This window comes from Mixophyes fleayi, chromosome 1 (genome assembly GCF_038048845.1).
Source record: "Mixophyes fleayi isolate aMixFle1 chromosome 1, aMixFle1.hap1, whole genome shotgun sequence".
In the NCBI taxonomy this organism is placed as follows: domain Eukaryota; kingdom Metazoa; phylum Chordata; class Amphibia; order Anura; family Limnodynastidae; genus Mixophyes; species Mixophyes fleayi.
The window spans coordinates 460,794,738-460,866,826 of NC_134402.1; the positions used below are offsets into that span (position 1 = coordinate 460,794,738).

The window sequence follows — 72,089 nt, forward strand, 5'->3', positions numbered from 1 at the left end:
ATGCTGCAGAGGATGGAGGAGCAGCAAACGGCCATTCAGGCCTACACAGCCACCTACGACATAGGCAAAGGAGTGGGGATGCGCCTCAGTCAAGCGTAGTGGAGACTGATTTCCGTGTTGTGCAAGGTTCTGCAGCCATTTGAACTTGCCACACGAGAAGTCAGTTCCGACACTGCCAGCTTGAGTCAGGTCATTCCCCTGATCAGGCTGTTGCAGAAGCAGCTGGAGAAAGTGAGGGAGGAGCTGGTAAGCCATTGCGATTACACCAAGCATGTAGCTCTTGTGGTTGTAGCCCTTCGTACGCTTTGCCAGGATCCGAGGGTGGTCACTCTTTTAAAGTCAGAGGAATACATTCTGGCCACCGTGCTCGATCCTCGGTTTAAAGCGTATGTTGTGTTTTTGTTTCCGGCGGACACAAGTCTACAGCGGTGCAAAGACCTGCTGGTCAGGAGATTGTCCTCTGAAGTGGACCGTGACATGCCAACAGCTCCACCCTCATTTTCTTCCACATCTATGGCTGCGAGGAAAAAGCTCAGTTTTCCTAAAAGAGGCGCTGGCGGCGATGCTGATAACATCTGGTCCGGACTGAAGGACCTGCCAACCATTGCAGACATGTCTACTCTCGCTGCATTGGATGCTGTCACAATAGAAAAAATTGTGGATGATTGCTTGCTGACACCATCCAAGTAGACATGTCAGACAGTCCATATTGTTACTGGCAGGAAAAAAAGGCAGTTTGGAAGCCCCTGTACAAACTGGCTCTATTTTACCTGAGTTGTCCCCCCTCCAGTGTGTACTCGGAAAGAGTTTTTAGTGCAGCGGGGAACCTGGTCAGTGAGCGGCGAAGGAGGTTGCTTCCTCATAACTTTGAAAAAATGATGTTTATAAAAATTAATAATCAATTCCTCAATGAAGTACAGCACTGCCCTCCAGATACTACAGAGGGACCTGTGGTTGTGGAGTCCAGCGGGGACGAATTGATAATGTGTGATGAGGAGGAAGTACACACTGTAGGGGGAGAGGAATCAGAGGTTGAGGATGAGGACGACATCTTGCCTCAGTAGAGCTTGCTTAGTCTGTACAGGGAGAGATGAATAGCTTTTTTAGTGTGGGGGCCCAAACAAACCAATCATTTCAGCCAAAGTTGTTTGGTAGGCCCTGTCGCTGAAATGATTGGTTTGTTAAAGTGTGCATGTCCTATTTCAACAACATAAGGGTGGTTGTGAGGGCCCAAGGACAATTCCATCTTGGAACTTTTTTTTTTGCATTATATGACCAATCAACAGTCGTTTGCCATGTTCAAAAAGTAAAACCAAATTTAAACAAATTCAAGAAATTAAACCAAAAGTAAAATGCCCTGTCATAATTTAAAACAAGAGGTATTGACGTGCTCTAAAACTACTGTATTGTTGTTTATATTGTATAAACACTACACTTGAAAGCTTGAGTCTTTCAATGAAAAAGTAACTCTCCATTGCACGAATATTTGCACCAGGGACAATTTTAGGGTTAAGAAAGTCAACTAATCACACTTCGACGCTGTCTGTCTTTATAAACACTACACTTGGAAGTTGGAGGAGGTATTGTGGACCCGGCACCAAATTTACTACCGGGGCCACTCCACTGTGCAGTCCATATTTAGGTGTATCAGATATTAAACAACGGTGACAGTTGATGCCCAATTTTTTAATTATATTGTTGGCGCTGTAAAAAATTGTGTTCCGGGCACACCACACTACGCAGTCCATACCCTTTTTTGGTGGAATTCTGACCCGTGAAGGGTTTTTTAATTATATTGTGGCCTCGGTACCAAATTGTGTACCGGGGTCACCACACTACGCAGTCAAGAAAGATAGATGCGTATCATAGATAAAGTACATTCAGTGTTGTGGGGCAAATTGAAAAATATTCAAAATGCACTGTCATTATCAAAAACAAGAGGTTTTCACATGCTGAAACTCCAACATGTATATGATGGAGAGGATGGAGGAGCAGCCGTATGTGCAGTGTAATGCAGACCTGTTGATGGTTTTTTATATATTTTATTGTGGTGGCCAGTGCCCACTACTCTACGCAGTCCAGATACTACTTTTGGGTGTAATTCAGACCTGTTGAAGGTTTTCTATATATTTTATTGTGGTGCCCAGTGCCCACTACTCTACGCAGTCCAAATACTATTTTTGGGTGTAATTCAGACCTGTTGAAGGTTTTCTATATATTATATTGTGGTGGCCAGTGGCCAGTCCTCTACACAGTCCAGATACTATTTTTGGGTGTAATGCAGACCTGTTGAAGGTTTTCTATATATTTTTTATTGTGGTGCCCAGTGCCCACTACTCTACGCAGTCCAGATACTATTTTTGGGTGTAATTCAGACCTGTTGAAGGTTTTCTATATATTATATTGTGGTGGCCAGTGGCCAGTCCTCTAAGCAGTCAAGATACTATTTTTGGGTGTAATGCAGACCTGTTGAAGGTTTTCTATATATTTTTTATTGTGGTGCCCAGTGCCCACTACTCTACGCAGTCCAGATACTATTTTTGGGTGTAATTCAGACCTGTTGAAGGTTTTCTATATATTATATTGTGATGGCCAGTGGCCAGTCCTCTACGCAGTCCAGATACTATTTTTGGGTGTAATGCAGACCTGTTGAAGGTTTTCTATATATTATATTGTGGTGGCCAGTGGCCAGTCCTCTACGCAGTCCAGATACTATTTTTGGGTGTAATGCAGACCTGTTGAAGGTTTTCTATATATTTTTTATTGTGGTGCCCAGTGCCCACTACTCTACGCAGTCCAGATACTATTTTTGGGTGTAATGCAGACCTGTTGAAGGTTCTGTATATATTATATTGTGGTGGCCAGTCCTCTACGCAGTCCAGATACTATTTTTGGGTGTAATTCAGACCAGTTGATGGGTTTTTAATTATATTGTGGGGAACACTCCTCTACGCAGTCCAGAAAGATACCTCGTTGCAACGTTTTGTACTAAAAAAAAAAAAATATTGTGAGGTGTTAGGTGTTCAGAATAGCCTTTAAATTAGTGGAAATTATTGTTATTGAATGTTATTGAGGTTAATAATAGCGTAGGAGTGAAAATAAGCCCAAAAACTTGATTTTTAAACTTTTTCGGTTTTTTTCAAAAAAAAATCCGAATCCAAAACCTTAAATCCGAACCAAAACCTTTCGGTAAAAAAATAGGGATCCAAAACACAAAGTTAATCCTTAGTTGCCAATATTGTCAGGTTAAGTCCCGGGAGGTTCGGGGGTCAAGTGGGTGTGTGGGGGCATTAGCCCCACCCCCAAAGCTGTCACCGCCTTTTTCGTCCAATAAAACTAGGGGGCGGGGCCACAATGAAGCATCTGTGACGCCGATAAGCCCCGCCTCCTCCATTTACTTCCCACAGACGCCCGGGAATCGGGAGAATTGCCCTCTCTCCCTGGAGCCCGGGAGACTGACTCAGATTTCAGGAGTCTCCCGGATATTCCGGGAGAGTTGGCAAGTATGAGTTAATCCAGATCCAAAACCAAAACGCAGGGTTCAGTGAACATCTCTAATCACAATCTATCCGTGCAAACAAGTGCCCGGTAACCTGCAGCACACAGCTCCGCTCGCTGAGAACACCGGGTTACAAGTTACTACATCAGAGATTCCTCAGTTTTATTCATTGTAGGCTCTAATATGTTGTTTCATTTATGTTGGATTAACCACGATCCGAAACAAGCTCTCACCGTCGTCCAATCCCGATCTCATAATTGCTGCTCAGTGTAATAGTTATTTAAAATAGTCAAACTACTAATTATATAGCACCGGGAATAGGAAATTATCTGATCTCATTCTAGCATATAACCCGGTATTTTATTCATTAATCGTGGGCAGTGAGAGCACCTTGTGAACAATGACGGCTGTCTGATCTGATATCGGCATATAGGCGGTTATTTCATGCATTAGTTTATAGAGGGTACACTCATGTATGTGAAAACATTTAATGTTTACAATTACGTCTGTCTAACATCTATCTGGGGGTAAATGTATCAATATGCGGGTTCTTCAACACCCGCGTGTTCAGCCTCTTCCGCGATTAAATTTCAAGCGGCGCTGCATTGTAAAGGGTTAACTTCCCTTTACAATGCAGGCTGAACACGCGGGTGTTGAAGAACCCGCATATTGATACATTTACCCCCTGGTCTCATGTCAACATATAGCCGACTATTTTGTTCATTAGTTTCAAGGAATCTATGAAAATATATTGTGTCAGCAATTGCAGCTATCTGATCTCATGCTGGTGGTTAGCCGGCTATTTCACATGATAATTAATACAGGTCTGTAAGAGTATACTGCACATGCATTACTAAGGCTAGGTGCACACTGTGGCTTTTTCTTCCAATCATTGTGCAAAACAGTTGACATAAGACCGTTCGTTCGGATGTCGGTGTGTAACACTTAACCTGCGGGGTCCTGACATAGCAGCTTTAAATTAAAATGTATGCAGACACTACTGCTTGAGAGACCTGGCCCTGCGGAAGGAGGTCCTGTCAGCCTTCTGCTGGGATCAGATATCTGCAGAGTTGGTTTTCAGGTAAATCTGTGTAGATTCCAGTCGTTTTTTACTCAAATCGGTTTTTTTTGTAGGTCTTGTCTGTGTCGGAGTTCTCGTAACCACTGAAACGTACCCAACCCGTTCACCTCAGTAGTGGACCAATCAGTGATGGTGTATGCCCAGAAGCATTATGGGTGAAGTTCATTCGTGTATAATAATCTTGTGTCTGCTGATATATTATATTTAACCTTTAGAACACCTTGGAAAATGAAGGGATATTAAAAGCGTTTTACAACCTTACAAGGTACGTTCTTTATGGAAGGATAATGTATGACTTGTTCTACGTTTGTACTTAGCTGAAAAATTGGCTAATTATATAGTTTGTAATGATACTGGTAACGTGTGTATGTCCCATATTGGTATTAGAAAGTAAACACTGTATCATCTGTTGTTTTATGATGAAAAACTTTGACTATTTGCAAACCTAACATGTATTTTATCTGTGTGTACAAATAACATTTAGTCTTCAAAATTTTTTAGATCACTATTTGATAATAAGATTTGAGCACAATGTGGAGCTCATGAAGGATGTCATAGAGACATACAGGGCGCACCCCTGTTAGTGGAAATTAGAATCTAAACAATATTCATACAGTTGCGGAGTGCGGCTGTACAGGGACTTGTTAAAACATGGCGTCCACATTACCCAGGAGCAAATTTAGAATGGGCCAAGGGTATAATACAGAACAGTATTCAGACAGTATTCAGGAGAGAACTGAGTAAGATTGAGGCCTCAAACAATCAGGGGCTGTAGCAGATGATGTCTATGTGCCAGAGCTGTGGTGCTCTGAGCTCCTGCACTTCATGCGTGGATATGAGATAACAAGACAGTGAGTCTGCAGCCTGCAGCCGGCAACCTGGAGTCTGGAGCTTGGAGCCTGGAGCCTGGAGCTTGGAGCCTGCAGCTTGGAGCCTGCAGCCTGGAGCCTGCAGCTTGGAGCCTGGAGCCTGGAGCTTGGAGCCTGCAGCCTGGAGCTTGGAGCCTGCAGCCTGGAGCCTGCAGCCTGGAGCCTGCTGCCTGGAGTCTGGAGCCTGCAGCCTGGAGCTTGGAGCCTGCAGCCTGGAGTCTGGAGCCTGGAGCCTGGATACGGACACTAGATCTCCTACTGATGAGGTGCAGAGTGATGATCTACCACCAAATGGAACAGTAAGTGAAATATATGATATTGTTGATGGATAAAAGGTTTATTGTATTTCAGATATATAAAGTATATATACACACTGGGCTGATTAATGATCAGGCTGCAGCCTGGGGTGCTGGGTCCATGGGGGGCGCGGTGATTGTGCAGCCCCTGGTATCAAGGGGGCGGTCCCGGCTATCAGTGTATCCAATCACAGTGCTACAGGCAGCTAACAGCACATCCAATGCTGCCCTGTCAGTGCAGCTGGGTACTAAGCTGGGTGTGGTCATGTGACATGATCACATGACCTCACTAGTCACAGAGCCCCGCCTCCACTGACAGGGCAGCTGAGTGCTAAGCTGGGTGTGGTCATGTGACATGATCACATGACCTCACTAGTCACAGAGCCCCGCCTCCACTGACAGGGAAGCTGGGTGTGGTCATGTGACATGATCACATGACCACACTAGTCACAGAGCCCCGCCTCCACTGACAGGGAAGCTGGGTACTAAGCTGGGTGTGGTCATGTGACATGATCACATGACCTCACTAGTCACAGAGCCCCGCCTCCACTGACAGGGAAGCTTGGTGTGGTCATGTGACATGATCACATGACCACACTAGTCACAGAGCCCCGCCTCCACTGACAGGCAGGACCGCCATCAGGGAAGCACGGGGTATGGGGCCCAGGCTCACCAGGGGACCATCGAGCTGTTTATCACTGCTGTGTCCTCCCCAGCGCCCCTGCTGCTGTGAGCCCGTCAGTGACATCAGCTGTCACGTGATCTGTCATCTCTGATCCACACGTGACAGCTGCCAGTCACTGCCGGGCTCACAGCAGCAGGGGCGCTGCGGAGGACACAGCAGTGATAGGAACTGCAGGGGGGGAGTTGGCTCCGCCCATTTGAACATGTGACCCGCCCCCTCTCCTGTCAGTTGATGGGGGGACCTCACGTCACACTGGGCTGCAGCAATCATCATTCTGGACGGTGTAAGTAATTTTATGTTACTTTGTAGGACTGTAACAAGCGCAGTGGGGGTGGGGGATGGAGATAGAGAGAACTGTGTGCAGGTCTATAAGGAAACACATATTATGTACTGTGTCCAGCATAACAGACTAAATACTGTGCATAGAAATCCCTTGTTCACTGCACACAGCTCATTACATACAGTCCAATACCCCCATATACAGCTCTGTGCCGCACATAATACCCTCATGCCCACCACAGCGCTAATATGCCCAATATAATCCTCAACAGCGTAAAGGCCTCATGTGTTACATCACTCTATAACACTGACATTAATACAAGACATCCTTCCCTACTCTCCTAGAATTCCTGGGAGGCTCCCGAATTTCAGAGAGTCCTCCCGGAAGAATAGGGAAACCTCCCGCATTTGAATGGCGAGGGTGAGGCTTAATTGCGCCATTAAACCCCGTCCCCGCTGTTCAATGCCGTGAACTTCAGCATTTTATAGTGGGGGCGTGGCTATGGTGACGCGACAATGTCACCGCGCCCCTCCTACCCCCTGTCACATGACTTCTCCCCTGAATCTCCCAGGAGAGAAATTTTAAAAGTTGGCACCTATGATACAACAAACTCCCTGAGTCAACCACCTTATTCTATAAATATCCTCTATACCTCATTTAATAACTGAACACTTGAATACTTAAGATGTTCTCCTATCCAGCTGAGAGGCACATAAAGCTGTCAGTACTTCTCCTACAAAGGGTCACACTTCCTTCCACAGTGCTCCATCCTCCCCCTTATCTCTGCCTCAGCCCAGATCATTTATTTAAAGTACAAGCAATAGATGACTGCACCGAGCTTCCTATAGAAAACATTTGAGCAACTGCTGCAATGTACTTGATGTATCTCTGAAACTGTGTTTTATGATCAGATTCTCATCTTAAAATATAAAATGCTTTTTTTTAAAAAAGACATTAGATTTCAGTAATATATAAATACAGTTTTTGAATTCATACATTTTCTAAAGAATAAAAAGGTTAAAACCATAACATACAGAAAGACAGCAGACTGTAATATGTATGTTTCATCAGATATATGTCATTTTAAAAACAGGAAAACATATTTACCATACGGCCAATTCAAGCATCTTAAATACATTATATTAATCTTAGATTTTGAACAATAGGCAGCTGCCGTGAAACATCACTTTTAGAGAAAATATAGGAGACTAATGGAAGAGTCTGAAGAGAGAAGACAACTCTGTTGGTGCAGAAACCGACAAAGCAAAAAAAAGATTTTACTTTTAAAACTACGGGCCTGATTCATTAAGGATCTTAACTTGAGAAACTTCTTATTTCAGTCTCCTGGACAAAACCATGTTACAATGCAAGGGGTGCAAATTAGTATTCTGTTTTGCACATAAGTTAAATACTGACTGTTTTCATGTAGCACACAAATACTTGATATATTATTTGTACACTGAATTGTAAAGTTGATATTTGTGATCTACATGACAAACAGTCAGTATTTAACTTATATGCAAGACAGAATACTAATTTGCACCCCTTGCATTGTAACATGGTTTTGTCCAGGAGACTGAAATAAGAAGTTTCTTCAGTTAAGATCCTTAATGAATCAGCACCTACATCTTTGCAGCAGGGCCGCAACATGGGCTGGCGCCCGCCATGGACACAACGCTGAAGGGGGCGCAGTAGTTTGGGCATTTTTACATTTGCCTCCAAAAACATAAGCTATCCGCCGTTGCGGGAAGAGGGGGGGCTGCCTGTTTCATTAGTACTGGGTCCCACAATTTTTGATGACAGGGCAGCTGGGTGCTTATCTTAGTGTAGCCATGTGAGATGATCACATGACCCCAGGAGGAAAGGGGGGGGTCGCCAACCGGTGTGTTAGCCTAGGGCGGCTGTGACCGTTATTCAGGCCCTGCATAGACAACATGATTCTGTACATATATTATACAATGTCATTCTGCCATCTGTTTAATTGGGCAATGTGACTTGTATTTCTAAGCTACCCCGACAACTTCTGAGAGTAACAAACTCAGAGCTACAATAGTGGTGTAAAGCATGTGTCTTGTTCTGCGGTTAGTACAAGAAATCTACAGTACGTAAGTTATACAGGGGGACTGAGTGCTCTAAATTCAAAAGGAATGCAGCATATTAATTTGGTTTAGTTTATTACAATGTATTAGTCACACATCTCCCCTAGCGGCATGTATGCGATCAGTGCAGGAACCGCAGAGCACTTTTAAATCTCCCGCTCCCAGTCCAGTACAGTGAATAAATTACCTGACGTCACTGAGGGGAAGTTTACAATGTCTCTGTAACAGCCGCCTCTGGCACCTCTCGGAACCATTAAACTTTATAAGGAGAGCCAGGGCTAAAAATGTCCTCCACAGCCCCAAAACCACAGTTATCTTCCCAGTAGCCGGCAAATATGACTAATTTCTTCAGTTAACAGAAGGAGCCAGAGAGATCAGCCATATTTGTACTCTCATGTGAAGCCACTCTGAGTACACCCAGCACACACCTCTGACATGCGAAACGTTATGAAATTCTGTGAAATCTTTAAAATGGGGCATATTTTACCAAATTGTAAAAAAACTGTAACTTTCTCAAATTTGTCAAGTCTCAAAGGCACTCTTCAGTCATACTAGCTTTCTAACAAAACAAACCCCTAGGGGTAAATGTATTAATGTCCGGATTCTTCAACTCCGGCGAGTTCGGCGTCTTCAGCGCTTAAATTTAAAGCGGCGCTGCATTGTAAAGGGAAGTTTCCTTTTACAATGCAGCGCCGCTTTAAATTTAAGCGCTGAAGTTGCCGAACTCGCCGGAGTTGAAGAATCCGGACACTAATACATTTACCCCCTAGTCTTAAAAATGCTCTATACACTAAGTTACGTTCTCCCCCAAAAACGTAAAGACTTTAAATGGTTGAGACACAGGAAGTGGAAAAAAACCTCAAGATGTTTAACTTTATATTATCCCTTTATATTATTAATTTGATATTTTTAATTCTTTTTTTCTGAATTTTAGCATGTGGCATCTATGGACAGTTCTCCATTGATCATGCATTCCAAATTTCAGCTGAATAGCTATAATACTTTTGAAAACGTTGCCCCTCAGACACCATGCACCCCCTTCCCACAAAATGAATATGGCAGAATGCTGTTTATTAGATTCAACTTTAATATAAGCGCATAACTATCCCTTCTACCCCTCTCTCTACCCCCGGGGCCTCTCACCTTTCATCTAGCTGTACTTTGAGCTTCCGAGTTCCTGTGATTTTTGTTAACTGTTCCGTGCTGTCTCACCCTGTACCGTATTTCTGTCTGTCCCTGTACGGCGCTACATATAGCTAGTGGCGCCCTATATATAAATACTAATAATAATAATAACTGCCCTTATAATGTATATTTGGGGGATGGCTGGGGGGGGAGTTGAGTTACAAAAAAAACACTTATTAGGCCCACCATGTCCAAAACCTGTGGAATGGCTAACTAGGTCCAGGGTAAATTCCAAGTGTGAAATCAAGGCTTTCTGATGACTACACTGGGCCCCCAAACATACAAAAATGTGCCAAATTTTTAACTCAGAATACTTACATTCTTCAACAGCCTTTATCTCCTCCTCATGTATCTCCACCTCCTGTGCCTCCACCTCCTGTATCTCCACCTCCTGTATCTCCACCTCCTGTATCTCCACCTCCTGTATCTCCACCTCCTGTATCTCCTCCTCCTGTATCTCCACCTCCTGTGCCTCCACCTCCTGTGCCTCCACCTCCTGTATCTCCACCTCCACCTCCTGTATCTCCTCCTCATGTATCTCCACCTCCTGTATCTCCTCCTCATGTATCTCCACCTCCTGTATCTCCACCTCCTGTATCTCCACCTCCTGTATCTCCTCCTCCTGTATCTCCACCTCCTGTATCTCCACCTCCTGTATCTCCTCCTCCTGTATCTCCACCTCCTGTATCTCCACCTCCTGTATCTCCACCTCCTGTATCTCCTCCTCCTGTATCTCCACCTCATGTATCTCCTCCTCCTGTATCTCCACCTCATGTATCTCCACCTCCTGTATCTCCACCTCCTGTATCTCCTCCTCCCAGGCCTCCTCTATCTCCTTCAACTGAGCCTCCTATCTGCTCCCCCATGTCCTCCTCCTGGGATTCCTCCCGGGACTCCTCTCTGTCACCATCTTTTTGCACTCGCTCAATATTTCTCCGGCGGCGCTGGGACAGACGGTCTGTTGAAATAAATACGACATATTAGCTTGTTACAATAAGTTATCCCTCTCTCACACTTACATATAGATGATAATGTTAGGTTACATTATGAAATATGCATTTTCACACATAGACAATTGAGTGGCTTAAAAATGAAATAAAACTACAGATGAACTTGGGTAATGTAAATCATACAATGATTCAGAAATATCATTATTACAGGATACGATTGATGACAGAATAATTGACAGGTGAGGCAGACCTATCACAGATGGTATTTGTCTAAGGCCTTCTTGTACTCTGTCAGATTAACCTATAACCAGTTAGAGCATAAAACGAATCTATCGCTTAAGATATCAGCTCAATTTAAAAATTGCTATTACTACAGAACTCACTTCTTCGGCTCTCCCTGAAATCTTCCAACAACCGTGGCTGCCGCCTCCGCAAATTGCTCCTAGGGCGCTGGAGCTACACAACCAACCACCTCCTATTGAACCGCAGTCTGATTTGGCGGTATATAGCTGAATAAGCCCTCAGCTTGTCCTCGTTGGTGCAGATCATCCATGATAGCGGATAACATGTGCAACTCGCGCCGTGCGAAAGTCACAGCTGTCATGTTTGCAAGTGAATGATTCTCCAGCGTTTGGCTTTGTGATTGGCTCTCAGTGCATGAATGGGCATACTCACGTCACTCGCGTATCCCTTCATGTAAGATGTCTGCTTTACCTGTCAATCATCCTCAGTCATTGATCATATACTAGCAATATAAGGGCGGTACCGTTTCCCTTTCTAATCGTGCATCATCAATTGCAAATGAATGCGCCTGCATTTAGTCACAGTATGGTCTATACAAGGATTGGTGAGATACTAATTCAACCTTCTGCAGCTTCTGAGATTGTTCACTTCAGACATTTGTGCTCGTTCAGACCTTTGCTTTACTCTTCAGTATTATTGGTGAGTACAATGTCTTCTTGAGCTATTAGAAAAAAGTGTGATAGATTAGTTTTCTAAACTGAGGTCAGTTTGTCCGCATATATTACCTCCATGGGTGTATTTTATATCAAGATTAACTGGGCTCAGCAGAGGTCTAAAATGTTACATAACATCAAACTCTCTTCAAAGGATCATGTTATGTCAAACACAGTGGACTATTACTTTTTGGGTATATATATATATGTAACACAAGTTAACCCGTGCATGATACTCATGCATTCTAGTCAAATCAAGATACTTAAGGTCTTAAAAAGGTTCTTGTCATGCATTTGGGCCTAGCCCAGGCCTCCTCAGGGGAAGAGTGTTAGTTCCCGACGCAAGCGGCCTTTTTAATGTGTGTTCATGAGGTAAAATTACCTCACGAAAATGAGTTTGACCCCTCAACTCGTAAATTTAGCCTTTACTACCCCTCCCACAGGGGGAAGGGGGGATGATGGAAGTTAACTGACTTGACTATTCTAATTTTTTTGTCAAATAATGTCAGTATACCAAATTTCAGGTCAATTGGATGAGCCCTTTCTGAGAAAATAGTTTTTTCCACACACACACTAACGCACACACACACACACACACACACACACACACACACACACACACACTAACGCACGCCTCTACATATGTGTGTTCATGAGGTAAAATTACCTCACGAAAATGAGTTTGAGCCCTACCAAATTTCAGCCCTTTTTGAATTTTTTTCCCACACACACTAAGAATTTAGTAGGTCAGTGTATAACTCTGCCCAGCAGGTGGCGCTGCAACTTGGTTTTTTTTTCCACACACAGACGCCACTAAGCATTTATATATTAGATATTTGTGGGTTGCCCAGGGGAGGCAGTTGTTTGATAGAAAACACTTATTGACGTATGCTTTACTAATGTCTGTCTTTTCTCTTCTCTTCACGTCAGATACACCATAGAGAAGTTATCTAGTGAATCCTTTTATCATTTGTTTTTTGGTGAGTACAAAGCTTCCGTCTGACCCTTAATGGACATTTATATATCAATATATTTAAGTTATACGCAGAGATCCGAGTTCATGTTCCATTCTCTTTGTCCTAGATTTCCTGGCTCCTCATTCCCATGAACACGTAGCTGTTATATTCAGCAGAATCCGTATACATTACGGTAATATAAATAATTACATTGTTGTTATAATAGTGGATACAGTGAAACTTAAACAGGACCTGACACTTTTATGGCATATTTTTCGCAAACTGCCTGGTGCACTAAGGACCTAGTTTAGAGATAGGAGAAGGCTGCAGCTTTGCACTTGGACAAGACATGTTACTTTGCAACGGATTGAAATGTAATTTCTTCGGTGAATGCAGGAAAATAGGAGTCACCAATTAGGTGGTATTGTGACATTACAAAAGGGTAATCTACATACCAACACCAAAGATTAGAATAATTGAGTAATATCAACTAATTATACTATTGGAATCCAATAATGATACAAAGGGGCATATTCAATTGAAGGCGGGATCGCCGAAAATCCCGCGCTCCAAAAATATTACCGTTAATACGGTAATCCTGTGCGAGAAAACTGTTAATACGGTAATTTACTTGCTGGATTTCAGCTCGCGGCTCAGGGAGCTGCGAGCTGAAATCCAGCGAGATATTACCGTATTAACGGTAATATTTTTGGAGCGCGGGATTTTCGGCGATCCCGCCGTCAATTGAATATGCCCCAAAATGTATTAAAAGTTCATATAATGTTAACATTAACTATATAGTTAAGAGTAGCAATACAGGATTATCAACGGATGAGCTCACTTATTAATGGATAAATCGGTGGTAGTCATATTAATGACTACAACCATAACAACATCACTTACATCTACAAAAACCCCCAGATTTAAACAATGCCTAACCCGCGACTTTAACATCTCAGTTACACGTTGGGGTTAGGCATTACCGCTTTAAATAATGAGATATGTATCTGATGCATCTGGCTATGGAGAGTGCCGTAATTTCAGAGGAATCGGTATGCAGCGTAAGCGCTCCGAGGCTGTGCACTGTCATTTTCATTGTAAGTCAATATTTTACATTTGTAGGCATTGTTTAATTCAGGGTATTTTTTGTAGATGTAACCGATGTCGGAATTACCAACATCGGAAAATGGTACCGCACCCGAATAAATGTCTGCAGCTGGAACGTCTGCTTCTAGTATCATGTGACAGGAATATTTTAAATGAGGTCTATCTTGCGGGCTGGTAGCTCAGAGGATCCGGCATCTATACTAATGATTCCGCTCCACCAACGGGAAATGTTTTCACCTCTTTAGAACAGTGTCAGGTTTTCTCTGCATTTAATGTTTCAAGTCATCAGATATTCCATAATTCTCTCTGTAATTACTTCTGTAATTAATTTGAGTAGCTACTAATTATTTTAAGTATGTTGCTTTTTAGAACTGATGCTGTCACCTGGGGGGTGGGGTGAAGAGAAGAGCAGAGAGCATGTTTATAGGAAGAAATACACATTTGCTTTCACTGATATGATGACACGAGTACTGTAAGCTCTATGTACAGTATTAGGGGATTCCCCCACTAGCGTGGGAAAATCACATAATACAGTAGTTAGAGCTTACGCAAGTAACGTAAGTTCATTGCGTACCGGACCTCCTACTAGGTAGGAGGTGTTAGCGGCGGGTCCTCAGCTTTTTTATATTTATGCAATCAACATTAAAGAGTCGTGGGAATTACAAATATGGGGCCCTCCTGGGCGAAGCCAGGAATGGTGGGCATGTTGGCACTTGTGGTTCTCCAAGTGCCAACATGCCCTGGCTGCCATTGGTATGCTGGTGTTTGTAGTTATACAAGCAGCAGCATGCCCACACTATTTTGGGCAACCTGGCTGGCTGGGACTTGTAGTTCCACAAAACAAAATGGCGCCCGTTGATTTTTTTTCACTATTTATCGCAGTATCACCCTACTACCAACAGCCCAGGGGTAGTAGGAAGAGCCCTAGTGCTATCAGCACTGGGCTGGGGGTCTCTAGGGAAGGGGGCCGCTTGTTTTTTTGGGCGGACCCCACTCCCTAGGGAATCCAGCCCAGCGCTGAATAGTCTAGGGTTGGTTAGTCACATTTTAACACTGCCAGGGCAGTGTAACAGTGATGTGTTTATACAACACGCTGCTATCAAGCAGCGTGTTGTATCTGGTGTGTTTTGAAGCAAACTCTCCTGACTTTGCTAACTCGCAGCTTCATACATTGGAGAGCTGTATAGCTGCAGTGGCAAACAGTCGGGAGTTTGATCTCTGGCGATTTTGCAAATAGCGATTTTGACAGAAGCAGAACTCTGGTGATTTTACATGAAATCTCAGCTTCATACATCTGCGAGTTTCAACTCTCCTGAGAAAATCGCACTTTGTTACATTTACCCCCCGGGTGCTTCACCTTGATAACACTTGGTTAGTAGAATAAGACATAACACCATAATATGTAATGTGCACTAGGCCTGTCCGACCTGTGGCTCTTCAGGTGTTGTAAAACCACAAGTCCCAGCATGCCCTGCCAGCTATTGTTTGGCTATCTTCTGGAGAGTGATAGGTTGACCAGACCTCTCCTAATACAATAGTTATATTCCAAGTTATTGTGGGTTAGACATAAGGCCGGTCGGGGTTGGGGGAAGCATACGCCCCACTGCGGTCCCTTAATAATAAGATGCAGCTGGAGGTTCCCAGGTCTTTTATATAAGTTCAGATAAACTCAGCCAATTAATATGTAATACATTCCTGCAGCAGATCATTTTATTTAGTAATAAACTATTAATAGGCCCCTATTGTACCGTTCTCCAGCAATGAATATACGTCTGATAAGTACAAATTTCTAGTTATTTTTTCTTCTTCAGAGGCAGTAATTAGTTTTACTTGTGTGAGATAAGAAAACACAAATAAAATCAAAATGAAACATTTACCGACTGGCTGTCAGGAGAGAGAGAATGTTCCTGTGTAAATGGCAGCGGGATGGATTGTAGGTTCTTATCTGTGATCTGTTCTGTAAACCAGATTCTGTACTGACCTTTCTTCCAGGATTCTGTGTTTTTTATAGTCTGACTGCACAAGTATTCATACCTTAAGGGGCACTCCATCCAAGTCTGTCTGACTGCACAAGTGTTCATACCTTAAGGGGAACTCCATCCAAGTCTGTCTGACTGCACAAGTGCTCATACCTTAAGGGGATCTCTGTCCAAGTCTGTCTGACTGCACAAGTGCTTATACCTTAAGGGGCACTCCATCCAAGTCTGTGTGACTGCACAAGTGCTCATACCTTAAGGGGCACTCCATTCAAGTCTGTCTGACTGCACAAGTATTCATACCTTAAGGGGAACTCCGTCCAAGTCTGTCTGACTACACAACTGTTCATACCTTAAGGGGAACTCCATCCAAGTCTCAAGTCTGTCTGACTGCACAAGTATTCATACCTTAAGGGGAACTCCGTCCAAGTCTGTCTGACTACACAAGTGTTCATACCTTAAGGGGAACTCCATCCAAGTCTCAAGTCTGTCTGACTGCACAAGTGTTCATACCTTAAGGGGATCTCTGTCCAAGTCTGTCTGACTGCACAAGTGCTCATACCTTAAGGGGCACTCCATCCAAGTCTGTCTGACTGCACAAGTGCTTATACCTTAAGGGGCACTCCATCCAAGTCTGTGTGACTGCACAAGTGCTCATACCTTAAGGGGAACTCCATCCAAGTCTCAAGTCTGTCTGACTGCGCAAGTATTCATACCTTAAGGGGAACTCCGTCCAAGTCTGTCTGACTACACAAGTGTTCATACCTTAAGGGGAACTCCATCCAAGTCTCAAGTCTGTCTGACTGCACAAGTGTTCATACCTTAAGGGGATCTCTGTCCAAGTCTGTCTGACTGCACAAGTGCTCATACCTTAAGGGGCACTCCATCCAAGTCTGTCTGACTGCACAAGTGCTTATACCTTAAGGGGCACTCCATCCAAGTCTGTGTGACTGCACAAGTGCTCATACCTTAAGGGGCACTCCATCCAAGTCTGTCTGACTGCACAAGTATTCATACCTTAAGGGGAACTCCGTCCAAGTCTGTCTGACTACACAACTGTTCATACCTTAAGGGGAACTCCATCCAAGTCTCAAGTCTGTCTGACTGCACAAGTATTCATACCTTAAGGGGAACTCCGTCCAAGTCTGTCTGACTACACAAGTGTTCATACCTTAAGGGGAACGCCATCCAAGTCTCAAGTCTGTCTGACTGCACAAGTGTTCATACCTTAAGGGGATCTCTGTCCAAGTCTGTCTGACTGCACAAGTGCTTATACCTTAAGGGGCACTCCATCCAAGTCTGTGTGACTGCACAAGTGCTCATACCTTAAGGGGCACTCCATCCAAGTCTGTCTGACTGCACAAGTATTCATACCTTAAGGGGAACTCCGTCCAAGTCTGTCTGACTACACAACTGTTCATACCTTAAGGGGAACTCCATCCAAGTCTCAAGTCTGTCTGACTGCACAAGTATTCATACCTTAAGGGGAACTCCGTCCAAGTCTGTCTGACTACACAAGTGTTCATACCTTAAGGGGAACTCCATCCAAGTCTCAAGTCTGTCTGACTGCACAAGTGTTCATACCTTAAGGGGATCTCTGTCCAAGTCTGTCTGACTGCACAAGTGCTCATACCTTAAGGGGCACTCCATCCAAGTCTGTCTGACTACACAAGTGCTCATACCTTAAGGGGCACTCCATCCAAGTCTGTCTGACTGCACAAGTATTCATACCTTAAGGGGAACTCCGTCCAAGTCTGTCTGACTGCACAAGTGCTCATACCTTAAGGGGCACTCCATCCAAGTCTGTCTGACTGCACAAGTGCTCATACCTTAAGGGACACTCCATCCAAGTCTGTCTGACTGCACAAGTGCTTATACCTTAAGGGGCACTCCATCCAAGTCTGTGTGACTGCACAAGTGCTCATACCTTAAGGGGCACTCCATCCAAGTCTGTCTGACTGCACAAGTATTCATACCTTAAGGGGAACTCCGTCCAAGTCTGTCTGACTACACAAGTGTTCATACCTTAAGGGGAACTCCATCCAAGTCTCAAGTCTGTCTGACTGCACAAGTGCTCATACCTTAAGGGGCACTCCATCCAAGTCTGTCTGACTACACAAGTGCTCATACCTTAAGGGGCACTCCATCCAAGTCTGTCTGACTGCACAAGTGTTCATACCTTAAGGGGATCTCTGTCCAAGTCTGTCTGACTGCACAAGTGCTCATACCTTAAGGGGCACTCCATCCAAGTCTGTCTGACTGCACAAGTGCTTATACGTTAAGGGGCACTCCATCCAAGTCTGTCTGACTACACAAGTGCTCATACCTTAAGGGGAACTCCGTCCAAGTCTGTCTGACTACACAAGTGTTCATACCTTAAGGGGAACTCCATCCAAGTCTCAAGTCTGTCTGACTGCACAAGTGTTCATACCTTAAGGGGATCTCTGTCCAAGTCTGTCTGACTGCACAAGTGCTTATACCTTAAGGGGCACTCCATCCAAGTCTGTGTGACTGCACAAGTGCTCATACCTTAAGGGGCACTCCATCCAAGTCTGTCTGACTACACAAGTGCTCATACCTTAAGGGGCACTCCATCCAAGTCTGTCTGGCTGCACAAGTGTTCATACCTTAAGGGGAAAAATTATTCTTATCTGTCAATAACTTCTCTGAAGCTGAGAAAGATCAGTTTAAACAACGTTTTTGACAGATAAGTATAATTTTTTCATATAAAATGTACAGGGTTTATTTTCTGATCTTGATTAATGGTATTTAAATAACAATGGTGCCCGATGAACATAGGACTTATCTGTCTCCCTATTGCCGCTACAATGGTAGATCGTAATCATTGCCTGTGGGAATGGCCACCACTTTTGGCGGTTCGGGAAATGGGTCATTAGATTCACTCAGGATTATTTCAATTCAATTTCTGCTCGCGGCTCCCGAAGCTGCAGGCAACAACCAGCGTTAAAGATTGCTGTATTAACAGTAATAATGCGCACTATTACCGTAATATCAGTAATAGTGCGCAGGCCACATTACTTTTGACAGTAACGCGGCCAATTGAATTCCCCCTAAGAGGGGGTTGACTAGGGTGTGCTTGGGTATTTCATGGTCATGGAGGAGGAGGAAAGCTATTAGACTCATACCAGGCCAGAAATGTGTCGGCATATCTGTATCCGTTCCCTGGATCCAACCTCTTAGGTATCTCAGGGCTGCTTGATGCTACATTTCTATGTTGAGCCTGTCGATTGATGAAGTCTAACGAAGCCTATTCCAGTATTTTAGATAAACATGCAGAATATGGAGTGTATAGTTGATGTGGACGTGTAGGCCCTCTAGTAGTAGCATCACTGTGGAGTCATCAAAGTTGACTGTGAATCTTGATACTGTGTCAATTTTTTCAATTTCTGACATTAATGGACAAAGTGACTCTTTTAGATTTGACGAATAAGTTAATGTCATTTGCAGAAACTGATATTTCAATTGTCTGGTTCCCAATTGTCCTTCACTAGTGATAAGTCTTGTAGAACTCACAACATGGGGTCTAGAACCAAACTGAAAGCAAGGGAGACATTATGCAGCCATGACGCGTGTCTCTAACCATTTCTTTTTTCTTCCCCATTAAGCCATTTATCAACAGGGAAGTTACTGGTGTATTGTAGAATTATTTTTATAAAGTTGACAAAATGCTTCACAAACACTCTGCGATCAAGGACGTCATGTAAGTATGTCCATAAGACTGTGCCAAGGGCTTTGTGTGTGTCAAAGTTGAGCTCCATATTGGAAGATGAAGAGTGTAGAAACAATGATGCCACTGCTGGTAATGCTAAGCAAATACCTTCTATAACCTTCTACAAAGCCTGTACAGCTGGTGTTCTGTCAGTAATGAATGAAGACATATTGCAGACTACTGGCCATCAATTTAACCTTAAAAATGTAAATTAAAAACTGTGATTGGACTGTAAGGTGACATTAATTTAGGGTCTTTAATAATAAAGTATTTTATGCCTTGTTTAGATTTGGATAAGAGGGGCATGAGCTGTGAATGGTATGGTAGAGTTCCGATATTATGGGGACTATCTACACTCGTATGGTTTTATAATATTCTAAAGTAAATCTGTCTGGTGCTGGGAATTTGTGTAGTCACATGGAGATGATAGCGTCACTATTTCCTTTAAGCTTTTCCCATTCCTCAACCATCAGTTTGGGAAGCTGTACTTCCTCCTTTAACATTTTCACAAAATTTGAGGGTTTCTCTTGATATAGGGCTGTATAATATTTCTACACTATGTTGTCCATTGTGATTAGTGTGTGTCATGGTCATCTGTTTTTCTTGATCCGATTTGAGATTCCTGCTGAAGCAGGAGTGTAACAGCCTTGATAAACCCTCTGCTCATCTGGAGTACACTGAGCAGCACTAGCAGGATAGGAGTCTAGGACCGGAGTCTGCGCCAGAGTACGGAACTGGAATCCACCATAGCAAAACCCTGGAACTGTTCATGGGAAATCAACCCAGACACATGTAACCAGGAACACAGAACTGAAGCCCAGTATTAGGAACTCAGAATGTGTAACACATGGAACAGAATCAGCTGGAACTGGAGACAGGAATTCAGAACTCACAACTGTGACCTGGAATGGAGAACAAATGGTTTTGGGACATCTTAATAGACATTCTATTGGAATACAATTGTATTTGGGACATGGTGGCTGTGACTGGATCATATACAAGTAACTTATGGTATAGATTTATTTGAAGGAAATAGCGCAGGACGCTTATTTATGTAATTGCCAATGCACTTATTTTTGATCTTGTGTATATTTTGATATAGGAAATCTTTATTTCTGAGACCAGGGGAAGAAATTTGCTTCTTGTTTAACCTTCTAGAGGAAATGCATTATTTCTAGAGGTATATATCTGATACAATAAGCCTTTGTGGATGGTCTTTTGTGTATTGGGATATGGGGAAATGTCTTGTTTGGAGTTTGTGACTTTCTGTGGGAATGTGCATTCTATAGCTGTCTGAAGAAAGGACCCATATTAGATATGTTGTTGTGTGAGGGTCCACTTGAAGACACAGGGAGGTTTAATTAAGACTTACTACAAGATTTCCTGCGTCTAAAAACAAGATGCAGGACATCACAGCATTTCTAGAGTTTCACAGATAAGTGTAAATATTGTTAGCTTTGCAATCCATGTAAATCCATGTTTGTGTAAACAAATGGTATCCTGATTCTAAAAATAGCTCAGACCTCAAGGAGGCTGGCTTACCCTTTGAGGCTGTATCCAAACTGTATAAAAAGCACTGTCTTGTATTGAAAATCATTCTGATGTTCCATCTGACCTGACCACTTGTACCTTTTAATCAGTGGAACTGTCCTTGTCAGGGCACTTGAGCAAAATAAACATCACTCTTTGCTTCAAAACTCTGCTTGACAACCTCTTCAATATTGCAGTAATCCTGTGACCTACATATTAGACCATAAATCTAATCTGTCCTCCTGCTGTTTCTGAGGTTTGGACCCAGCTCTCCAGTACCACCGCTCTGTCGCTACCCAGCAGCTCTGGCCAGTGTGATAGGGCAGGGGAGATCCATCCACAGCAACCTGATCCATAGTAAGCGGTCAGGGGTACCAGCCCAAGTGTACCAGCACGGGAGTACACTAGCAGCGACAGTTACCCAGAAGGAACGTGGTTCTGGGCACCATAAAGGAGTCCAGTGGTGGCAGCAGACTCCTCCTACAGCGGCAGGAGGGGCGTATTTGGAATAACAAAAGGGGGCGGTGGCAAAGTAAGGCCAGCCTGTTCTCAGCAACAACAGACAGGGTGGCATAGGCGGTCCATCCTGTCACAGTGGCCAAGCATTTTGTGATTAAAAGCTGCTGGCAACAGATAAAGACATCTGATTGATGAGTATTTGGGGTTTTTATTATTTTTATTAAAATACAGTGGTTTTAAACAGGGTGTCATGGTTTTGTAAATGTTTTTCTTTGTGGAACTACAGGTCACAGCCAGGCATGGGTGTAAGGGCATGTTGGCACTTGTGGTTCTCCAAGTGCCAGCAGGCCCTGGCTGCCATGGGTATGCTGGTGCTTGTAGTCCTACAAACACCAGCATGCCAAACTGTTTAGGGCAGCCCAGCCTGGCTGGGACTTGTAGTTCCACAAAGAAAATTGGTGTTTATTTTTTTTTACAGTAACTTCACCATTATTACCCGACTACCCACAAACTACGGTGGTAGGAAGAGCCCTAATGCTTTCAGCAATGGGCTTTCAGTGGACTGCACTCCCTAGGGAATCCAGCCCAGCACTGAACAGCCTGTGGTTAGTTTTCATTATGGCAGGAGGATTGGAAAGGGGAGGAGCAGAGCATGATGGGAGAGCTGTAGATGAGGAGGAGATCATGATGGGACAGAAGAATTGGAGAGAGGAGGAGCAGAGCATGATGGGAGAGATGTATAAGAGTAGTACTAGGGAGAGCTGGGACAGGAGGATTGGAGAGGGGAGGAGCAGAATATGATGGGAGAGCTGTATAAGTGTAGTGTGAGAAAGAGCTGGGACAGGAGGATTGGAGAGGGGAGGAGCAGAGTATGATGGGAAAGCTGTATAAGAGTAGTGTGAGGAAGAGTCGGGACAAGAGGATGGGAGAGGGGAGGAGCAGAGCATGATGGGAGAGCTGTATAAGAGGAGTGTAAGGAAGAGCTGGGACAGGAGGATTGGAGAGGGGAGGAGCAGAGCATGATGGGAGAGCTGTATAAGAGTAGTGTGAGGAAGAGCTGGGACATTAGGATTGGAGAGGAGATCTGACAGGAAACACCCACAATGGGTGTGTCAGGCGCCGTCTCCGCACTGACACTTGGTGCAGGAGACGGGCGCCTGCACCTTCCAAGCAACCACGTCCTGTTGCCTAGCAGCGGGACGCTATCTCTGCTCACCTGTCTGCAGCCAGCATGTCTTACCGCCAAAATCTCCCTAACCCTATCAGGAGGCACCTTAGGGTATATAAGGCAGCCTCTGACACATGTCTAGTGTTCTTCCGCTCCGTCTTTACTGCATATGACTAGCCGGAGTTTTTGAAGTATTGGTACTTTTTGTTCATTGTTCTGTATGGTTTCACTCTGTATAGTCTGTCAGTACTGTGTGCGGCGCTGCGGATACCTTGTGGCGCCTAACAAATAAATGATAATAATAATAATAGTGCCAGAGTATTTGGTCTTCAGCCTTGCTCCAGCGTTTGTTCCTGTGTTTCTGTTATCTGGATTCTGACCCCGGCTTGTTCCTGACTTCTCCTTGGTTCCTGATTCTGGCTTAGACTGATATTTGGTATTGACCCGGCTTCCTGACCATTCTCCTGCTTCTGATTTGGCTATATCCGTTCCTCTGGTTTTGACCCAGCTTGCTGACTACTCTTCCATCCTGCATCCTGGTGGGCTCTCACTGCTGCCTCAATTGTTACCTCACCAGCTGACTGATACTGAGGGCCACGACCTGCACGTCCCTTGCAGCGAAGTCCATACCTCCTTGCGGGGGTTCCTGGTGAAAACCAGGGACGTGTTAGACTCCGCGCCTCAGTACTCGGTAGCGCCAACTGCTGGCAGGTATCAACAATTCCACCTAGTGATTCTGACAGTATACTCTGGCCATGTCAAATGCTGAAGGCACCGGTGATCTCTCTTCTATTGACCTCCTGCAGCACCTGACTCGCCGAGTTGATCGACAGGAGGTTAACCAGACTCAGCTCCTGCAATGCCTTCAGGGACTGGCTACGCACATGGATACCCTCCAGAGAACCCTGACTCCTCCTGGAGTATCTGTTGCTCCCGCACCCCCCGTTGTCGGCTCTCCTGCTGCAGCTGCACCTAATCCTACTGAAGGGATTCGCATCCCACCTCCAGAAAAATTTGGTGGTGATCCGAGAAAGTGCAGAGGGTTTCTCAACCAATGTGCTATCAAGTTCGAGCTATCACCAGGAAATTTTTCTTCAGAAAGAGCCAAGGTGGCATATATTATTTCGTTACTCACGGATCAAGCGCTTGCCTGGGCCTCTCCTCTATGGGAGCATGATGACCCCCTGTTACAAAATCCAAGCCTGGTCGAGTTGCCTCTGCGGCCTCCAGTATTTTGAAGCTACATCAGGGAAGCCTTCCCGTGGGTCAGTATGCGATTCAGTTCAGAACTCTCGCCTCTTATAGCTACCTTCTGGCAGGGGCTGACAGATCGGATCAAGGATGAGTTGGTCTCCAGGAATTTACCAGCTACCCTAGATGATCTGATCTCCTTATGCTTCAAGGTCGATATCTGGTATTTGGAGCGTAATCAGGAATGAGAACAATCTCGCCGGTCTAGTCCACGTTTGGTCTCCACTTTTCAGAACCCACCAATTCTACCTGAGGAGCCCATGCAGATCGGGCGTTCACGTCTAACTGTGGAGGAGTGGGAACGAAGGTTTAAAAACCATCTATGCCTCTACTGCGCTGACCCCTCTCACATTCTATCTCAGTGTCCCAAGAGACCGGGGAAACGCCAGATCCTAGTCGGTGCCGGGAAAGCCTGTCTAGGACTGAGTACATCTTCCCCTTATTCCCCAGACAAGACGGACTTTTTGATACCCATCATCATCCATGCTTCCCAGGGTCCGGTCTCCCTTCGGGCCTTCGTGGATTCAGGGGCAGCTGGAAACTTTATTTCTGCATCCTTAGCAGCTAACCTTCATCTCCCCCTGGAATCATTATTGCAACCCTTGGTTCTGACAGCGGTGGATGGTAACAGAGTGGCCAATGGATCTATCTCTCAGGCCACCCGGCCGATCCGACTGCAAGTTGGTGTCCTCCATTTTGAATGGATCTCGTTTCTAGTCCTTCCACAGACTGTTAATCCGGTAATATTAGGACTACCCTGGTTAAGGGACCATTCACCCCAATTTGATTGGCATCATGCTCAGGTTACTTCCTGGGGTCCGCTCTGCGCTGATCGATGCCTCAATAACCTACCTATTAAATGTCACGCTCTCAGACCCAGTCTTGGGTTGCCATCTGAATACGCTGCCTTCGTGGATGTCTTCAGTAAGACTGCTGCTGAGACTCTTCCATCCCACCGTCCTTGTGATTGTTCCATTGAACTTATTCCTGGAGAAAGGATTCCTCGTGGCAGAATGTACTCTCTGTCCCTCCCTGAGACTCGAGCCATGACCGAGTATGCATCTGAAAACCTTGAACGAGGATTTATTAGAAAATCTTCCTCACCTCCCGGTGCAGGATTTTTTTTTGTAAAGAAGAAGGATGGTTCTCTAAGACCATGCATCGACTACAGACTACTCAATGCCATTACCGTGAAGAACAGGTACCCCATACCCCTGGTTTCCGAGTTATTCGATCGGATCTAAAGTGCCACAATATTCACCAAACTAGACCTCAGGGGCTCCTATAATTTGATTAGGATTCGTGAGGGCGATGAATGGAAGACCGCTTTTAACACTCGGGATGGCCACTATGAATACCTGGTGATGGCTTTTGGCCTATGCAATGCCCCAGCGGTCTTCCAGGAGTTCATTAACGACATCTTTCGATACCTACTCTATCTCTCAGTCGTTGTCTATCTGGATGACATACTTATATTCTCCAGAGACTTAGAATCCCATAGAGGTCACGTCAAGGAGGTACTCTCTCGACTACGTTCCAACCACCTTTACTGCAAACTGGAGAAGTGTGTCTTTGAAGCCTCTCAGGTCCAGTTCCTGGGATATATTGTGTCCGGTGCTGGTCTTTCCATGGATCCTGGGAAAGTGGCTGCCATTCTCAATTGGCCACAACCAATTGGGGCTTAAGGCGATTCAACGCTTTATTGGCTTCACCAATTATTATCGGCACTTTATCCAAAACTTTTCAACTCTCATTTCTCCTATTACTGCTCTCACCCGCAAGGGAGCAGCAAAATCATGGTCTGCCAAAGCCCTCAGTGCCTTCCAGTCATTAAAAAGGGCGTTTTCCTCCACCCCTATTTTGCTACAACCTGACATGTCTCGGCCTTTCTTTGTTGAAGTTGGTGTATCCTCCATTGGCATAGGAGCCCTTCTTTCACAGAAAGATTCCGTTGGAAAGTTTCATCCCTGTGGTTTCTGTTCCAGAAGATTTACCTCCAGCAAATTAAACTATGGTATCGGGGATAAAGAGTTATTGGCCATCAAAACAGCACAAGAGGAGTGGAGACATTTGCTAGAGGGGGCTGAGCATCCTGTTACTGTCTACGCGGACCATAAGAACTTAACATACTTGCAAACAGCTCAGTGTCTGAACCCACGTCAGGCCCGCTTGTTTTTTGCCCGTTTTAATCTCATTTTGACCTTTCGACCTGGGGTTAAGAATATCAGGGCGGATGCTCTCTCCCGGTCATTTGATGATAAAGATCTTCAACCGGCCCCCACCCCCAGAACCATCTTGGATCCTACTGCCATTGTGGCCCTCACCAGAACTTCAACCAAGGTTTCTCCTCCTGGTCGCTCCTTCAGCCTAAGGCTCTCAAGTGGGCCCATAATTCTCTGTTTGCCGGGCATGCGGGTGTCAAGAAGACCTTCTCGTTGATTTCTAGGCATTATTGGTGGCCCTCTATCCGGGCGGACGTTAAGGCCTATGTTGCCGCATGTGGAATCTGTGCCAGACACAAGACACCTAGGCAGTCTCCTGCAGGACCCTTGGTACCACTTCCTATTCCAGAGAGACCATGGACTAGTATTTCTATGGATTTCGTCACCGATTTACCAGCTAGCCATGGATTCAATACTATCTGGGTGGAAGTGGATAGATTTTCCAAGTTGGCACATTTCATACCTCTCAAGGGACTTCCTTCGGCTTCTACCCTTGCTAACCTCTTCATCAAGGAGATTTTCCATCTTCACGGCTGTCCCCAGGATATTATCTCGGATAGAGGAGTACAGTTCATGTCCAAGTTCTGGAGATCATTCTGCAAAGAGTTGGGGGTCAATCTAAAGTTTTCCTCAGGGTACCACCCTCAAACCAACGGCCAAACGGAGAGGGTCAACCAAGACTTGGAACAATTTCTCAGGACCTACTCTTTGGGTAATCAGGCTGAATGGAGTCATTTCTTGTGTTGGGCAGAATTTGCTCATAATAACCAGGTGCATGTATCTACTGGTTCGTCTCCATTTTTTCTTACCTATGGGTTTCACCCTCTCCTTCCTGAACTTTCCCAACCTGGTTCAGCGCTTCCGGCCGTGCAGAATCTCATTCAGGACTTTTCTCAAATATGGTCTCAGGCGAAGTCCAAATTATTAGAATCCTCCCGACGCTACAAAGCTAGCGCTGATCGTTGCCGTAGACCAGTCCCCAGACTTCGAGTTGGGGACAAAGTGTGGTTATCCACAAGGAATTTAAGACTTCGAGTTCCCACCATGAAGCGCGCACCCCGTTATATCGGACCTTTTCAAATAACTCAAGTTATAAATCCCGTGACATTCAAACTCCTTCTTCCTCCATCACTCAAGATTCACAATGTGTTTCATATTGCTCTACTTAAACCCCTCGTTCTCAAAAGAACCCCACCCCCGGTCCCAGTAAAGACTGATCATGGGGAGGAATATGAGATCAATCGGATTCTGGATTTCCGGATCTCCAGGGGTCGCCACAAATATCTTGTTGACTGGAGGGGTTATGGCCCCGAGGAGAGATCTTGGATCGATATACAAGAGATACATGCCCGTCACTTATTGGCCAAATTCAAGAAGGAGAGAGAGGCGACCTTGCAAGCCCTGAAAAATAAGAAAGGGGAGAGTACTGTCAGGCGCCGTCTCCGCACTGACAATTGGTGCAGGAGACGGACGCCTACACCTTCCAAGCAACCACGTCCTGTTGCCTAGCAGCGGGACGCTATCTCTGCTCACCTGTCTGCAGCCAGCATGTCTTACCGCCAAAATCTCCCTAACCCTATCAGGAGGCACCTTAGGGTATATAAGGCAGCCTCTGACACATGTCTAGTGCCAGAGTATTTGTTCTTCAGCCTTGCTCCAGCGTTTGTTCCTGTGTTGCTGTTATCTGGATTCTGACCCCGGCTTGTTCCTGACTTCTCCTTGGTTCCTGATTCTGGCTTAGACTGATATTTGGTATTGACCCGGCTTCCTGACCATTCTCCTGCTTCTGATTTGGCTATATCCATTCCTTTGGTTTTGACCCGGTTTGCTGACTAGTCTTCCATCCTGCATCCTGGTGGGCTCTCACCGCTGCCTCAATTGTTACCCCCCAGCTGACTGATACTGAGGGCCGCGACCTGCACGGGGGTTCCTGGTGAAAACCAGGGGCATGTTAGACTCCGCGCCTCAGTATTCAGTAGTGCCAACTGCTGGCAGGTATCATCAATTCCACCTAGTGATTCTGACAGGGTGTAAGAGAACCTTCAAGAGAATCGGCAGAGACTGCAGATGCCATTGAGTCTACAAAACATCAAAAAGAGATAAGTGTGATAGTCCTGAGATATTAGTATCTGTTTAAGCAACTGAGGAGGAGATCATGATTGGACAGGAGGATTGGAGAAGGGAGGAGCAGAGCATGATGGGAGAGCTGTATAAGATTAGCCTGAGGAAGAGCTGGGACATTAGGATTGGAGTGGAGATCTCATAGGAAACAATTACCCACAATGGGTGTAAGAGAACCTTCAAGAGAATCGGCAGGAGACTGCAGATGCCATTGGGTGTGCATAACATCAAAGAGAGATAAGTGTGATAGTCCTGAGATATTAGCATCTGTTTAAGCAACTGTGTGAGAGAAAAAAAATATTCGATAAATAACTCCTCAAGTGACAGCCTAATAGAGAATAAATGTAAAGTTATCCTGCCAGTCTAATGGTTTATTGAAGTCGTATAATTGGATGAACGAAAGTATATTGGTTTAATATTGGTTTGCCGTGCGTATTGCGAAGCGTATGCCAGGCAACACGTGGTGTGGTGCGTTCGCACGGTAAAATACGCACGCACACACTCGCATTACAACATTTAGTTATTTATATAATTTCATATTGGTTCTGTTACACTGTAATTCAGGAGCAGATAGTATTTGGTTTATTATTAGTCTATATATATATATATATATATATATATATATATATATATATATATATAGTGATTATATGTACATTGTAGTGTTATTAAAGGTTTAGGTTATAGGAAAGGTGCCTGATATCATATTGATCCCCTAATCATCAGCAGCTGTCCAGTGCAGTCGGCGAAGAGATCACACATTGCATACTTTAGTTATTGATATTAGGGAATAATCCTTTGTATGATGCTGGCTATGAAAGGAGCAGACCCCCTGAAGAGACGACCCCCACCTTTGGATTCCTTAGATTGAATCAACCTATGATCTGTTTACACTGGACCCACCCAACGTCTGGACCTATAGAAACAATCTACGTCATCTCTATTGTTCAAGTATAACACTGTACTGTACTGTATATAATCATAGCTGCACACACCCTGGCCCTCAGTCAACTCTGACACAGTATTCTAAACAGATATACTGTCCACCGGGTCCCGTGGGTGCGCAGCGTGCGCAAGCGATGGCATTGGTATGTACTTATCTTTTGGTATTGGCTGTGCTGTACTGTACTTTATCATAATGTAATAATGTATTGAATTGTTGATTATTTACATCTGCTAAAATAAACCACCATGTGCTTTGGAAACACATACAATTGATTGGGCAATGCTTATTTTAAAATGATAGAATTACTTTAATAGGTTCTAGCTAGAGGTCAGGTTACCATCCAAGGACATCTACAGTGTTAACCTAGACTGTGTCAGTTACTGTAAGTAAAGGAGGACAACCACAAATTAAGTTGCTTAATACCGATTGTATCAGCACTCTGTATAACTCAACAGTTTTATGTGATCCTTCATATATCTCAGCACTCTGTTATTCAGCGCCACATCAGTTATAACAGCCCCTAGATACACAGCATCTCAGCAAGTGCGCCAATGCTTGTGGTCCTCTAGAGCTGAACGCTCATGTTCATTTATGTTGATGTGTTTAGGTTCATCAGCCTACAGTGTGAGTGGTGTAACTATACAAAACACAGTGTTGCCAAGTAAGTGACTCAGGGTAACGATGCAAGTTAGTTGTTTCAAGTTAGCATCACATAGAAAGAGCATTATTATTAATCCCAGTGTTCTAACGTTGTTATTCTATGTCATTATTGCTAAGTTACTGTTGTTTGTGAAAGGTTCCATAGTTATTTAACTAACCACTACTGGCCAAAGAAATATCAAATAGAGCCAAGGGGCTCAGTAGGCAACCGTAGATCCTTTGTAGTGTCAGGTTACTAAAAGTTCTTGTCTATTTGTAGCTTTGGTATCCTTAGCCGTCAGGTCTCCTATATAGGGTGTTTTCACTTTCAAGTGGCGACGGAAATTTTTATCATTATTTAACAGTACTCATAGTATTTTATACTCATAACTTGTATTGTGCTGTATTATCCCACAGTTGTTTATATTTGTATTTTTTTGCTCACTACCAGTCACTGTTATTCTTTGGTGTTAATATTAAATAAATAATTGCCTAGGTTTTTTTTGTTTTTTTTTATATATCCTGTGGTCAGTGTGAATTTTCTATTGAATCAAAGCTGGTGTCGGAGGTTTCCTGGGTCATCCTTTGGTGTTCAAAATCCACAACACTTTCCCCAATGAAAAATGAAGATCCAGGTGGTGGAGGCACCATTTAAAGCACAAGTGGGGTAAGTACCTCATGGCCCCTTTAACAAAACACCCTCCTACTTACCCAGCCAAGTAAACCCTAGTCAAAGGGGTGTTACATGTTTTTATATATATATATATATATATATATATATATATATATATATATATATATATATATATAAAATCTGAGGGTAACATCTTGATTCCAGATTAATATACATAATCTGTGAGAATGAATAATATTGAATAAAGAATAAAGTCACGTTGCTCTTCTAAAATCCCTGTGTCCTGGTTTTAGTAAAATTTCAATGCTTCTACCCCGGCAGTATGGTAAGTATGGGTATAGTGTGCCTGGAAATCCAGGGTGAGAAAAGAAAGAATAAGTGGGCAACCATTTAATCTAACCTGTAATATATTAATATTTAATATATTTTAATAAAAATTGCAATTTTTCACATTTTGTCAAACCAGGGGCGGATCTAGAAATTTTTTCTACCCCGGCGATGTAGGGGAGGATTTAGGCCCCGCCCCCCTTTCTAACTTCTAAGGCTGCCGGCGGCTGCACAGTATGTGCAGGTCCGTTCGGCAGTGATAATGTGCTGTCCCGGTGCTCTGATTGTGTTTAAAACACAATCAGAGCAGCCGGGCAGCACATTATCACTGCCGAACGGACCTGCACAGTGTCCAGCCGCCGGCAGCAAGCCCCTGCTAGGGGGGACGATCGCCCCGATCGCCTTCCCCCCCCTGGATCCGCCACTGTGTCAAACTAGTGTAAAGGTGATCAGTCACTATAAACAAGAATCTTAATTTAATAACTAATTTAGTATGGGAGAGTGATTCTTAAAATAGGATAATGCATTTATAAATCAGATGTATATTAATACCTATAGGGGGGTAAATCCTAGTACCATGTTGTGAATATATATTACAAACATCTCTTATTTCCTGTTTGATGACCTTGAGTGTGCAGCTGGTGATCCCGGAGATTAAGTGATGGTCTGACAATGGCTCGTGGCTTCAGATGAGTCTTCAGAGATGAATGTCTGACCATTTTCAGTCACCCTCAATTTAGCTGGATTTTGGAAAGCAAAACTGTTGTTGTCTACCAGATACTTATGAATCATGATCAAATCTTTCTATTTCTGCGTTAGCATGATGGAATAATACTGGAAAATTGAAATTGACATTCTGCTCTCGTCCACATGTAGTCATTTCACCTTTCAATACACTGTTAAGATTTTTTTATTGACCTTAAAGTCAAGGAATTTTGCAATGACTTGACGTGGTCTGTTTTCTTCCCTCTTCTGACATAGGTGATGTGCCCTCATGATTTTAGGGGTGCCCAATTGCCCCTGACCCTTAATCTGTTCAGGTATTCCTAAAAAACATAGATTATTATTTCTGCAGCTTCTATTTTCAAGGCCATGAGCTAAATGAATCTTGGGGTAGTTCCAGCTTCCTATCAATCATGAGTAGCAGCAGGGGCGGATTGGCCAGAGGCCTTATCGGAAAGTTTCCAAGTAGGCCGATGGCCTAACCATGCCGCCCGGAGGTCGCCTCGTTTATCACTTCAAAAAAAACAAAAAAATATTGACAGGCGGGCGCGGAGTGTGTGGGGAAAGCCATCTAAAACATTGGTGGTCAGTGGACAGCAACAGGCAACCAATCGCTAGGCTGCCTGTTGCTGTATAGGGTTCCTCAGTGCTGTGCGGCAGACAGGAAGTCTGACTTCACTTCCTGTCTGCCTGATGTGAGGAGCGACGCCGGCCAGAGCAACTGAAGGTAAGTGAGCGAGGCAGGGAGCTCTATACTAAACTACAGGGCGAAGGGGAGGCTGCCTATACTAAACTGTAGTGAGACGACGGCCTGCCTATACTAAACTATAGTGAGAAGGGGGGCTGCCTATACTAAACTACAGGGAGAAGGGGGCCTGCTTATACTAAGCTTTAGAAAGGGGGGCTGCCTATGCTAAACTATAGGAAAGGGGAGACCTGCATATACTAAAGTATAGGGAGGTGGAGGGACTGCCTATACTAAACTATAGGGAGAAGAGAGGCCTGCCTATACTAAACTATAAGAAGAGGGCTGCCTATAATAAACTATAGGGAGGGGGGGACTGCCTTTACTTAACTATAGGGAGGGGGGCTGCCTATACTAAACTGTAGGAAGGGGACGGACTGCCTATACTAAACTATAGAAAGGGGGAGGCCTGCCTATACTAAACCATAAGAAGGGTGGGGACTGCCTATACTGAACTATAGGAAGGTGGGGAGGCTGCCTATACTAAACTATAGGGTGGGAGGGCTGCCTATAGTAAACTATAGGGAGGGAGGGGGCAGCCTATACTAAACTATAGGAAGGGGGGGGAGCTGCCTATGCTAAACTACAGGGAGAAGGTGGCCTGCCTATACTAAACTGTAGGGAGTTGGGGGACCTGCCTATACTAAGCTATAAGAAGGGGAGACTGCCTATACTAAACTATAGGAAGGGGGGGGGCTACCTATACTAAACCATAAGATGGGTGGGGGACTGCCTATACTAAACTGTAGGGTGAGAGGGCTGCCTATGCTAAACAATAGGAAGGGGGGGTCTGCCTATACTAAACTATAGGAAGGGGGGGCTGCCTATACTAAACTATAAGAATGGTGGGGGACTGCCTATACTAAACTATAGGGAGGGGGGGGGACTGCCTTTACTTAACTTAAGGAGGGGGCCTGCCTATACTAAACTATAGGAAGGGGGGAGACTGCCTATACTAAACTATAGGAAGGGGGGGTCTGCCTATACTAAACCATAAGAATGGTGGGGGACTGCCTATACTAAACTACAGGGAGGTGGGGAGGCTGCCTTTACTAAACTATAGGGTGGGAGGGCTGCCTATACTAAACTATAGGGAGGGGGGGCAGCCTATACTAAACTATAGGGAGGTGGGGGGGCTGCCAATATTATTATTATTATCATTTATTTGTTAGGCGCCACAAGATTTCCGCAGCGCCGTACACAGTACAAACAGTAGACTATACAGGGTGAAACAGTACAGAACAATAAACAAAAATACCAATACTTCAGAAACTCCAGGCAGGCTGCTGCATTAAGCACGGAGCAGAAGAACAGGTGAGGAGACAGGAGAGAAGAGGGCCCTGCTCATGTGAGCTTACATTCTAAAGGAGGGTAGACAGAACAGGCACAAGGGGAGCCAGAAGAGAGAAGGGAGAGCGAGTAGTGGAGGTGAGGGGTTAAGTAGATGGTTGGTAGGCTTTGCGGAAAAGGGGAGTTTACAGTGCACGTTTGAAGCAGCACAGAGTAGGAGAGAGACGGATGGAACGAGGGAGGTCGTCCAGTGAAGGGGGGCTGCACGGGAAAAGTCTTGGATTCTGGAGTGGGAAGAAGTGATAGGAGAGGAAGAGAGGCGGCGGTCGTTGGCCGAGCGCAGGGAGCGGGTTGGAGTGTGTATGGAGAGGAGGTTAGAGATATAAGGGGCAGTAGAGTGGGAGAGAGCCTTGTAAGTGGTGGTGAGGAGCTTGAAGAGGATTCTATAGGAGAAGGGAAGCCATGGAATAAAGCAGCTATTAATGGGTCTCACAACTCTATATTTCCAATATAATACTGATTGGCAGCCCCATAGCTGTAACCTTAAATAGTGCTGGTTTTATCAATCATGGTGACATTGCTAAGTTTTTATCTGGGACCCAGAAGTTATACAATTCACAGAGCTGCCATGGCTATGCTGATGGCTGTACCAAGGAGTCAGTTAATGTTGAGACTGGGATCTGTTTTTCACTGCTTATATTTTTATATCCTACTTAGAAGATATAACTCAGATATGAATCATGCTTTATAACATCTATTTCTATTGGTAGCACTCCTTCCTATATCCAGTGGTTTTTACGGTGTATTATTCTTCTATTCACCTTGCACTGGGGATGTCAAGGGGGTCTTTCCACTGCAGCAAGTTGAAGAAATCTCCGCCGCTTGCATATTCCATGCCAAGTAGCACAAGCTCCTTGGTCTGGAAAGCAAAGCAACCATGAACGAGGAAGGCGCTTCCAGATGCAAGTTGTAACACTCTCCGCTCCACCATCACATGCTCACTGCCCTCAAGTAGCAGATCCCTCTTGCTGATGACTTTCACAGCCAAATGCTGACTTGTATAAGAATCTGCTGCCAGCAGGACCTCGCACAGTCACTTTCACCACCCCATATTCTAGCTCAACTGGGTCCATGGATGAATGGATAAGGTTCAGATCGCCAAAGTATAGTATACTAAACTATAGGGAGGTGGGGGGGCTGCCTATACTAATCTATAGGGAGGTGGGGGGGCTGCCTATACTAAACTATAGGGAGGTGGGGGGGCTGCCTATACTAAACTATAGGAAAGGGGAAACCTGCCTATAATAAACTATAAGAAGGGGGGGACTGCTTATACTAAATTATAGGAAGGGGGGCTGCCTATAATAAATAATAGAGAGGGGGGGGACTGCCTATACTGGATGGGTGGTCTTTCTCCTTTATAGGGGGATTTTAATGAAGAAGTCTCTTCCAAAGTAAGGTATAGAAAGAGTTAAGAGTTACCATGTGAACGTATGATCAGATTTGGGACCTATTGCTGGTCACAGCCAGCTGAATTTTGAGGGTTTAAGGACCACTTTTAATCATAGATGCCAATAGATTAATAATAGTCTACAGGAACACACCGTCAACGATGCCCTGCCCGTTGGAAGTCCTCGGGGCTTACGTTTTATTATCACAAAACCCGTCCTCATGACACATGTCCACAATAGTTTCCACAATTTGCTTTACAAGAGCATTTGGATGGAGTGAAAAAGCTTTGCCTGAGCATTCACAGTAATTTCCTATTTCCACTGAATTGTTAATAAATTGGGAAACAGAACTTTCTAACACATCTGTACAGACATTTAAAGTTGCTAGAGACAGGTTAATTGTTGACAAAGTTTCAATGTTGTTCTTAATTACTCCAACTACCATTCTTGCAACTTCTTGGGCATATCTCTGTATAGTGTTGGACATATTTTCATTGCATAAGAGTTTGCTGACTAGTATATCGGACTCTTTGTCTTTGTAGAGGTACATGCTTTTTAACAAATTTATAATCACAGGTGTCATTTGACTATCAACGTCTTTATTGCTGAGTTGCAGGAAAGTTGGTCTATACCTCTGGCCATCAATCTCTTTGTATAGTTGGTCTTCGGCCGCTTCAATGAGTTTGCTTGCTTCCTCTCTACAATAACTCTCAATTATATACGCTATATCATTGTGTGACATGTCCAGCACATGTGTCCTGGCTCCAGAAATAGCTGGAGATTTCCGTGTGTCTCTTAATAACAAATGTAGGATTTTACTACAGGCAAAGTTTCCTAATGTTGTATACATAGATTTCATGAAATTAGAATCATTTGATGGCGTTGCTGAATGCAAAATGTCATACAGGATGTTAATTATCTCATCAAAAACAAGATCTAGTTCACAGTCTGCGATTAAAGAGGTGTCTGTTTTCTCGCTAAAGGTAAGAAAGAAGAAGCACAGTAATTCTTGGTGACATCTGCTAACCCGACCAGGAAGACTAAGTCGAAGAGTTAAACTCAAATCAATAATTATCTGCCTAAATAATGGAAGTATTACATTTGCTGCTGCCGACCTAATCTCAGATCTGGTGCGATCCTTCAGATTTTGAAAAACTTGTTTCAAAATCTTCTCTCTTAACTTTGTTTCAATTCCTTCTGTGCAATACTTCTCCTGGTCGTAAACTCCAATTATATTATCTGTGTTGGAGACAGTCTGGCGCACAGGTTTCAATGTTACTTTTCCATTATAAGGCTTAGGTAACAACGGTGTAATAGAGCGAGAAGAGTTTTCTATTTGATTCTGGATGGCTCCTAAGATGGTGCAGCAAAGGCTCTTGGAATGCGCAGATAAATTAGATAGCGGCCGACTAAGCTCCAGCCTTTTATCTTGTCCTTGTGGAGTTTGATGGATCTTCTTCTGTTGCGCAAAGGACCTTGGAAAAAAAATGTCTACTGTATTTTTGTTTCTTGGATGCAAACTTTAAGGGTTAGGCAGATAAACCCCGTCATTGTTCCATGCACACATGTATGGATAGACCTACTTACTTCTGTAAGAAAGGGTGTTTTACTGCTGCTAGGTCTGATCTTGGCAAACTCCATGCTGGATGTTTTGTATTAAAGCAAAGTTTCATCTTTTTTAGCTATCTGCTTGGCAGCACACAGATGGTTAAGAGGTTCTTCTACAATCGACTTGCAAATAAAAAGGAATTCTGATTGTAAAAATCTCAGACTCTCTGGGCAGCATGCAGAGGTAGTCACAAAGCATGTTCTTCTCGGTTCATCAGAGGTCCCATTAGGAGACCTCAGCACTACGGATTTCAGTGTAAGTGAGAATACTGTAGATAATGCAGAGTAGAAATTGTCTAGTAGCTGAGATCTCAGTGTTGGAAAATAACTGTGTATGTTACTATTAGGTGAATGATGCAATGTGCATTCTGGGTATAAACACTCACACAGAAGTGAGGATTCCATCTGTTCCCAGAAGAAGCTGTGTCTTTATCGTCAGTCGCCTCGTATATTGTCAGGAAGAGAACTGACAAGTTCTCTGGTAATAATTCTATCTGCATTCAGTAGTGAATGAGACGAGATGACTGTACTATAAGGATATCCAAAGAGAGTAAAATGTCTCTTAATTGTACTTAGAAGTCCGGTCACAAGGACTTTGGTCTGTATCCATACACTGGAGACCATTCCTGGAAAGGATTCTATTAGATCAACATCAACACTTTCTCTGTCCCTCAGATATGCTTTTGATTTTAGAATCAGGAACCCTTTCATTTTGGCTGATATTGTCTGGGCCAATTCTTCATAACTGCCTTGTACGTTAGGTGCACATATTTTGTGCTGTGATGTCAGTAGACTGTCATATTTAATATCTGCTTTTAATGTAGTTTGTGGAGGTTCAGCTTTCACGCTGTCAATGATGTTTAAAAGAAAGTCTTTTACGTTTCTGTAGGAGGACGCAGCATACAGGGACTTTAAATGTACTCAACGAGATGGTGGGACAATGAATGAGCTCATGTCCGATGGTGAAACAACAATGCCAGTTTCCTTAAAATGCAGCTGGTCCTGGATGGGGAACCGTATTTCTGAAATGATGTTACTTATTGTTTCAGCACATATGTAGTTGATGTTTTCAAGCAGCTGAACAAACTCATTTTGATGATATAATGAGTCACGGTCTTTTAAAGTGTTTATAACAAGACACTTGGGGCCATATGAGTGTAAGCCTTCTATTGCTGCTGGGACCAAGTTTAGGTCTTTTATAAAACTTCCAGACTGTCTGTACCCTTCAGGGTTAATAACACTTGGTGACATTGTCTCTAATAAACATGGCTTCCCTTCCATTTTTTTCTCCGTGGTCTGTTCTATTCTGTGCAGGTGGTAATTCAAGAGATTTCCTGAAGATATTCTCCAAAACTATTTTCAGGAGGAACTTTTGCTCAGATGACATTTCTGTTCCCTTCTCCATTTCTTCTCTTATTGCCAAATCCAATTGTCTGTCGACAACACTCAGGAGCGTCAATGCAAACTCCTGGATGGCAGAATGTACTTTCAGCTCCTGTTTATACACATTGGAGACCAGTTTTCGTATTTCTTTCTGAAGGAACATTTCTATGTTTTTACTGTTGTTTGATGGCTCTATCATACGACTAGGTTGCCTATTGTCACGTCTTTTACCACAAATGAATGATTTTACTGCAGAAAATGCCTTTTGTAGTGATGTTTTTGCAGATGACAAAGCATTTTTTATAGAAGATATTAAAGATGAAAATGCATTTTTAATTAATGATTTTACTGCAGCAAATGCTGACGATGTTTGCGTCCCTTGAACAATGATCTTCTGTGGTGAGCTGGCGAATTCAACCAATTGAGGAATTTTCATGATCTCATCTCTACTCTCCAAAACAGTTTCTATGGCAACTGGTAGTTTTACATGGAACAATGTTTGTTCGTTGTTTGTATAAAGAAAAAAATTTGATCGGATTCCAAGTACCGAGCTTTCAAACATTAAGTCTCTATATATGTGACAAAATTTACGCTCCACCATTTCTTGCCATGTTGACAGGACATTTTTGACAATTGTGCGGTGTGACGTCAGGTTTCCATGGACTTTCTTTGGTCAGATCCAAAATATTCTTTTCAGTTTCATATATTTTACTAAGAATTATTTCTAATACATCTGCACAACGATAAATTAAAGTGCCACTGAGTTCTTGAAAAACATCTTGAAAACTGACCACATAGTTCTGACAAACACGTCTGTGTCTATATATGATGTAATAGAGCAATGCACGGTGTGAGGAAGATTACATGCTGGGAGCTTGTAGTAAAATGCTTCTTGAATCCATAAACTACTTTAGTGATTGTGAGCCATGTGATAGATTACCTGTTCAGCTCCATCCTCCATATTTATTCCTTTTTCAAGAAATAATGAAGGAAATATCTATAAAAACAAACAAGGAAACAGCAGAAAGTATCATATTAACAATTTGCTTTGGCATAAACGGCTGAGACTAAGATTCATTATAAAAGCAGATTGTGGGGCAGATTTGATTATTGAGTTGAACGAAAAGCTTAGTTTTGGAACACCCCCCACCCGCACACATACAAACACCCCCCCCTTCTTCACACACCCCTTATATAGAGAGGAATAGGCCGAGCCCTCCTGCGCTGTAAGGACACAGTACGATTGGCTTCCCAGGGATCAGACAGACCCCCCTGCACCTCTGTCATCCTAGACGTGAGCCTATACAGCCTGCGCACACTCCATAGTTCCCTCCCCCAGCAGCAGTCAGCCAATCAGATTAAAGACAAAATTGCACCAGAGCATGGTGAATGGGTACTTACTTTTACAATGGGAAAGTCAGTCTCAAAAATGATAAATTTAAGCTCGCTGTAAACTGCCTCGCTTCTTAATCAGGAGTGTGCACTCAGCAGCCACTACATCACCAGCTAGAGCCTAGTGGGGCAAAGACATCACAGTGTTTTATTGCAGATAATCTCATTTTAATAGCTCATTTAAAATAAATATTACATTCTAAAGCCCAGAGGAAAATAATAATAGACAGTGAGAATTGCATTCAATTTACAAAATAAGAGGAATTGTACTGTACAATTGGTCAGTTCTGAAAAATAGGGACATTTCCAGAGACAAACCTGGGAGCATCCCTGGATAGTGGGGACTTATTACACAAATCTGGGAACATTATGTGCATTAGAAGTGCAGCTATAGATTAAATAAAATCCATACAGTCAGACAGCGTCGGACTGGCCCACCGGGGTACCAGGCAAAGCCCCAATGCCTGATAACCTCGCCCTCTTCCACAACGACTATGTATAATTTCTACAAAGTTTACCTACAAACAATCCAGAGAGCCGAGACGCCCGGCTCTCTTCAGCTTTAAGCTTTGCAGTGACATCACAAGAGCTGTCACTGTGATAAGGAGCAGCCGCCCGGAGGAGCTGCAAAAGCACAAAGCCTGGAGATAGCAGGGGGGTATCACTAAAGTTATACACTGTAATTAAGGAGGGGGGTGTTACTAACATTGTACACTATTAGGGTGAAGTTACTAACATTATACACTATTATTAATGGGGAGGGGGATGTGTTACTAATGTTACACCTCTAGTGTTAGGACGAGTGTTATTAATGCTATATACTATGCTATATACTATTATTAGAGGGGAGGGGGTGTGTTACTAACGCTATACACTATTATTAGAGGAGGGAGGGGGTGTGTCTAATGCTATATACTATAGCAATGTAGTAATATAAGGAGTGAGGTTGGTGTTATCGACATTATACACTGTAATTGTGGGGGATGTTACCAACATAGTACACTATTATTAGGAGGGAAGTTACTAACACTGCACGATATTATTGGGGTGGGGGGAATATACTAATACTACACTACACACTATTATTGGGTTGAGTACACTTGAATACTGATGATAAATCCGACAAAGTGAAGACCTACAAATAAGATCCGATTTCAGCATAAAACTATTGCAATATACATAGACTTACCTGAAAGCCGACTCTGCAGACTTTTGATGGCACCAGGAGGCTGACTGGAACTCATTCCGAATGGACAGCTCTCCGGCAGTAGAGTTTGATGTCAGTGGGACCTGCATTAATATTAATTTATAGTGGCAATGTCGGGACCCCGCAGGTTAAGTGTTTACCACCGCTATTGTTGGGGTGGGGGAGTACTAACACTTGAGAAATTTGATTCTGATGAGCTGACTCCATCTTGTTACCTGTCAGCCATTTTGTCCTTGTACAGCTTAAAGACAGCTTAGATATAGCTAGTTTGTAGAAGTTTTTCATTAATATCTTGTTGGTTACGAGGAGCTGCGTCCATGTCCTTGGATATGGCAGACAGAAGATAACCACCAGCCCCCTTGGGAGAATTCCTGCGAGAATGTAGCAAGGTCTGTGTAACGAAATCATGCACAATGAGTGGTTAAGGCGAAGATAAGACAGGGGTGTAGTTTGCTGAAGTACGTGAATTTGTGTAACCAGAGTGCTATAAGTATGTGAATTTGTAAACAATAAAGTGGAGCTAATTGCACACATAGAACTTGCAGTGTCTTTTATTCTCTCCGGCTGATGAGCTCATAAACTGGTAAACCGACACTTACAGGTGAACTGACTGATTAGATCCAACAGAATTTGAGGTCCCACCGGGACTGCTGACCTGAGGCAAGGACAGACAACACTGGAGGTTGCCCTGGATACAGGACTCTGACTATAACCCAGGTGAGTAGAGTTTTCTACTCATCAGGCTCCTCTGTTTAGAGCTTCCTCATGTCCGTCCAAGGTATCAAGCACGCAGATCTGCAAGTCTCAGATTTATACAGTAATTACTAACCCAATTTGTTTACTGTAATTGTATTGGTAATAAGATTTCTGAAAATGAGTGAATTTTGAGTGCATGTGTGACACTTTAGACACCATCCCCAGAAATTTTATCAAAGAAGTTTAGATGAATTTCGCAGACCTTCGTTCCAGATTCTGTCAAAAAGGCTATTCAGCATGGACATCAAGTGTAAGGAGTCCACAGAACCGGACATCCAGTGTAAGGAGTCCACAGAACTGGAAATCCACTGTAAGGAGCCCAACAGTATAGGACATCTACCCCAAGGAGTCCACAGAACGGAACGTCTACTGTTAGGACAACCCACAGAAACTTGATCAGAGTCCCTGTCTGGATTCAACAGTACTGTCAATATGGGGAATATAGACAGTAAACAGATAGATGACAGCAACTCCCCCATAGAAATGATGCGCAGATTTCCAGGATATAGGGGGAGTATAAGGTCTGCAAATAATTTTTCAAGAAAGCGGGAATAGCCAAAAAATTAACTGATATGTGTTGAGTGGATATGATAAATGCATCAGAAGCTGAGTGATAGAATGAATCAAGTAGGTTGTGTACTATAAATGTATGTTGGATGCTGCGTAGCTGAAAGAGTGAAATGTGTCCCCCGCTTGTTCAGAGTGTTGAGATAAGAAGGAAGGCTATGAGCAGCAGAGAAGCTGCAAATCTCTCTCCCCCTATCCGTCTTGTGTGAAAGAAATCTTCTAGAAGGACTGTTATCTGACAATGTCTGTAAAATTGATAAGTTCACACTGTTTGTCAAGAGTAAGTAAAATGTGTCCGGAGTGGTGAGTGGTAATAATATATTGAAGCTGACTTGTATTTAGTTTAATGCTGGGACTTGTAGTTCCACATCAGTAGGCTGGAAGATATCAGTTAATTTTTCTTCCACTGTATATGAGTTTTGTCTCCATCTTACTGCGTGTGAGGGAGATCCGTGTTTGTCTGTCTTGACCGTTTTACAAGAGACATTTTCAAGGTCGGAAAACTTGTATGTTTGTAAATTTTATGCCTGCATTGCTTAATTGTAAGCTTTTAAATAGATGCAAAAGAAGTTTTAAAATCTTTGGTCCGTCACTGCATGAATCACTGGACGGACAAAACTGTAAATGTACTGGGGTCCAATGAGCTGTTTCTGTAGTTGAACAAAATAACTTTGTCTGTGAATTTGAGAAAGATAGCTTTCACTTTAAGTTAAAAGAGAAGGATGGTAGTGAGCTTTTACATGCAGATATTACAAACGGTTTTAATCTGTGTGAAAATGGGGCTGAGGAATGTTTTCAGAAATCAGGGGGTTTTGTTGTGCCGATAAAGAAATGTTACGAGATAATATGCCGTCTGTGAGTGAGACTTGTTCAAGTGAATATATTTGTACTTTTGATACGGAAATCACAGAATTTGGAAATATGTGTGAATATTTGGTGATGGGAGATTCTGTTGAGGAAATGTTGAGTGATTTGCAGACACAATGCGAGGTGTCTAATGAGAATACTCTGATTTATGAAAGGAGCAGTGTTGCTTTCAAAATGGCTGAATGCCTGGAACCTTTTGATAACTGGTTGAATGTTTGAAAATCATCAGAGTCATTCAAGGGAGCTGTACTAAGTGATGATGAGAGAGGAGTAGCTTTGAATACCCAGGTCACGTCATTTTGAAATTCCCCGTTTGTGAGATTGGGGACTGCCCCTTTGAGGAAATCATATTTTCATACATTCATGGCATGGAACGCATAGCGTCACAGTTAAGCTACGCAGAGAAACACATAAACAAGTGTCTTATTAGCAGCTGTTCACTGCACAAAAATGTTCACTGGTTACCTGATAATGGTGTACTAATACTGACACGCATGTTACATGCAACAACACTCACTGATTGGGAATGTGAATTAATGACAGCTACTGTAATCCCTAATGAATAAATGTTAATCTCTATGTAAAAGTTTTTTCTCTTCACAGAAGGTCTCCAGCTACAGAGAAAGACCCTTTAGGGAATTCAATGAATAGAAGTTTGCAATATGTTTTGGTCCACAGCCACAACAAACATAAGCAGACACTAATGAAGGATTTAAATAACGTAAACTCTACTGATTAATGACTACTTTGTTTTTTAAAGAGATATTAGACTTTATGGGCTATTCGTATAGCAAATGCATGAACTAGGTGGCTTTTCTGTATGTTCTAGAAGGTCAGAAGGTATGTTTTTAAAGAGAGAAGGAGAAATGGACTAACATAGTTGAATATGAAATAGTGTTTGGGTTTGTTTTTGGGTTTTTTTAACCAAATTTTATATTAGATGGTTTGAAAGAAAGTAAGGCAATGTAATGTCAATTATGGTAGATAACAAAAGGTTTTTATTCTTTTCCTCGTAATAGTTTTGAGTCAATCAGTGTTGTAAAGACATTCACTGCTCTTATTTACTGTACTATAATCGTCATATACTGCAAGTACTTGTTTGTATCGTGGGTATGGTAATGCATTGATGGGAATTCAATGTTTCTACATAAATGAAAAAGACTTAAGACTTTATGAGCTATTATCCATGCTCCTGCATTGGCACTTCTGGATGATAGTAAGTCATTTACACTCTCCTCTGAGCAGAACCAAATGTTTAACCAATTTTAAGCTGAAGTAACTTCAGCGCCAACAGTGGCTTTGGCAGATTATGACAAACCTTTCACATTATTTTGTCATGAAGTCAGTGCATACGCACAAGAAGTACTGACACAGATACATGGTCACAAACAAAGGCCACTTGCATATTACTCTGCACAATTAGACTGTCACACACCGCTCTCCGGGTATCTACACTCGAAGATTGGCACACCTGCCCTAATCTTACTTCTCCCCATTATGCATGCTGTCAGCAGCAGTCTGCATCCGTGCTATGCCTTACCTGTGCTATCTGGCCATTGGTCAGTACTTCATTATAAGGCTCCTCCCCTCACCTTTCAGTGCTGGTTCTTCGAGTCTTCACCTGGCCTGAAGCAGCTCCCTTCTATCCGTTGTAATCTACCCTCCGCTGATCCGTTCCACTTCCAAGTGGTAATAGCCGTGGTTCACCGTCTGCTGCATATCCTGTATACCGCTGATCTCTGCTCACCTGTTCCACTCCTTAGTGGTAATCACTGTGATCAACGCCCGCTACTTACTCTGCATGCACCGCTGACCTCCGCTGATCCGTTCCACTCCCAAATGGTAATAGCTTTGGTTCATCGTCCACTGCATATCCTGTATACTGCTGACCTCTGCCTAGCTACCTCACCGTGGATTGCCCTGTCCGGGGTCATCATCTCCTCCTCTCCAGTGTTCTACTAGAGACTTATGTACCTGCCCTTCATTGGATCTTACTCCTCTGTGTCAAGTTGCCTCTCAATGTCACCTCTCTGTTCTGTGTCACTGGGAACTTCCTTAGGGGGCCGCGACCTGCAGGGTGGAAGCAGCTACGCCAAAATCTCCTTGCGGGGATCCCTGGTGAATACCTTCCGCTCTGTTAGACTCCGCGCCTCTGGGTGAGTCTAGCAATTACCAGCTGAGATAGTAGGATCTCACTCATCCTTCATGTACAATCCTGACAGTAAGAATCAGCCATGACAGATCCTGAAAGAGAACCCTCCATGAAAGATTTACTCCAACACCTAGTTGGTAGACTGGAACGCCAAGATGCCATGCAAATTCAATTACTTCAGTGCCTACAGTCGCTGGCTACCCGTATGGACACTTTGCAAGCTTCTCCGCCAACTACTGTTCAGGCCGCGGTTCATCCAGTAGTCCTGGAAACATCTCCAGTCCCCTCTGCTTTACGCCTGCCAATGCCTTCTAAGTTCGATGGTAATCCAAAGTCTTGCAGGGGGCCTCCTGAATCAATGTCTTATTCAATTTGAACTTCTCCTACAGAACTTTCCTACATCAAGGTCCAAGGTCGCATATATCATTTCCCTCTTATCTGGGCAAGCGTTGGCCTGGGCTTCTCCTCTGTGGGAGCAGAATGATAATCTCCTAAACGATTGTTCTGCCTTCATTGCCACCTTCCGAAGGATTTTTGATGAGCCAGGGCGAGTCATCTCCTCAGCCTCCAGTATCCTCTGGTTGCGCCAGGGTTCACGTTCTGTGGCCCAATATGTAATCGAATTTCGGACTCTATCCTCCGAATTACAGTGGAACGAGGAAGCCCTGGTGGCTACCTTCTGGCAAGGCCTCTCCGACAAGGTCAAGAACGCTCTGTCCTCCCAAGAATTACCAGCTACATTGGACACCCTAATCTCATTATGCAACAGAGTGGACATCACATTCCGTGAAAGGTTTTCTGAGAAGGAGAATCCTAGACGTTCATCTTTTCGGCTAGCTCCCCAATTTAACTCCCTGGCTTGTCTGATGAGCCTATGCAATTGGGCCATTCTCGCAAAGAGAGAGATAAGAGAAAAAAGAATAAACTTTGTCTTTATTGCGGGGATGCTGGACATATCCTTAAACTATGTCCTAAACGGTCTTGAGATGCCAGGCCTTAGTTTGCTCAGGAGAGGTTCAAGCTAGGGGCATTTTACCACTCTCCGGATTTCTCTTTTGGCCAAATTTGTTAGTTTCCCGTTAACTTACATAGGGCCTATGAAACTGCTCATATCACTGCCCTGTTGGATTCAGGGGCTGCTGGAAATTTCATTTCTTTACTCCTTGTCAAGCAACTGGCTCTCCCTACCGTGCATCTGAAGAAACCTATCATGATTACTGGCATCGATGGAGCTCGCCTCACCAACAGTCTTATTCACCAACGTACTAGTCTACCCTCCTTACAAGTAGGAGCACTCCATTGGGAGAAAATTTCTTTCCTTGTTCTTCCTCTTACCACCAGTCCTTTCATCTTGGGCCTACCCTGGCTTCATCTCCACTCGCCCCAATTGGACTGCCCATCTTCTCAGATTATACCTTGGAGCAAAGCCTGTTTAGGAACATGTCTCACACAGGTCAAACCTTTGAAGACTCTCCTTGCTTCTTCGGACTCAAGTACCTCTGCTCTTCCTCCTCAGTATTCTTCCTTCGCTGATGTCTAATAAATCTTATGCTGAACATTTACCTCCTCATCGTCCTTGTGATTGCCCCATCGACTTAATTCCGGGTGAAGTTTCACCTAGAGGACGTGTTTACCCCCTCTCGTTGCCTGAGACTGAGGCTACCACGAATAATATTAAGGAGAATTTGCAATGAGGATTCATCAGACCTTCCACTTCTCCAGCCGGAGCTGGCTTCTTTTTTGTACAGAAAAAAGATTGAACCCTCCGCCCCTGTATTGACTATAGGGGTCTAAATACCATCACGGTAAAGAACCACTACCCCATTCTGCTGATCACGGAGTTATTCGAGCGCATCAAAGGAGCAAAAAAAAATTCTAAACTGAATCTCCGAGGGGCAAACAATCTCATCCGAATACGAGCTGGAGATAAGTAGAAGACTTCGTTCAACATGCGAGATGGCCATTATGAATATCTTGTTATGCCTTTCCGCCTATGCAATGCTTCCGCAGTCTTCCAGAGTTATGTTAATGAAATTTTCAGTGATCTTTTGTAGTCTTCCGTGGTAGTGTACCTTGATGATATACTAGTCTTCTCTAAAGACCTCCAGTCTCATCATCTTCATCTTGCTGAAGTTCTTTATCGACTGCGAAAGAACCATCTTTATTGTAAGTTGGAGAAATGCTCCTTTGAAGCCGCCGAGCTTCCCTTCCTAGGATATATTGTGTCTGATGGACCCTGAGAAGCTTCAAGCTATTTTGGAATGGCCCCGTCCCAATACTCTCAAGACTGTCCAATGATTCTTGGGCTTTGCCAACTATTACAGACGTTTTATTTCTGGATACTCCATCATGGCCCCTCTAGTGGCTATCACCAAGAAAGGAGCTGACACCCAGCATTGGGTCCCAGAGGCTGTTGAGGCATTTTCCTTTCTTCTTTCTCAAGGAGGCATTCTCTACTGCTCCTGTCCTGAAGCAATCCGACCTCTCCCTCCCATTTTTTCTCGAAGTGAATGCATCTACTATGGGAGTGGGAGCTGTCTTTTCACAGAAGTCATGTCAAGAGAAACTTCACCCCTGTGCCTTCTTTTCCAGTAAATTCCTACCAGCTGAAGTTATTGGCCATTAAACAAGCGTTGAGCGAATGGCGTTATCTTTTAGAAGGGGCCCGACATATTGTCACGGTGTTTGTAGACCATAAAAACCTCCTCTATCTCCAATCCGCCCAGTGCCTAAATCCTCGTCAAGCCAGCTGGTCGTTCTTCTTCTAATGTTTTAACTTACATGTTAGCTTCAAACCTGGCCAGAAAAATAAGAAGGCTGACGCATTATCTGGGGCATTTGACAGTTCTGAACCAGAGGATTTTCTGGAGCGTCCCATTCTGGATCCAAAATATGTCAATGCTATCAACTTATCTAAGTCCCCCCCCGGGCAAGACATTCGTTCATCCCTATCTGCGGAAGAGACTGTTGATCTGGTTCCATGCTCTCCACTTTGCCGGACATCTGGGAGCCCGGAAGACCTTCAAATTAATTTCCAGTTAATACTGGTGGCCCAAGTACCAGTCTGAAGTTAAGGAATTTGTAGCCACTTGTGCGGTCTGTGCCCAACACAAGTCCCCTCGCCAACCTCCGATGGGTCTCCTTTAGCTTTTTCCGGTACCTTCTAAACCGTGGACCCATATTTTGATGGACTTCATCACAGATGTTCCCGTCAGCAAGAATTACAGTACCATCTGGGTTATTGTAGACTGTTTTTCCAAAATGGCGCACTTCGTCCCCTTGGTTGGTCTGCCTTCCTCTGCTGTCTTGGCCCAACATTTTGTGAAGGAGATTCTCCGCCTCCATGGCTGCCCTTCAGAGATTGTCTCGGATGGAGGAGTCCAATTCGTATATCTAAGTTTTGGAGATCTCTGTGTCATCTTCTGGGCATTCGGCTAAGGTTCTCCTCATCTTATCATCCCCAGACCAATGGGGATGATAAGATGTTATCTGGCCATTGGTCAGTACTCCTTTATAAGGCTCCTCCCCTCACCTTTCAGTGCTGGTTCTTCAAGTCTTCACCTGGCCCCGAAGCAACTCCTTTCTCTCCGTTGTGCTCTACCCCTGATACCTATCCTACATGCACCGCTGTCCTCCGCTGATCCGTTCCACCTCCAAGTGGTAACAGCCGTGATTCACTGTCTGCTGCATACCCTGTATATCACTGCTCTCTGCTTACCTGCTCCACTTGTTAATGGTAATCGCTGTGATCAACGCCCACTACCTACTCTGCATGCACCGCTGACCTCCACTGATCCATTCCACTCCCAAGTGGTAATAGCTGTGGTTCATCGTCCGCTGCATATCCTGTACACTGCTGACCTCTGCCTAGCTACCTCACCGTGGATTGCTCTGTCCAGGGTCATCATCTCCTCCTCTCCAGTGTTCTACTAGAGACTTATGTATCTGCCCTTCATTGGGTCTTACTCCTCTGTGTCAAGTTGCCTCTCACAGTCACCCCTCTTTTCTGTCTCACTGGGAACTTCCCTAAGGGGCTGTGACCTGTAGGGTGGAAGCCGCTAAGCCCAAAGAGGGACACACCCCACGGGGCAAGGATTGCAGGAACTGTATATCATATTCATAATCATATTTGCCCTTCACACCCACTACAGACCCCAAAGTTCGGGATGTGTGGAGCACCTTAATAGAACTCTGAAATTAAAAATGCAGAAAATAATGGCTGAAACAGGCCTGCCATGGATCTCATGTTTACCTATGGCCCTGCCCTCAGGAAGAAACAGTCATAGGAAAGACAAAGGTTTAACATCATATGATATCTTGTTGGGCACAGCAAACAGAACAGCCTATTATTTTCCACAGCAATTACAGCATGTACATGGTGATTTGTTGAACTATGTTGCCTTATTGCACGTCAGGAAGAGTCGAACCCAGATACGAGAGTCCTTTCCAGGTCTTATTGATGACTCCCATGGAAGTGGACGTACAGGGAAATGACAACTGGATACACACATCCCACCGCAAGATTTTCCAACATCGGGAGTCTGAGTAAAATTTATTTTACAAGTTACTTAAAGGTCCAAGGGACACCAGAGAGTGGCGTTCAATGATATTAGCAGGAGGAATATTGATTGCATTTTCTTTTCTTTTGCTGTAGGCTGTAGAATTGTACTAGTCTAGAAAGGAAAGCTAGGTCTGGAAGAAACAGACTCACGCCAATAGTAATGTAGAGATTATTATACATAATAAGAAAAATTCCAATATGATTGTTCATCACAACCAAATAAGAAAAGAGCAACCCATGGCTGTAGGGTTTACACACAATACAGAAATGTATTTGTGAGTATTGTGGCCCAATACATTATTACATTTACAAAAGACAATAGGTTAATATTGGACTACCTGACAGCTTAGTCTGGAGGGTACTGCCTGACCTTAAATACTCTTTTTGGAGCCCAGGGTTTCACCTTTTTCATTAATGACACAGATGATCCAGAGAAAATAATTGATGAACACTTACAAAAATTAAGACATGGAATATAAATTTGTAAAGGAGCACACTGGAGATGCTTATCTAGAAGGATAGTTTTCATGGCTGTATCTGGCCGATTGGTTCAAGGGTATAGGAGGATGGGTACCAGGTCTTATACATGTTGTACTTCAAGGTCAGTTACTAATCCATATATATATATATATATATATATATATATATTTTCATGAAACTGATGATGTGGCTTATTAACAAGTGTATTAAAGCTAAGTGTTTCTCTTCCAGAAAAATTAAAGTTACCACATCTGTCTTAACCGCTGTACTGTACACCCCATCTAATGAGTGTGAACCTTGTGGAACTCTCAGTACTTCTGCCAGTTGTGATCAGTGCTGAAACCAAGAAACTTTTCCTTGGAATCCACATGCTCGTTACTGAAGTTTATCCTTATGAAGATATACAGCACAATGGACAATCCCTTCTATTGTGAAATAAGTGACATATAACACTTGCCGAGCGCACTGTGTATTTTCTCCCTCCCTTTCCTTTTTTCCTTCTTTATGAAATCCATAGTTAGGAGACCAAAAGGAAACACAAGAGGCCCCAGAGCCTCTCATGTTCACTGATATATGTGAAGATCTGACATCGGGACATGCAGCGAGTGCAAGACGGTTGTTGACTCATTGACCATCTATTAATATCAGCTAGAAGAGGGATCATGGACTTGTTATTGATGGGGGATGGGTTGTTCTATGTATCCAGTTTTAGGCATCCCTATGCATATGTTCTGTTAGAAGGGTGTATGTGTATAAGTACCCATTGTAAGCGACAGCAAGAATGTGATCTCTGATAGGTAGTATAGAGTAAATAATAAATAAAAAGATGGGAAATGAGAAATGTGATTTTGCTGAGCTGACGCCATCTTATTATCTGTCAGCCAATTTGTCCTTGTACAGCTTAAAGACAGCTTAGATACAGCTAGTTTGTAGGAGTTATTCACTATTATCTTGTTGGTTATGAGGAGCTACGTCCATGACCTTGGATATGGCAGACAGGAGATAACCACCAGTGCCCTTGGGAGAAATCCTGTGAGAATGTAGCAAGGTCTGTGTAACGAAATCATGCACAATGAGTGGTTAAGACGAAGATAAGACAGTTAGGGGCGTAGTTTGCTGAAGTACGTGATTTTGTGTAACCAGAGTGCTATAAGTATGTGAATTTGTAAACAATAAAGTGAAGTTCATTGAACACATAGAACTTTCAGTGTCTTTTATTCTCTCCGGCTGACAGGGGAGGGCTCACAGACTTTAGCTCGGGGGGCAAGCACACAGCACTGGCCTATAAGTAGCGGTCCATCCTTAAAGGGTGGTTTTGGTACAATATTTATTTATCTATATAAAAAGAGGCTATTTTAGTGTTGCTTAATCCATATATATATTTTTATGCAAAGGCCCATAGCTGAATTAAGGCTCTGGGGGGCCTGGGCACTTTAGACAGGGTAACCCCCTATGATGTAGCATGGTTATCATTTTAGACAAATACACAGGCAATACTGTGTGCACTACTGTTAGGTACACACATTTCTACCTTCACGAGCAGTACACGGTGAAGCAGGACATACCTCCTAACTGTCCTAAGCGAGACAGTCATGCAAATTCGGGACTGCCCCACCAGATTCAGGACAGTTGGCAGACTGTCCTGCTCTCTCCTACCTGTCTTGTCACTGTCACCACATGTGGCTGCTGGTTTCTTTAGCTCATTTTCCGCTTGTCTGGATCCTGGAATGTTGGAGGCCCTATTTGGAGAAAAAAATGGGTACATGAAATTTAGAAAACTCCAACCAATAATAGTATTCACATTTGATAAATAGACCTATTTCCCTCCAACTAACCCTGGCAGAAAATTAATAGAATTCCCATTTAATAAATAAACCTATTTCCCTCCCTCCAAACAGCTTCAGCAATAAATTAAATAGCATTTACGTTTAATAAATATAATCATTTCCCACAACCATTCCAAGCATTAAATAATTCATAATCACTTTTAATAAATAGACCTCATTTTCCCTAAACAGAGCCACATTCAATTAATAGATCCCAAACCACCCCAGCATTAAATTAAAGGTCCAATCACCCCATCTTAACTTCATAGGTCCCACTATTAAATTAAATTGCCCCACATCACAACACAAATAAAATAGCAATACACACACTATACACTGGCCCCTAACGCACGCACACACACACACACACACAATACACTGGCCCCTCACTCACACACACACAATACACTGGCCCCTCAGTCACACACACACACACACACAATACACTGGCCCCTCACTCACACACACACAATACACTGGCCCCTCACTCACACACACACACAATACACTGGCCCCTTATTCACACTTACACACAGTATACTGCCCCCTCACTCACATAAAAAATACACTGGCCCCTCACTCACACACAGTATACTGCCCCCTCACTCACACACAGTATACTGCCCCCTCACTCACACACAGTATACTGCCCCTTCACTCACATAACAAATACACTGGCCCCTCACTCACACACAGACACACAGTATACTGCCCCCTCACTCACACACAGTATACTGCCCCCTCACTCACACACAGTATACTGCTCCTTCACTCACACACAGTATACTGCCCCCTCACTCACATAAAAAATAAACTGGCCCCTCACTCACACAAAATGCACTGGCCCCTCATTCGCACACAGTATACTGCCCCCTCACTCACACACAGTATATTGCCCCCTCACTCACACACATTATACTACACACACATACATACAATATACCACACACACACACTATATTAATATACCCCCCTGTCGCACTTACCTTCCTCCATCCGCGCCACACGCTCTGCAGTCTTCAGACATGGGACGGCACCCACGTGGTGCGCGTCCCATGTGACACAAGAGCTCTCAGTGATAGGCCGAATGTTTGGCCTATCACTGAGTGGGAGGGGGGACGGATCGAAGGATCAGCGGCCAATATAGAACAGGAGAATTTGGCACTGGCCCAAAGAGCACTTTTTCTGACCGGCCCGGGGGGCTCATGCCCCTCTGCCCTTCGGGCCATCCTGTCCCTGCCGGCTGCTGAGCTCATAAACTGGTAAACTGACTGTGACAGGATGGACCGGCTATGCCACCCTATCTGTGGTTGCTGAGAACTGTCTGGGCTTACTTTGCCACCGTCCCCTTTCGTTATTCCGAATATGCCTCTCCTGCCGCAGTAGGAGGAGTCTGCTGCCACCACTGGGCTCCTTTATGGTGCCCAGAACCACATTCCTTCTGGGTAACTGTCACTGCTAGTGTACTCCCATGCTGGTACACTTTGGCTGGTACCCCTGATATGGGTGCTGTGGATGGATCCCCCTGGCCTATCACACTAGCCAGCTGCTGGGTAGCAGGCAGAGCGGTGGTACTGGAGAGCTGGGTATAACCTGAGAAACAGCCAGAGAACGGATTAGTTTTAGGGTCTAATTTGCAGGTCACAGGATTACAGTAATATTGAAGAAGTTGTCAAGCAGGGTCTTGAAGGAAGAGTGATGTTTTATTTCGCTCAGGTGCCCTGACAAGGACAGTTCCACTGATTAAAGGTATTAGTGGTCAGGTCAGATGGAACATCAGAATGATACATTTCAGTGTACAAGACAGTGCTTTTTATACTGATTTGGACACAGGCTATTTTTAGAATCAGGATGCAATGTGTTTACACAAACATGTATTTACATGATTACAAAGCTAACAATATTTACACTTATCTCTGAAATTCTGGAAACGCTGTGATGTCCTGCATCTTGTTTTTAGACGCAGGAAATCTAGCAGCACGTCTTTAATTAAACCTTCCTGTTTTCAAGTGGACCCTAACACATCAAAAGATCCAATCAACATGAATCCTTTCTTCAGACAGTCGCAGAATACACATTCCCAAAGAAAGGTACAATCCAAAACAAAGTTTTTCCTTACACCAAGATCTCATTTTTTCCAAATAGGGCCCTCAACATTCCAGGATCCAGACAAGCTGCAACTAAAGAAACCAGCAGCCAAGGGTGGCAAAAGTTACAAGAACAGGTAGGACAGTCTGTCAAATGTTCTGAGTCTAGTGCAGGCTTGGCTAACCTGTGGCACTCCAGGTGTTGTGAAACTACAAGTCCCAGCATACCCTTCCAGCAATAAGCTGCTATATATTGGCGAAGCATGCTGGGGCTTGTAGTTTCACAATAGCTGGAGTGCCACAGGTTAGCCAAGCCTGGTCTAGTGGGACAATCCTGATATTTGGTGACTGTTCTGCCCAATCTAAGGGGCAGGTCAAGACTGTGTACTGTGTTTATATACATACTGTATTCTTTATATACTACATTATGATGCTAGCTGTCCTTTGTGGGCTGACCCCTCCCCCTCTAGTGTCTGGTCTCGCCTCTATGATGGCTGGCCACACCCCCTCTGGTGGGCCCCTAGCGTTGCAGTCCCCCGGTGGGCCCTTCCTGCTCCAGACCGACAATGTATGTAACTGACTGATGTATGTAACTGACTGATGTGTATAACTGACTGATGTGTGTAACTGACTGATGTGTGTAACTGACTGATGTGTGTAACTGACTGATGTATGTAACTGACTGATGTGTGTAACTGACTGATGTATGTAACTGACTGACTGATGTATGTGACTGACTGATGTATGTGACTGACTGATGTATGTAACTGACTGACTGATGTATGTAACTGACTGACTGATGTATGTGACTGACTGATGTATGTGACTGACTGATGTATGTAACTGACTGATGTATGTAACTGATTGATGTATGTAACTGACTGATGTGTGTAACTGACTGATGTGTGTAACTGACTGATGTGTGTAACTGACTGATGTGTGTAACTGACTGATGTGTGTAACTGACTGATGTGTGTAACTGACTGATGTGTGTAACTGACTGATGTATGTAACTGACTGATGTGTGTAACTGACTGATGTGTGTAACTGACTGATGTGTGTAACTGACTGATGTGTGTAACTGCCTGATGTGTGTAACTGACTGATGTGTGTAACTGACTGATGTGTGTAACTGACTGATGTATGTAACTGACTGATGTGTATAACTGCCTGATGTGTGTAACTGACTGATGTGTGTAACTGACTGATGTGTGTAACTGACTGACTGATGTATGTAACTGACTGATGTATGTAACTGACTGATGTGTGTAACTGACTGATGTGTGTAACTGACTGATGTATGTAACTGACTGATGTGTGTAACTGACTGATGTATGTAACTGACTGATGTGTATAACTGACTGATGTATGTAACTGACTGATGTGTATAACTGACTGATGTATGTAACTGACTGATGTGTATAACTGACTGATGTATGTAACTGACTGATGTGTATAACTGACTGATGTATGTAACTGACTGATGTGTATAACTGACTGATGTATGTAACTGACTGATGTGTATAACTGACTGATGTGTATAACTGACTGATGTGTATAACTGACTGATGTGTATAACTGACTGATGTATGTAACTGACTGATGTGTATAACTGACTGATGTATGTAACTGACTGATGTGTGTAACTGACTGATGTGTGTAACTGACTGATGTATGTAACTGACTGATGTGTGTAACTGACTGATGTGTGTAACTGACTGATGTGTGTAACTGACTGATGTGTATAACTGACTGATGTATGTAACTGACTGATGTGTATAACTGACTGATGTGTATAACTGACTGATGTGTGTAACTGACTGATGTGTATAACTGACTGATGTGTGTAACTGAGTGATGTGTGTAACTGACTGATGTATGTAACTGACTGATGTGTGTAACTGACTGATGTATGTAACTGACTGATGTATGTAACTGACTGATGTGTATAACTGACTGATGTGTGTAACTGACTGATGTGTGTAACTGACTGATATGTGTAACTGACTGATGTATGTAACTGACTGATGTATGTAACTGACTGATGTGTATAACTGACTGATGTGTATAACTGCCTGATGTGTGTAACTGACTGATGTGTGTAACTGACTGATGTATGTAACTGACTGATGTATGTAACTGACTGATGTGTGTAACTGACTGATGTGTGTAACTGACTGATGTGTGTAACTGACTGATGTGTGTAACTGACTGATGTGTGTAACTGACTGATGTATGTAACTGACTGATGTGTATAACTGACTGATGTATGTAACTGACTGATGTGTATAACTGACTGATGTATGTAACTGACTGATGTGTATAACTGACTGATGTATGTAACTGACTGATGTATGTAACTGACTGATGTATGTAACTGACTGATGTGTATAACTGACTGATGTATGTAACTGACTGATGTGTATAACTGACTGATGTATGTAACTGACTGATGTGTATAACTGACTGATGTATGTAACTGACTGATGTGTATAACTGACTGATGTGTATAACTGACTGATGTATGTAACTGACTGATGTGTATAACTGACTGATGTATGTAACTGACTGATGTATGTAACTGACTGATGTGTATAACTGACTGATGTATGTAACTGACTGATGTGTATAACTGACTGATGTGTATAACTGACTGATGTGTGTAACTGACTGATGTATGTAACTGACTGATGTGTGTAACTGACTGATGTGTGTAACTGACTGATGTGTATAACTGACTGATGTATGTAACTGACTGATGTGTGTAACTGACTGATGTGTATAACTGACTGATGTGTGTAACTGACTGATGTATGTAACTGACTGATGTGTGTAACTGACTGATGTGTGTAACTGACTGATGTGTGTAACTGACTGATGTATGTAACTGACTGATGTATGTAACTGACTGATGTGTGTAACTGACTGATGTATGTAACTGACTGATGTATGTAACTGACTGATGTGTATAACTGACTGATGTGTATAACTGACTGATGTATGTAACTGACTGATGTGTGTAACTGACTGATATGTGTAACTGACTGATGTGTGTAACTGACTGATGTATGTAACTGACTGATGTATGTAACTGACTGATGTATGTAACTGACTGATGTGTGTAACTGACTGATGTGTATAACTGACTGATGTGTATAACTGACTGATGTGTGTAACTGACTGATGTATGTAACTGACTGATGTGTGTAACTGACTGATGTGTGTAACTGACTGATGTATGTAACTGACTGATGTGTGTAACTGCCTGATGTGTGTAACTGACTGACGTGTGTAACTGACTGATGTATGTAACTGACTGACTGATGTATGTAACTGACTGATGTGTGTAACTGACTGATGTGTGTAACTGACTGATGTATGTAACTGACTGATGTGTGTAACTGACTGATGTGTGTAACTGACTGATGTGTGTAACTGACTGATGTATGTAACTGACTGATGTATGTAACTGACTGATGTGTGTAACTGCCTGATGTGTGTAACTGACTGACGTGTGTAACTGACTGACGTATGTAACTGACTGACTGATGTATGTAACTGACTGATGTGTGTAACTGACTGATGTGTGTAACTGACTGATGTGTGTAACTGACTGATGTGTGTAACTGACTGATGTATGTAACTGACTGACTGATGTATGTAACTGACTGATGTGTGTAACTGACTGATGTGTGTAACTGACTGATGTATGTAATTGACTGATGTGTGTAACTGACTGATGTGTGTAACTGACTGATGTATGTAACTGACTGATGTATGTAACTGACTGATGTGTGTAACTGACTGATGTGTGTAACTGACTGATGTGTGTAACTGACTGATGTATGTAACTGACTGATGTATGTAACTGACTGATGTGTGTAACTGACTGATGTGTGTAACTGACTGATGTGTGTAACTGACTGACGTGTGTAACTGACTGATGTATGTAACTGACTGACTGATGTATGTAACTGACTGATGTATGTAACTGACTGATGTATGTAACTGACTGATGTATGTAACTGACTGATGTGTGTAGCTGACTGATGTGTGTAGCTGACTCTCTATTCTCTCTCCTCTCACACTGTCCTCAGTACATAGCTCAGTCTCTGTTGTGTATTCACAGATCTCTCTACTGCTTAGTCATTATCAGCACTTTCCTTCTTACTCATCCTCTCTTTTTATCACTTCTCTTCTTCCACTTACTTCACTTTTAATCTGCTTATAGATCACTGTGTCCCATTGTCTTTTGTCCCTATCTTTTCTCTCTCAGTTTTACCAGACACAGGGATCTCTCTCAGCGGTCCTGAGTATATCACACCCCTCTGTCCCTGTCACCCCCGGCAACCACTAACCACTCCCCACTTTCACCCCTGGCAACCACCAACCACTCCCAACTGTCACCACAGGCAACCACCAACCACTCCCAACTGTCACCACAGCAACCACCAACCACTCCCAACTGTCACCACAGCAACCACCAACCACTCCCAACTGTCACCACAGCAACCACCAACCACTCCCAACTGTCACCACAGCAACCACCAACCACTCCCAACTGTCACCACAGCAACCACCAACCACTCCCAACTGTCACCACAGCAACCACCAACCACTCCCAACTGTCACCACAGCAACCACCAACCACTCCCAACAGTCACCCCCGGCAACCACCAACCACTCCCAACTGTCACCACAGCAACCACCAACCACTCCCAACTGTCACCACAGCAACCACCAACCACTCCCAACTGTCACCACAGCAACCACCAACCACTCCCAACTGTCACCACAGCAACCACCAACCACTCCCAACTGTCACCACAGCAACCACCAACCACTCCCAACTGTCACCACAGCAACCACCAACCACTCCCAACTGTCACCACAGCAACCACCAACCACTCCCAACTGTCACCACAGCAACCACCAACCACTCCCAACTGTCACCACAGCAACCACCAACCACTCCCAACTGTCACCACAGCAACCACCAACCACTCCCAACAGTCACCCCCGGCAACCACCAACCACTCCCAACTGTCACCACAGCAACCACCAACCACTCCCAACTGTCACCACAGCAACCACCAACCACTCCCAACTGTCACCACAGCAACCACCAACCACTCCCAACTGTCACCACAGCAACCACCAACCACTCCCAACTGTCACCACAGCAACCACCAACCACTCCCAACAGTCACCCCCGGCAACCACCAACCACTCCCAACTGTCACTTCTCCCTGCAGGATTTTTTTTAAAAAAAATCTTTATAGACACTTATAACAATTAACAAATGTGACCACATCCAACCAGGCAGGTAGATAAGCACAGCCACCAGTACACACCATAGTTGCCAAATCCGCTTGGGCTTCTTTTTTTCCCGAGTTGCGGGTTTTTTTAGGCTGCCGCTTGTTGCTTCTTTTTGGCCTTGGACGCACTGCCCACACATGGTCTCCTCAGACTGCATATTTTTTTTTATTATTTGGTCTGTTTACATTTAGTGTTTGGGACAATCACATGTTTTGTTTTATGGGCAGGTGCAGCGATATTCCTCCAATAAAGAAGCCTTTTTGTTTGTTGGTGGGCGGAGTCAGAGGAGGACATGGAATAAATCACAGGAAGACGGATCTGCAACAACCTGCTGAAATAAGTGCAGTGTCTGTACTATTGCTGCACTTATAGCAGGTAACACTGCTATATAACACCCTCCCGTCCCATTCAGTAGCTGCTCGTGTCATATGACTGCTTTCAGAGCCCTATTTTATACTGTTATATCATGGGGCTGTCTGGTGCAGACATACCAGTGTCCTTGCATACATTATACTCAGTTCACATATGTTGTGGATCTTGCCTTTTTTACTTGCCGGGCGATGCTGTGGTGTAATTATGGTTAATAAGAATCTCTGTGTATTTGGGGATGATTATTGAATCTGCAGCCATGTCAGTTTCCCTCATTTCAAAAGGGTAATTACCGTATATACTCGAGTATAAGTCGACCCGAATATAAGCCGAGGCACCTAATTTTACCACAAAAAACTGGGAAAACTTATTGACTCGAGTATAAGCCTAGGGTGGGAAATGCAGCAGCTACTGGTAAGTTTCAAAAATAAAAACAGTGCTGGATATCGTTAACACTGGGCTCCCAATAATACAAACGTGAGGTTGTAAATGAATATATCAAAATTTATTGTTATTAAACATCAATAAAATTTTATAAGTACATAATATATACTCATATCCTAATAAATTGTACACAAATGGTTAAACTAAATCCTCTGCACTTGGTATCAAGCCTAATAGGTGAACACAGATATAAATAACATTCACTAAAGACAACTCAGATCATTAATATATAAATCAATGAGACAGTCTGTGGATACTAAATACATGTGCCAGTTAAGTTTATTCTCCTTTAGAAGGTGATGAGCAGTTACTCCTAAGTGTTCAGAACAGTACAGTAATTTAGGCTTTAGTAATGCAAAAGATGCTGCACATACACTAAATAGAATTTGATATAATAGCTCAGATAAAGATAAGTTTGATTTTGTTTGCTGGAAGAAACATTTTAACAGAACAATACAATTTGCTTTGTGTGATTTAACCCTTATTATACTTGAAGTTTGGGATGTTTTTAGACTTTTCAATGATTTCACAGTTATGCAAAAGAATCTTTAGACACTTATTAATAGGTGACAAAAAATGAAAATATTGGACTTTATAAAACTGCTGCAAATAATTGCAGTGGACAAGTCAGGGTACTCACATGTGTCTCTGACCAGCGGGGCTAGATGGAAATGTCCCGGTCTTTAGCTTTGACTGACAGGCTCCTTTTCATTTAACTTTATTGTTCCATGTGCAATGAACACACAAAAACGGGCTACAATAAAATGGTGGCTGACAGTGATCCACAGAGGCTGCAGATGCCTGCAGATGAGCGGGGGAGACTGGAAAACGGAGACCAGGTAAGTGGGACTCGAGTATAAGCCGAGGGGGGCTTTTTTCAGCACAAAATATGTGCTGAAAAACTCGGCTTATACACGAGTATATACGGTAAATGCATTTGCTTCTTCTTTTGCCATATCAGTGTAGAAATGTGTCCTCTTGTGTTTATAAAGGTTTACTAAATGGAGATTGAGTGTAGAAATTAGTGTTCTAGAAAAGGACGGTCCCCTGTAAGTTGGGCTTCTTTTTGGGCTTTTTAGGATTGGTTTTGGGCTTGTTTTTCATTTCAGAGTTGGCAACACTGGTACACACATATACTTACATATAGATACACCTCAGGGTAATCAGGTTTGTGCTATCACACTTGATCGTTCCCCTTTTAAATAATTTTGACATTATTTTACATGAACACAAATATCTGACTGTGCAGAACAAGGGCTGTATGATTGGGAGACATATAAGGGAAGGTTCACACATCAGTAAATATATTAAATACAAGCACACAATTGTGTAAACTTACGAAGAGTCTTCCAAATCTTAAACTTTCAGAATGGGAACAAAAGTCAAAACATAATGATAAAAATAATGTATCTATGTTTGTCTGTGGTATTGTATGTAATGTAGGGACGCGGTCTCGGTATGTATATAATGACACCGCACACGTACCTGCATTGCTCTTGGCTGGGGGCATTCCTGGCACAGCGGTCACGCAGCAGATATTCTCAGTGTGTAGTCTATCCACCATGGGTTACCTACAGCATGCGGTGATGTGGTAATCTCTGAAGAAATCTCACCCTCCATAACCACATATTGAATAACATCTTTGTGTTGTTTTTCTCCACCATTCTGTGGAATATCATTCTGTACTGTATTAGTAACTTCCCATTGTGCCGACTGTATAGTCTATGGCTAAACCTGGGACAATGGCAGTCCGTTAAATGTGCAAGATTTCATGACCGAATGCAGAATGAGGTGTATATATGTTACGGCAAACAGTGCGGCATAAACTTATAGAACAGGTGACGAGGTATTCACCTTTAGCAGCCGCCTTTCCCGTAGAGACTGGTTATGCTCACAGGTACTCAGATGCCCCCAGGTCTTAAACTCTAAGTAGTATAAGTTTATACTCACAAAGCCGCCCACAGGTACACGGAACAGAGGCAGACCAACGATGTTGCAGACTGGACGGAGCACCAGAGGGAATGTCAGGTACCAGCAGGGTCAAGGTCACAGGCAAAGGTTCAATATCCAGAAGCAGGCAAAGGGTCATACACGGGTAGTCAAAATCCAAAAGGCAATACACCAACTGAGGCACAGGAGCAGGTTAGGCACAAAAGCACAGAACTATAACCGGCAGGGAGGCTAAGCCCTCCCTGCCTTATAAACAGACAGTGGCCAATGGAAATGGGGATGCAATCAGCCTTAGAGGCTGTCATAATGATTAGCATCTGTGCATTAGTGCGCGCGCCCGGCTGCACCTAATGCTGGGACGCGGCGCTATGTCCTACAGCGCCCCGTCCGTTGCCTAGGCAACGGCCGGGACGTGACCCGGAAGTGACGTCCCGGTCGTCATAGCGACGGCCGGGACACGGAGGAGCGAGTTCGTAACAATATATCGCAGAACAGTTTAAAAAGTGCTGCTCATCTCTAGATAAGATTTATTTACATATTATAAACGACTGCAGAATTAACTGCTGAGTGGGGTAATTGGCAGCAGCAATTTGCACAGTTCACCAGGGTAATTTGGCCTCCAACTGACTCTAATATCTGCAAATTTACCAAAAACATTATGGAATGGCGTTCCACAGAAACCGACAAACGTAGTGCTCAGCGCTGCACATTGACGGGATCATAATACAAGTAAATAACATACAATAACATGATACAGAAGGTGAAGATGACTCTGCCCACACAAGATTACAGTCTATGAGGTGGAAAAACACTTGTTACATAAGTTATAACAACTGTAGCTGTTGGTGGAGATACATGTTCATGGATACAGCCACTGTGCTAATTCTTGGCTCCAGACATTTGCTGGATACAGGTAATATGCTATTCCAGGTAGCTGATAACCACAGGCGGAACAGCAGTTCCTGACAGTTTGCAATCACAGGTACAGAGCTATGTGAAGGTATTTACAGCCACTGTGCTAATTCCTGGCTTCTGGCAGTTGGTGGACTCAGACAATCTGCTAGTTCCTGACTCTGAGTAGTTGGTAAGAGCAGCAGTTCCTGGCGGTTGGCAATTTAATTAAAAATACAGTAACGACAGGTACAACATTATTCCCTTGCTCATCCTGTACTGTACAGTTGGTAATTACAGGTACTGTGCTAGTTTCTGTCTCCAGGTAGTTGGTAATGGTAATAGCAGGTACAACACTAGTCCCAGATACTAGGCAATTGGCATCTCTGGCGCTTTGCACCTCTATAAAATGGCCTCTTTGGTTGTGAAACTTGAATTGTGTGAAATTTCACTGCTGTATTGCATATCCCTAACTTAGCGTATACATTCCCCTGAGCTAGGCAGGTAATGTAATTAAAGGTCATAAAATACCTTCATGACAACAGTTAGAGTGTGAGGATTTGCCTTCAATTTTACTGCAGAATTGCCTCGGCATGCTGCTTGTCTTGGCAGCTCCTGTCTTTGGACTACTCTGGACTTTATACTATAGGATTCTATTGTAATTATCCTGCAGTACCTCTAAACCACCAGAGGTACTGCTATTGTGTCTTGCCTTGCCTCTTCTCACTACCCGGGGTTAACCTGCTGCACTAGCTAATGATCTACAGCTATTCTCTCATTATTTATACCTGCCTCTCCCTGTTACCTTTGCTGGTCATTGATGTTATTGTTCTGGATGTGTTGTGCTCACTTGTTTTGCCTGTTCCCTGGGACTATTACAAGTTGCTGGCTGACATCTCTGTACCTGGTTTCTCTCCACTCTGCCTGTTTACCTGCACCAGCTGTACTCCTTGTTATACCTGCTTTCAGCCTCACCCAGAACTCCATTGTTCAGTATCAGCAATACTCTGTTTTCTACCATTCTCTGCATGATCTGGATCATATCTGTTCAATAAATATTATATGGGTCCACCATATTCTGGGCTCCATAGCTGTCATTGCCAGCTTTTGGCACATAAGTGTAACAAAGAGGAAATATGATATGGCACAAATATTGTACGTAATCGAGTATTAGTGTTTTTTTTATAAACTGCATTTACAGGATATAATTAATGTGGTTAAATCAACTCTAAATGATGCTAAAACTATGTGATATTTATTTAGAGATGTTTTACTATTAAATGCCTTCCTTCCATAAAAGTCATCTTCTAATTCCTTGTACTTTTCTATGTCAGATCTTATGCTATTTGACTGGATTGGAACCATTTCTTACCAATCCAATCAAATAGATAATATTGGCTAATATTACTCCAGATTGTCTCTTTTGTTTATTGTTCTTGCTAGTTTTTTTATACTTTTTTAGTTTTCTATCCTCCGTTGTATGAATGTGTGATGCATGTTCTCCCTGACACCTACTTGGCGATGTTCATAGGTCAAATCCCCAGCTGCCTGTTTCATCCCAGGGTGTATGGATCAGTGCGGGCACACACATGAGGAAGCACAGGTGCCTCTACAGTGCCATTCAATTGAGGTGATTTGTGGTCTATCAGGTCAGAGGTCATTTTTATTTATTGTTTATTTTTTTTCTTAACTGAGTGATCTGGCAGAATGGACATAATTAAGCTCTGGAATCACTGAATGAAGATTTAGTATTATAAAGGCAAACTCCCAACAGGTTTAATGTTGAGTGTCAGAAAGGGGTGTGGATTTACCAAATATGTTTAAGGTTGGACAGAATGGATGTGACTTGGAAAGATCAGCGGCTTGACAGATTGGCTACAGATTGTTTTGCTCTGAAATGTTTGGACGTAGGCAGACATTACAATGAGTGGGGACTGATCATATTTAAAGACAGTTTACATTTGTATATCCTTTTATTAAGTAGGGATACATTGGATTGTCACTGTATCACAGTGTTACTAAAGTGATGTTAACTTCAATATATCTGCATCACTGAGCTGGGATATCACAGTTAATAAGCTCCAGGAACCAGCGATAATGTTTGTCATTGGAGGAGAGCAGCTGAAACCTGTGTAAGGTTATAGATGGGAGCTGCCCTGGCTGTAACAACACCTGTTCCTAGTCTACTTAAACCAACATTCTCATTAAGGACCCCGGTGCGAACCCAGCGGTAATAATACAGCATCTAGGTATATAACATACCTCACGTAGATGGGTGGGCACAAAAACAATTGTCAAGTGCCACTCTCATGCCTGCATCACGCATAAAAGTGCTGGGGTTCCTCCAGACCCAGTGTGCAGTCAGGATAACGAGAGACTGTACCCCAACAGCAGGGCCTAACTAAGGGTTCAGGCCGCCCTAAGGTAATACGCACATAGCTCCCCCTCACCTTCCAGGATAATAGGTAAAAACAAATTGTTCATTATTTTAAAATCGGCTTTCTTCACCCCCCCCCCCCACCAATGTTTATGCTCCCATGTTTCTGAAACTGAGGCATGAATGAGCGCTACTGGTTACATGGTCACATCACGACGCTGCTTTTGTCCACTTATGCTGTGGACATTTTAATTAACAAAAAAAGAAAACTCACAGTTTTATTGGTTACATAAAAGGGCAATTATGCATTGCAACTACACAAATGTTTATAGTATGAAATGATCAATGTTTAGAAATTTCTTAGGCCAGAGGCAGATTTAATAAACTCTAGTAGATTGTGGTGCCTGGTAGACAAGTATAGATGGATCAAATTATTTAGGAACCATTAGCAGGCTTCTGGAAGTGGATCTAAGATGATAAGTGTTGTGTGATGTGGCTAGGTGAGACATCTGGACAGATAATTCAGCAACTTTTCTTTGTCAAGGTAAGTTTGTGGTGCAGCACCATAAACTAAATCGCCATAGTCTATGATTGGTATTAGCATCTCTTGTGCCAAGTATTTTCTGCCCATGGGATCAAGGAAATATTTGATTCTATAGAGCAGACCCACGTTGAATATATGTGATTAGAGTTGACATTTAGTCTAATCTGCAGATCTGGTGATGGACACTTTGCAAGTTTATCTTCTTCCTCACAGAACATGGATACTGCTTTATCATTGTTTAAAAACAGTGTTTCATTTATCCGTTATGTTACTTTGATCTCTTAACATTTAGGTATTTAGACGTGGGGCCTGAAATAGACATAAACTAGGATCTACACACAACATATGAGTGAAGGAGTTTGCATACATGAGCACAGAAACTTCCTTAGCAGTAGGGTGTGATCTACAGAGCCAAACCCTTAGCAAAATCCTGGAATATTTTACCAGTCACCTGTCTTTCCTCCATACCACACTGGATTTCACTGCAGATGTTTATCATGGTTGTTACTGTGGGATTGAAGTGGAATATAAAGCTGAGTTGTCGGCTGCCTCACTGGGGTCTTGTTTTGCCCCCTTCTGGATGAACACAGATTTCCGGGGGGCAGTTCCGTGAACCAGAATGCCTGTTGGTGGACACACAAGTCACTTATGTAAATGAAGACGGTCTACATTTTTTCAGGTTTTAAACTATTTCAGACCCAGGCATGATGGAGAATATGGCTAAAACACCAGATTATTGGTTTGCAGTCTTTAATAACTATTATAGATTTAACAATAACCCTAATGTGTGCTCCTTTCATTACTGGATACCTCTTTTCCCCATTTGCTAGTTATAGTACAGTGTGAAGATACCGGGTTTTCTGGCCCAATTCTACCCACTTCACTCTGGCTGGTCACCCCGGGTGCCTTCCTCGTCCAACCCAGGACCTTCTAAGGTTCTTAATAGTCATTCAGTTATAAAATAAAGTGAATGGACGATTTATATCAATTGATTTGACTATTTTTCAAATGCTATTTATAATTGCGGCTTTCAAATACTTTGGGCACCATATATTATGGAAAGGAATTATTGATATTCACTACTGGACATGATTAATTGATAACAGGGGAGTCATATCATTAAGAAACCTTTTCATTACTAATGAGACTTATATAATTCAGCGGCACAGATAGCAGTTATCTGCTAATTGTAACCATTTTCATTTTCTTTGCTTTATTGTTTTCATATTTAGTTTTTAATATTTTGCTAATGATGTTTATCCTCAATAAAGGGTTAAGTTAATATACACACATGTTCTTATAATGTTAATAAAAAAGTTTGAATTTTTTATACATTGTAAAAGTCCTATGAGTGCCCCATAGCACATGTTCTTTTCTCTTCTTTACTTGTGTTTACTATACTGCTAGTGTGGGTGCACCTTGCCTTGTGATAATAAGGATATCAACAGAACAAAATAAAACCATAACTAATGATATCATAACGTATCACTAGGTCTCGAGGACTTACCCGCTGCGGTACACATCTGTCTAGGTTTACCACATCATCTGTCCCTTACGCCCCTAGCTTAAGGAGCTACAGTCACCTGGATGTCCTGACTTAAAGACCCGTGTTCTTCTCTTAGCTACAGCTGTAGTCCATTGGTAGTGAACGAAAACTCAAAACCAGCTACATTGAACCTTCCATCAATCAAATCTCAGTGTTACACTCCGTTCCCCGGGTATCTCCACCCGAGCCTCAAACACTGACTATCACTTTAAATCTCTCTTCTTAGTACAGGCTGTCAGCCACGGTTGCACCATGTGTGTTAGTCAGTTCTGCCATTGGTCAGCCTCTCTTTATAAGGTCCCTCCCTTTCCTTGCTGGTTCTTCAAGTCATTCCTGACCTGATTCTGATGCCTCTTCTGTGATTGCTATCCTGTCCCACAATCCGTGGTAAGCTGTGCTTCATTGTGGCTGTGTATGTCTGGCTGATCTCTGTGCACCAGTTCTACTTACCTGTGATCATCGATCACTATGTTATTGCATCGTGCTCAACTGCTGACTAGTGTTACATCTCTGTGGTGAGCTGGGGTCATCTTCTGCATATCAAGATTCTGTAGATCTGCTCATCCTCAGTGATCTTCATTGAACAGTGTATTGTGTTCCACTCTTTAGTGGTACTTGTTGTGACTTTGATCATTACGTATGCAGTCTGTACTATTGAATGTTGCTGACGGTTACTACTCTTGCATATCTTCCTGATCATCATATGCAATTATTCAGGTCTTCATTGAACTCTTGTATTTATGTTTTATAATAAAATGATAATCTTCGTTAACACCATTTGATGTCCGAATTGGATCATTCTTCTGCTGTGTAACCTGTTCTCTACCTGTCTCACTGGGAGCTTCCCTGGAGGGCCACGGCCTGCAGGGTGGAAGCCGCGGAAGCCCAAATTACCTTGCGGGAATCCCTGGTGAACGCCTTCCATCTTGTTAGACTCCGCGCCTCCAGGAAAGTTTAGTCAATACCCATTGAGACAGCCGGATCTCACTCAATCATTCGTGAGCTAACCTGACACTCAGAATGACTATCCCCTACCCCCCTGAAGTGGCTCCTTATATCTAGGGTCAAATTTACACAGTGCTTTCCCCTCCATGGGCAAACCCCTGGGCCTCTCCTTGTTAAACATTGGTGAGTCCTGGACTATGAGTTTGGAGAGGGTAGTGGAGATGAGCTGTACTTCCACAGAACCTCCTTTACCAGATTGTAGACCAAATGTCTGGAGGAGTCTTGTGAGAACAATGAATACTAATTAGCTTTTCCCCTCACCAGTATCCCTACCCATAACCCCCCTGGCTTCACTTTAAGGACAATGAATAACAGCCTCACTGCCACATCAACAATATACAATAACTAATATATATATTTACAATGAGCTACAATGTCCCCTAATCCACAGGTAATTAGACACTGCAGTTGTAGTCTGTTGAGCTGGGGAACAAAAGCAAGGGCTATAACAAGTACATGCTATAATACACATTATGTGAGAAATGAGGGACAGGCTGGTTAAAGTGTTATCAAACTTGTTTCATCACATACATTATCTTGTCATTATTATCCTTTCTATAGGTATTTAAAGTTCTCTTTACCTACATATATAGTTGAAGTCATCCTACCTGGCTCAGAAGGGGCATCACGATCTGCAGATACCTTATCGACATTTGTATGAGGGCAGCAGTAGATGTGGTTTTTGGGTGGACAGAGGTTCTCAGCATAATGATATAATGTGAGGCAGGACACAGGGGCACCAAATACTTTTTAATTTTTCAGACAATTTAAACTTTATGTTGGAATAAGGACTAGGATCTAACATACCACACAACATTTAATACTCTTATGCAAAACAATAAAACACTGAAATATAAATAGGCACAAAATATGTTCAGCAGCCCTTCTTATCTACAGATCTCATCCACAATAGGTGTCCACCCAAATCACACAAAACACAATTAGATAGAAGATGGCGCTTCGCGCTATGTTCCTATATATATATATATATATATATATATATATATATATATATATATATATATATATATATAATATATACATTCAATCAATTAAAAGTCTTTTTTCAGTAGTCCAATGTCTTCCATAACAGATCTAATATTCATTAAACATGTGAATCCTCTGTTTGGTAATTCAGTGTCTTCCATAGATGTCCTTATTTATTATGGATGTGTGAATCCTCCTTATGTGGATCAACGTATCTTATTGGATCTGCGAATCCTTCGCAGTAAGATAGAAAAACAGCATATCATAAAACACTCTGACCCCCGCTGGGTGGATACTTCAGGCGTTGGTAGTCGCTTTCCCGACTACCACCACAACGACACTACTAACCCCTACAGCATCATCACAAAACTATCATTCCCGACATCCTCAGCGGGCCAACTGTTGTAAAAGCTAATATAATATATTATAGCCGTGACACTGTTGGTTTAAGTGCTGGCTTAAGCTGAAGTGTCAACAGGTAATCAGAAGGGACTAGGAAGTGCAGCTGATTGTTATCATCATCAGTGAGTATCTGTGCACCAGGAGATACACCAGAAGGTATATTCGTGGATACACCGATGTCTGATTATGTTGTAATGACATGAAAACCCCCTTAATTTATACAGCCTGTTCCTGCCCCTGACCACCTATGTTCCGCCTGTGTGTACAATACAGAAATATACATCTTAAGCAAAGAATTTTAGGGTAGTCTTGGGTACTACCAAGATGAAACGAGCCTCTGTGTGTTATGTACTTGTGCAGTCGCTAATCATTAATGTAGCTCTTCATCAGCCTAGCGCTGTGAGATCGTGGTGCCAGGCTACTTGATAATAAAGGTTATATCCGACTGGCATGCCCTCTCGCCAGTACATGGACTATGTATGTTATCTTGTTATATGTGCTTTATGAGTGATTGTACTCAGTTCCTAAATGTCTCCAGCTACGTTCTTTAGACACAAATAGACTCTGTATTAGGTCCCCTAAAGAAGCTCCTGTCACTTAGACCCAGCCAACCGGCATACAGACTGTGAGCGCTGACCCCTGGCACAGAATTTGTGGGACTGCTTTCACTAGCCAGAAGTGATGGTCAGTCCAGAGCATGAATTCACTATAAAAGCCTGTAATGGGTTAAATCTATGGGCAGCTGAAGATACCCAGCTATCCGGGATATTATGGTGTATTGTTTGGTAAAGTGGGCACCCATTGTGTAACATGGTGAACATTCAGCCCTCCTGGAGCCGAACACCGCAGGGGGCTCCTGCTATAGATCAGACTCTCCTGCCACGCATTAAGTCCAGCTCACAGTACCAGTGCGAGTGTTCAGCTCTATGGGAAAAGAGCTTCCTATAGGTGAAAACCACAATTGCTCGGTTACATAAATAGACAAATGACATGGTATCATAGTTAGCGAGACACACAGGAGCCACCCCAGAGGTTCCACCATTGGTTTACAGGTTGATTGGTGGGTCTTGTGCACATAAACGTGTTTCATACCATATAGTATGATGGAAACACTCCCAGATCTTTGTTTTCACCTCCGTTTGCATTGAGGCCTCTATCCAATATAAGCTTTTCCATAAACAAAGGCGCAGAAAATGGGATTATTCTGGACCAACATGTGGAGAAAACATTTCCTAGTCGCTGTGGAAACTTCCATTAGGAGTCTCTTTGCCCCCTTTAGATGTCTTGGTACCCCTCATAAAATCCCTAACATGTCCCCTTACAGGATTAGAGGGAGGTAAGGTAACAAATAATCCTGAGTTAATCTCCTGACCCACTTCCCAAACCAACCAAAATTGGTGGCCATTCCCACAAGCAATGATTACGATCTGCCATTGTAACGGCTATAGGGAGACAGATAAGTCCTATGTTTAAAAGCATCTCCTCATCTATCACCATTGGGAAACTTCTGACAGAAATCACTAATGAGCGTAATAATGTGTCTATCGATAGTGTCGAAAACATTCCAGACTGTGTACCGTCTCCGATTTCGGTTTTGTGTAATCAAACTGTTCTCAAAAAATTATAGTGGGTCCAAATCACCTTGCACTTTGGGAGAGGGTTAGACAAAAAATATCTAGAAGGTTCTCCTATTCATATGAGGGCATCTGTGCTGCAACACGCACATAGCGTTGGACTTGTACAAAGGATAAGTTGAACGGTTGGATTATGTAATGTTTTTCACAGCCTTGTGCGAATGTGAGAGGTTTTTATTTAGTAGTTTTGTTAAGGGTTTTCCTATAGTTCTCGGTACTACATTACTCCAAAGAGTACAGGGGTAGGATGCCATGATGTTGTGGAACCTTGGGTTCACTAGCAAAGGGACTTGTATGGAGATATAAGAGTTTAGCTTATAATGATGTCTCGGTATAAGCCACAACATACACTATTGTCGCCCTTTTCCTTTATTTTATTTATTTTTACAGTTTGTTTTGGAGCATTGGAGAGGAGGTGCTGCTGAAGTAGACTTTTGTTTAGTATATTTTGCTGTTAATTGGTTTTCATTTTGGTAGTGTGAGGGCTGATTCAGGGATTTACATAATTTATTGTTAGTGAATACGTACTTAGAAAATAGGCAGCTGGTAAAACTAAAAAG

General features: G+C 43.2%; 1 long non-coding RNA gene across 2 annotated transcripts; it reads left to right on the forward strand.

Moving 5' to 3' along the window:
• Positions 1 to 6,541: 6,541 nt before the first annotated feature.
• Positions 6,542 to 54,197, forward strand: LOC142102703 (uncharacterized). 2 transcript variants are annotated; one of them, XR_012679324.1, is made up of 4 exons: positions 6,542 to 6,713; positions 12,831 to 12,880; positions 30,538 to 30,672; positions 54,120 to 54,197. It is a non-coding gene; the product is annotated as an uncharacterized LOC142102703 (long non-coding RNA). The 2 variants fall into 2 exon arrangements; XR_012679323.1 differs by lacking the exon at positions 54,120 to 54,197 and adding an exon at positions 50,380 to 51,330.
• The last annotated feature ends 17,892 nt before the right edge of the window (positions 54,198 to 72,089 follow it).